The following is a 72,089-nucleotide window of genomic DNA, read 5'->3' on the forward strand; positions in this document are numbered from 1 at the left end:
TGTACTGGTACCTCATCTGTGTCATTGTCACCGTGGTATTTTTGTTGCGTCTGCATGGCACCAACTACCCCATCGTTGTTGTCTGCCACTGACTTATCAATCTCTTTCTCATCATCTTCCGTTGAGATGAGGGTCCTTAACTGCTCGTCGCATGGTGCAGGGTGTCCACCCATCACACACGGTGACACGTTTGGTAATGCTTAGATTCTCTTCATCCTGTGAAATGGGCAGATTCCCATCTCTACCTATTGCATTACCATTTTGCTCATGGTCATCCGGTTGGTCTGTATTACCATCTGCCTGCATGAGAACCATTTTGTTTCCTTTTCCTCCATTCTCATCGCTCGCAAGAGAGCGTTTCAAGTTTCTCCTTGACTCGGTCTCCATCAGCTTCACCTCCTCAAAGTCCCTTTGTTCTTGAGGTTGCAGCCTCTCCTCCACATATGGTTGCTCCACTACCGTATGGGCTTCTCCACCAGCACCACTGTCACCCGCACCCTGGTATTCCGGTGTTGACCTTTTTTCGACACCTGGCTCGTCTACAGGGTCGTTCAAGTCACTTACAGGGGGGGGTGGGCGGCGGGTGCCCCAGCTGCTGCGGCGTAACTCTTCCTCACATCAGGACAATACTGCCGAGTGTGTCCGTATGCCCCACATGTATAGCAAATCAGGGTCTCAGTCGCTGCAAAGATCCGGTAATCATGATCTCCTATTTTAAAATTTATAGATATGTTCAGCTGTTTTGCCTCATCCTTTAGTACGACGAAACAGAAACGTCTAAACGACTCTACATGCTTCAACCTTCCGTTCCTGGTTCGCAGAGTGACCGTGATAATTCGTGAGACGACAGTCCCATGCTCCCCTAATTTACGTAGGATTTCTTCATTCCTCAGAAAGGGCGGAACGTTACTTAAAATAACTTTAACCGTCGGCGTGTCCATGGACGATACCGGAACAAATTGGTCGTTCCCCAACGTTAACCCGTTCTGCACCACGATGTCTGCAAGGCTAACTTGTGACACGAAAACCACCACTTTGTGGTTCATTCGAGACGCAGCACGAATGTTATTCACCCCGATCAAATCCCCGATTGCAAGTAGAACATCGTCCATTTGCACGTCTTCCGGCGGAACAAGGCACAGCCCGTGCTTACGCGATAACACCTCATCGCTAACACGATCAGCAGCCCTTTGACAATTCCTATTAGCCATTTATTGGCAATAAACTAAACAAACTAAACAGTAACAATGCAATAAACTAAACAAACGAATCAAACAAATCGGAATTAATTAAATAAATAAATAATCGGCACAATATAACCAACCCACGTTATAAATTAATACAGGTGGCTAACCGTTACCGTGCTGTCTCTCTCTCCCTCTCTTGTCTCAAGAGCAGAAGGGGAACACGGAGAGAACTTCACAACCACGTACAAGGACACAAATGGAGTGAAAGGAGGATAGGAAAGACCACCAACACAGGGGAGAGAGAGAGAGAGAGAGACAGAGAGACAGAGAGACAGAGAGACAGAGAGACAGAGAGACAGAGAGAGACAGAGAGAGAGAGAGAGAGAGAGAGAGAAAATTGAATTTGCAACACCATTTATTTCACAAAAAAACACAACCAGGTCAAGTTTTATTTTTACAGGAGAGAAAAAAATAGAAAAAAACAACAGTTCTTAATGTTAAAAAGAAAAGTACAAATTCGATTCATTCACAACACATGAGGCTTCATTAATACACCATTTGCACTCAAAGAGTTTGACATTTTCATTCGCCACATAATAATCAAACTCTAACCTTATTCTTGCAGACACCAGCCCTTTAAACATAGGAACAACATCAAACCCATGCCCATTATCAATTTTAATTTTCCTTGATTTATATATTGAATATTTTGCTACAGCAGCTAAGACGTTTAGGAGAACACCAGAGTCCTTGTAGGAGGGTCTGAAAGATACACCAAAAATAAAAGAATGTGAAGTAAAAGGAAAAGACAACTGATCAAAAAGGTGTGTGAGAATCAAGAAAAGAGGTATTAGTCTTTCGCATTTCACATAGGCATGAAAGAGATCCTCCTTCTGTACACAGAAGGGGCATGCTACTGGCACTGAGCTGTCAAGGTGATGAACAAAGGTGTTCGTAGGGAGAGCCCAATGTGCTAGTCTCCACTGGATATCTGCGAGGAACCCGTAAATAGGTAGTTTGTACACATTAGGCCACAGTGGTGTGGCAGGAGACCCTGGCCCTAACCTTTCTGACCACAAGGCCACTCGCGCCACTCCGGAGAAGGGTGATGCTTGGTTTTCTCGAAGGAGCTTGTGAATACCTGCCTTTGTTACCAAATGAAAATGAGATACAAGTTCACCATTCGACTGGAGAGCTGGGAGCACCTTAATTTCAGGGAAAGACAGCCGAAAATCCTCGACATTGTTTATACCTTCCCAGCCAATATTTAACTCCTTAAACTTCCTCTTGACGATGCGTATAATTTGGCTGACAATACGCACGGATCTTAAACCAAGAATGGCCGCCACCCTGCCAGCAGACATCCATTTTGGCCCAGATGTATCCCTCAGGTCACAAACTTTGCCAATTCCTCCTTGAGTAAATTTCCTAATCAAAGTCGGACTATGAGGAATGCATGGAAAAAACCCGTTATAGAAAATAGGCTATTGGATAAACATCCGGCAATTATAAGCCTCAAGGCAACGATGAACCCCATAACTTTTCCAAACTCTCAGCAAACCCTGATAAAAAGTTGGGATTGAAACTAAGCTGACATGGTCAAAGTTCACCAGGAACAAGTGCCTATCATAACACAGGCCTCCCGCTTGTTGCAACAAGAAAAACGCAAATGAGCGCCAGGGCAATGAGGAGATCTCGCGAGAGATCTTGGAGACGGCGGCAGGGATTTTCGAAGCTCCACACGGTCTCCACGTTTTTCGAAGTTAAGTCTGTTCACAATTGTATTTTGTCGAAACTGTATTTATCTTTCGGTGTGTGAAGTTATTGTGTGCAACTTTGGTTGTTTCTCGGTGTTTATCTTTCATAAATTGATCGTCTGTTTGCCGTGTCGCGAGCAAGGCCTTGTACAGTGTGCACTGTACAACCTTGAGGCTTTGTTTTTCTCTCAGTGGTCCGTCGTTTGTGATCCAATAACTTTCGTTCTCTGTATTCCCAGTCTTTTCACCCATAGCCTACTTCCTTGTGTAAATCTCAACTCAAAAAAAACAAAAAAAAAAAAACATTTCCTTCTCTGTTCTCATTCGTTTATTCATTCTTATTCGTTCGTTCGTTCTTCGACCACGTGTTTCTCCCCCATTTCCCCAGATAGTTTTCACTCATTAACCTTCAATGTTTACACTTTCCCCTCAAGTTATGTATTCCGTCATATTTTATAACACCTTTTTCTTCTTCTTCTTTAAAAGGCTGCTTTCGACTTGCTCACCAAATCAATTCATCCCAAAAAAAATATCCATCTCCTATAGTGCCTTTGTTCTACATTCCCTAAACTCTCCTGCACTCCATCCTCCATCCAGCGTCCTTAAACGTATTTTTAACTCGAAGGTCACAAGAAACTCATTTTGCAATAAATGTTCGTTTCCCATAAATCGTACACTTTCAAAAATCCAATCTCACCCCTCCCCTCCAAATCTTCCCCATAACCCCTCCCCTCCAAATCTTCCCCATCACCCCTCCCCTCCAAATCTTCCCCATCACCCATCCCTTTCAAATCTCCCCCCTTGCCCCCTCCCTCCTAAACTACCCCCTCACCCCTCCCCGCCAAGACGCCCCCTCGCCCCTCCCCTCCTAGACTCCTGCCTCACCCCTCCCCTCCAAATCTCCCCCATATCCCATCCCTTTCAAATCCCTCCCCTTGTCCCTTCCCTCCCAAACTCCCCCCTCACCCCTCCCCTTCAAATCTCCCCACCCTCATTGCTTCTCAATTTCCCCCCGCTCACTCCCCCTCCTCAAAGCGTCCTCCCCGCTTCTTCCCCCTTCAAACTCTCACCTCCATCTCCCCCAACCTTCTGCCTCGCTCTTCCCCCTCCTCAAATAACACCTCATTGTGGCTCACCCAATCACCATCAAACCTTTTGTCCGCCCCATCCTTCCCTTTCTCCGAGCTATTCTGAAATCTCTGACACACCTTCAACAGCTCTCCCTACCTCTTCCACCTCTTCCACATCTTACCCTACCCCTCCTCCCCCCTGTTCTGTATCTGATGCTCCCCCTTCCTCTTCATTAACGGTATGGACCTCAAACATCCGGGGCCTTCGTTCAAACTTAACCGATCTCTCCATACAGGTTGCTTCTGTCAAACCAGACGTGATCTGCTTAACAGAAACTTTCCTCCTTTATGATGTCTCTGATTCCATAGTATCTCTCCCGGGCTACTCCCTCCTCCGGTATGATAGACCTGAGCCTCGTCCTGGAGGCGGGGTTGCTATCTTTATCAAAAACTCTCTTCCTCACTCGCCCTGCACTGCACTCTCTCCACCTCACCCCCAGGAATACCTCTGGCTACGGCTTCCCCTTCGCTCCCACCTCTTGTTCATATGTGTGTTGTACCGTCCACCAAACAGTGATGACTCCATCTACATCTCGCTGTCTGATGACATGGACCAACTTCTATCTACTCATCCCAACTCTCTCTTCCTCATATGTGGTGATTTCAACTGTCATCATGCCAGTTGGCTGGGTGGGTACCTCTCTCACCAGCCATGGTTCCTCAGCAAAGGACTTCTGCGACTCACTGGGACTGACACAATCTGTCAATTTCCCGACCCGGATCTCAGTCAACGGAACATCTTCTCTTCTGGACTTGGTTATGACTAACTTCCCTGAAAATGTCTGCTGCTCTTCTTCTGCTCCGATCGGAACATCTGATCATGTCCTTGTTAAAGTGGACATCTCTCTGACCATCCTCAGGGAGCCTGCTCAGCGTCGACGAGTCTGGCATTTCACTCAGGCCAACTGGCACGGTCTTCAAGCAGCCATCAATCATCTGGACTGGTCTCCCATCTCTACCACCTCTGACATCAACTCATCCTGGGAATTCTTCCAAAGTAAATTGCTCTCTCTCATGCACAGATTTATCCCATCTCGTCTTCAGTTGTCATACCCTTCCTCCCGTCCATGGTACACGGAATCTTGTGGTGAGGCTGTTGCCCAGAAACAACTTGCCTTCGTCTCCTGGAAAGCAAATCCAACGGAAGGAAATCTCATTTCCTTTCACAAAGCCCGAAACAAGTGTGTGTCCACCCTCAGGAGAGCCAGGAAACAATATCTCTCCGTTCTCAAGACCGAACTCTCTTATCTGTCTCCCTCTTCCAAATCCTGGTGGCGTCTGGTCAAATCCGTTTCTGGTGTTTGTTCCCCCTCCATCCCCTCCCTTACCTCAAACGGCTACACAGCTGACTCCGCACGTGAAAAAGCTGAATGCCTCAACTCTGTGTTTGCCTCTAAATCTTGTGTCCCAAACCCATCCCTCTCTGTACCCACCATACCCAGTCGTACCCTGCTGCTCCTGGACTCCGTGTCCTTTCCTCCTGACAAGGTGGAAAAGTTTCTGTCAACCCTCGACTCTGATTCTGCAACTGGACCCGACGGCATCAGCCCACGGGTCCTAAAATCCTGCTCTGCTGCTCTATCTCACCCTCTCTCTGTTCTCTTCACCCTCTCTTTTGCTCAAGGTCAACTGCCATCTGCTTGGAAATCAGCCAACATCACCGCTTTGCACAAAAAAGGTGCAAAAACAGATCCTAGCAACTACAGACCAATCAGCCTTCTCCCAATTATCAGCAAAGTCATGGAATCCATCATTGCTTCTGATATGAAATATTTCCTCTTCTCCAATGGCTTGATCTCTGATCATCAATTTGGTTTCAGACCAGGTCACTCTACTCTGGACATGCTGCTTCTGCTGTCTCAACAATGGATGGAGGTCCTCAATGCCAAACAGGAAATTAGAGCTGTCTCCCTCGACATATCACGTGCCTTCGACACGGTCTGGCACCCCGCTCTGCTCACCAAACTCTCCTCCTTTGGTATCCATGGAAATCTCCACGCATGGCTGGCGGACTTCCTCTCTAGTCGTCGTCAACGTGTGGCCCTGAATGGGTTTCTCTCATCTCCTCTTCCTGTTCAGGCTGGAGTTCCCCAAGGCAGTGTTCTGGGCCCCGTGCTTTTTCTGGTCTTCATCAATGATCTCTCTGACTCTCTCGAAAATCCTCTCTATCTCTTTGCTGATGACTCCACTCTCTGCCGCTCCATTCCTCTTCCCTCAGATCGGCAGTCTGCTGCCTCCTCACTCTCTGAAGACCTGGACAAAATCACAGACTGGTCAAACAAGTGGAACATGTCTTTCAATCCTGACAAATCTCACACTCTTACTATGTCTCTCCGAAAAGATCGACTGGACAACCCTCCCATCTACTTTCTCAACAATCCTCTCCAAGAAGTTCTGTCGCTCAAGATTTTGGGTCTCACTATCTGCCATGATCTTTCTTGGGAAAACCACATTTCCAAGCTGGCCTCCAAAGCCAGTCGCCGACTGGGCATCCTCCGTCGTGCGAAGTCCTTCCTCGGCACACCTGAGCTCCTCACCACATACAAGGCTTTCATCCGCAGCTCAATGGAATACTGTTCTCCCCTATGGGCCGGTGCTCCTGCCTCACACCTAGCTCGGCTTCACGCTGTTGAAACCAAAGCTTTCAGAATTATTGGAATCTCCCGCGATGAAGCTATCTCTGAGGGCCTTTCACTCACTCACCGCAGGCAGGTAGGTGGTCTTTCTGTCTTCTACCGACTCCTCTCCGGCCTTGCACCCCCAGCTCTCTCTGTGCTCTGTCCCCCAAATATTCCTACAGGTCGCACAAGATCTGCCAGCAACCCTCTGATGGTTAAACTGCCGAAATCTCGGCTCTCCGCTCACCTTCACTCTTTCATTCCTCTTTTCTCCCGCCTCTGGAACAAACTCCCTCACTCCCTTCAATCCCACTCCTCCCTCCAGGTCTTTAAAACAGCTGTTCACCACCATCTCTTATCTTCCCCCATCCAAAACCTTGATCTTTTCTACCCCCGCTAATTCACCCCAGATCCACCTTGTTTGAAATTCCAACTTCTTTCCTGGAAGTCCTGGCAGTGTCCATATGTTTTATACCTCTCCCACTGCCCCCTTCCCACGCCCCCCCCCCCCAAAGCCCTCGCCCTCTCTCAGATCTCTCGATGTCTCCATGTCTCTCGGTCCCTGCTCTCAAATGTTGTGTTTGTGTCCTTCCCCCTCTCTCCCCATCTTGTCTACCGCTCCCTATGTTATATGTTTTATGTGTCGGTTTGTCTTTCTGTGTGATTAATGTTCGCTCTTTCACGAGCCTCGATATTGTATACAAAAAAAAAAAAAGAAAAAAAAAAAAGGGCAGCTCTTCAGCATACAACAGACGTTGCACAGACTGTAGGCGAAAAGCCATAAGCCGGGAGGACACATCCACAATTCCATGTCCACCCTCCTTCCGAGGATGGTACAGTATTTGCGGCCAAAGCCAGTGGTATCCATTCCAAAAGAAATTAACCAAGACCCGCTGGATGGCTGGTATCAACTCCTTGGGTGGCTGCAAGGCAATTAGTTTATGCCATAATCTTGCTGCTATCAAGTTATTTATAACAAGAGTGCGGCCTTTATAAGAAAGAGATCGCAGCAGTCCTTCCCATCGTTTCAACCGGTGTGTAATTTCTTCAATCATTCCTTCCCAGTTCTTCGTTTATATTTCCTGGTTGCCGAGATAGACACCAAGATATTTGACCCCATCTGTTTTCCACTCTAAATTATGTGGGAGTGACGATGGCAGTGTTAAAGAAAGGTTATCTGAACCGCACCATAAGGCTACACTCTTGCCCCAATTTACTTCGGTGGAAGAGGCCGCAGAGTAGTCTTTAAAGCAACGCTGCACCGCAGCAACACTACTTGGGCCCTTAATCAGAACACATACATCATCAGCATAAGCTGTGACCACAAATCTTGAACCAAAAACGGCTCCCACATCCTGAGTTATTCGCTGCCTGATGGATGCTAAGAGTGGTTCAAGGGCAATTATATACAGAAGTCCAGAAAGGGGACAACCTTGACGGATACCCCGACGGAAAGGAAAAGGGGGACATAAACTGTTGTTTACTTTCATCATGCAGAAGGTGTTAGTGTATAACAGCTTAACATAGGAAATGAAAGTTTCGCCAAAACCCATCCGCTCCAGAACAGAAAACAAATATGTATGATCAACACGATCAAAAGCCTTTGTTTGGTCAAGAAACAACAACCCAAAACTGGCACGCAAGTACTTATTACAAGAAATAATATCCCTTATCAGAAAAATATTGTCATAAATTGACCTTCCTGGTACACAGTAGGTCTGGTCAGGGTGCACAATAGAGCTGATCACAGTTCCCAAACGGTTTGCTAAAACCTTTGACAAAAGCTTGTAATCCACGCACAGCAATGAGACAGGCTGCCAGTTCTCGACTAGTTGAGTGTCCCCAGCCTTTGGCAACAGGCAAATGACTACTCTTCTGCAAGACAGGGGAAGCTCTCCAACATGAAGGCATTCATCAAATACCTCAAGCAGGTCAGGTCCCACAAGTTTCCAAAAAGTCTTATAGAACTCTCCGGGCAAACCATCAATCCCAGAGGCTTTACCATCCTTCAAGCTCCGCATAGCAGTTTCAAGTTCAGCAGCCGAAACTGACATGTTCAATGTGCGTTGCTGGTCTTCCTCAAGTCTCGGAAGCCCAGTAGTCAGCTCCTGCAAGGTCTCATTACTTATGCTCTGGGGGGAGTACAAGTTTGTATAAAAACCCTTCAAAACAGACTTAATCTCCTGTTGGGAGGTCACTATTGACCCATTAGCAGCACGTAGCCCGTGAATCTGTTGTGATTTTTTGACAGAGTTCTCCAAACCAAACAAGGCCTTATTTGGCATATCCAACGTTAAATAACTCATTCTCATGCGTACCAGGGTGCCCATCGCTCGCTGCCGTACCAGTTCAGTCAACATTGCCTTTTTAGTCCATAGCAGCCGGTCACCTGTAGTGTCTTTCCCAGCCGTATTAATGTTTTCCTACAGGGCTGCAATTTCAGCCTTTAATGAATCAATCGAGAGATTTTGCAATTTAGTGGCATAAAGACTATATTGTTGACAGAACGATTTGACCTGACCCTTTGCGAGGTCCCACCACAGTCGAAGGTTAGCATGCTCAAATTTGGAGGACCGAATTCTTTCCCACACGGCTCGAAAAGCCTCTTTGAATCTCATATCATTCAGCAGGTGGGTTTTAAGTGACCAATACGCACTACCACCTGAGGCCAGAGGCAAATTAAAACCCATTGAAACCAGGTAATGGTCTGTGAAACCAGTTGGGAGTATCTGGGTTGTGGCCGACACATTTAGCATTGGCTTATTCACGTAAAATCTGTCTAGCCTTGCCATTGATATCCTCCCATCATGGCATCTGCACCATGTATAGCACCGTGTAGTTGGGTGTTGCAACCTCCAAACATCTTTCAAATGCTGATTTTTGATGATGTTCTCCAAAATCCTCGTAGAAGCCAGATGGGGTTCATGACCGGTCCTGTCTACGGAAGGATTGATGGGGCAATTGAAATCACCAGCAATACAGATGAAAGCAGTTGTATCCAGTCCTTTTACAAAGTCATGCAGAGTGGAAAAGAACACTCTTCTTTCCATGGGCTCACTCAGTGCATATACATTCACAATGATGATCCTTTGCGTGTTGCAATAGAAATCCACCGCTATCAGATGTCCCTTATAAATTTCCTTAAAGACAATCTTCCGAGCAGGGATTCTATCACTCAAGGCGATGGCAACACCAGCTTTGGGTGTGGTAAAACCACTCAGCCACCACTGCCCTCGATAAAGTTTTCCCCATTCAGCAACCAGGGTGTTCGTAGCATGAGTCTCCTGTATCAGGATGATGTCGGCTTTCACCCTCTCCATCGCCTGAATTGTCTGAATTTTTCGTAAGGGGGTACAACCCCCATTGATATTCAGGGATGCGATACATATCTCTCGCAAAGCCATTTACAAAGGTAACTCACCCTCCGCCTGCAATAATTCCTTATTCGCCTTTGTGACCGCTTTCCGAAGATGCTGGAATTGGGCCTCCGAGATTTCCATTGGGTCATTTCTTTGCAGGAGGGGTCTTGCAGCCCTGATGAAAGTTTTCACATCGGGAAAATGGTCTTTGATCACAACATAGCGTTGCCTAAACGTCTTGTTTAGGAAACTGATGACGTTTTCCTTTGTTGCTTCCATCTGTTCTTCTCCCTGATGATCATTCACAGACACAAGGCTTTGAGCTTCCTCATCCAGCTCCCTAACCACATCAACGTTGAAACTCCTTTGTTGTGTGTCAGGAGTTGGCACACCTTCTGTGTCATCACCACTGCAGTCTTCTTGTTGCATCACCAGGGGCACATCTGTGCCACCACAGCTGCCTATTAAAGGTCTGCTTGGACCATCATCCTTGGTCGTTTCAACCGGATGTGAGCAACAACCGTTGTCACTCAGGCCCTGGGACTGCTCGTTGTCACATGGGACAATGGTGCCATCATCACAACCAATACTGGTGCATTGATTTTCTTCAACAAGAGCAAGGGGTGAAGTCCTACTCTCCTCTGTTTCGTCACCACCCTGCCCAGCTTGCCGAGAATCATCAGGATAGTCTGAGATACTGTTTGTTTGTACGAGTATCACTTTGCTACCTTTGTCTTCCACCTCGGCGCTCAAAAAGGTACGTTTTAGGTTCCTCTTAGCCTCGGTGCCTTTCATCAATACCTCCTCAAAGACCATATTCTCTTGAGGTTGCAGCCTCTTGTCCTCATCGACTGGGTGCACCCCTGCTGCACTAACCTCAGCAACACCGCCACCACTTTCCACACCCTGGTCTTCTGGTGTGGATGTCTGTACTCCACCAGGCTCATGAACGGGGGGCACTGCATCAGTCACAGGGGGGGCCGACCCAGCTGCTGTGGCGTACATCTTCTTGGCGTCTGGGCAATACTGCTTAGTGTGTCCGTGTGCTCCACATCCATAGCAGATCAAGGTCTCGGTCGCCATGAAGATTCTATATTCATGCTCGCCTACTTTAAAAGTGTGGGAGGTGCTCAACTGCTTCGCTGCGTCTTTCAAAACAACAAAACAAAAACGTCCAAACGATTGTACGTGCTTCAACCTGCCGTTTCTCGTACGTAGAGGAACCCTAATGATTCGAGAGACGACAGTGCCAAACTCACCGAGCTTGTGGAGGATTTCCTCGTTACCTAGAAAAGGTGGAACATTGCTCAAAATGACTTTAACTGCCGGCGTGTCCATCGACGACACAGAAACAAACAGATCGTCTCCCAAGGTCGAACCATTCTGCACAACAATATCGGCCAGACTTATTTGCGAAACAAATACCACAATTTTGTGATTCATACGAGACGCGGCACGAATGTTACTCACGTCGATCAAATCCCCAACGCGAGCAAAATGTCATCCATTTCAAGTCCCTCCGGCGGGACAAGGCACAGCCCGTGCTTACGCGATAAACCCTCATCGGTAACACGATCGGCAGGCCTTTGGCTACTCCTATTAGCCATATCGTCAAAGGAGAAACGAAGTGAAAGCAAATAGATTTGTATAATCCTAAAAAAAGAATAGAAAAAAATATATATTAAATAACTAAAAACGAAAGCACGGTTTAAACCACGTTAGGAAAAAACGTGGTTTAAACAAACCCTCACCGTGCTGGCTCTCCCTCTCTCTGTCTCGAAGGAGGAGAAAAAGAGGGACAGGTGGTAACGAAGCAGGAAGGGAGGAAAAAGGTCAACAGACACGACAAAAGTACAAAAGGAAAAAAACAAAGGAAAGGGAAAGGTATAAAGGGAGGTGGGGAGAGGACGAAAACAACACGAGCCAGGAGCTACAACACACAAACACGAGCACACGCCATCTTGCCACACCCAACAACAGATGGCCAGCAGGGGGCGGGGGCGAGAGAGAGAGAGAGAGACTTTGACTTTTGAAGCTCTTTTATTATAAAGGTAAGAAAACCATACAAGTCATGCAAATAAAAAAGTCACCACAATTCAAAACATGTGCAGCCAAACAACAACAATAAAAACACCAAGCACTAAAATAAAAAACAACAAACCATTATCAAGTTTACAAAACCCACCCTTTGCACACCATTTTTCCACAAAGGTTTGTAAATCATCTTTCATTTGGCAAAAGGAAAATTCCAAGCGTAACCTTGCCATGACTAGAGCCTTAAACACAATTACCACATCACATAAAATATCAGCATTTGCCAGGAGCTTTGCTTTTCTTGTTTTGTAGATTGCTAATTTTCCAATAGAAATTAAGAAATTAGCAAGAGCAGTCTCAGAGCGTTTTTTATAACTAAGTGGTGTTCCAAAGATAAAAACACGTGTAGAAAAAGAAAAGTTCATACGATTAAAAAAAGTTGATAAAAAACCAAAGAAGGGAGAAAGTCTTGCACAATCTACGTAAGCATGGAAAAGGTCTTCAGAAATCATACAAAAGGGGCATTCCACTGAATTATCCTCATTAAAACGATGTAATAAAACATTGGAGGGCAACACCATATGGGCGAGTCTCCAAGCAATATCACCAGTCCTTTTAACAATCGGTGAAACATACATTGCAGACCATTGCGGATGGGAGGGAGACCCAGAAGGCAGTTTCTCTTTCCATCAAGCCCCAAAAGAAAGAGGCTGTAACGAGGGAAACCGAACTGAGATACACAAACGATACAGTCTCTTTTTATCCTTGCTGGAAAGTGGCGATGAGGATAGCAAGATAGATGTTGTGGCGCTATCAGCTGGCAGGCTAGAGCTAGCACAGATCTGTGGTGGTGTATGGTGGTCACCAATGTTGGCGGTTGAGCTCAGGCCCAGGTGCCTAAAAACACACAGGATTTCCTGTAGGACCTTGGCTACGCTCCTCAAAGATCTGATGCCAGTTCTTACTTGAAGATGTCCTGCGGAGAACCAACTGTTCCTGTTACAGTCACGAAGGTCCCGAGTCGTTTTCACGCCAGCACTCACAAAACGTTGCACAAAGGCACGTGAGCGAGGAATAGCAGGAAAGAGGGCATTATAGAAAAGGGGTTCCCGGAGGAACCTTTCACTGTTGTATGTCCCCATTTGGCGAGTTATTGAAATGGACCGCCAGACATTCAAGACATCTTGGTAAAAGTCAGGGAGCAGCGAAGCATCGACATGTTGCAGCTCCATGAAGAAGAGTTCACAATTGTACCCAAGCATGCCGGCTTGTTTTAGTATACAGTTTGCAGTCGATTTCCAGGGCAAGGCCTCCAGAAATATAAAACGACGAGCTGTGGAGACTCGGAAGGCCATCACCCGACAAAGAATGTCCACAAGCCCATGACCTCCTTCTGCCAGTGGGAGGCAAATAGTCTCTGGCTTTAGCCAGTGTTTGCCATCCCAAAAGAAGTCAAGTAAACATTTTTGGATTGACGACACCAACGTTGCAGGTGGCTGCAAGGCAATCATTTTATGCCATAAGAGAGGGGCCACCAGGTTGTTAATGACCAGGGCACGACCTCGGAAAGACAAGGTCGACAAAATTCCTCTCCATCTGTTTAATTTGTTGCTGATTTTGTGGAGCAAACCATCCCAATTCCTTTTGACAAAGCCTGGGGTTCCAAGGTAAACACCGAGGTATTTCACACCTTCTTTTTCCCATGTCAAATTCATAGGGAGAATTGGAAGGGCTGAAGGTGGCGTACCGCCGACCCAAACTGCTTTGCATTTCGACCAATTAATTTGCGTTGTACATGCTTGAGAGTATACCCGTAGGCACTCAAATAGCAGAGCAATGTCATTACTGCTGCGAACAGCAACACATACATCATCAGCATAAGCCGAAATGATAACGGGATTTTCTGATGGAGTCACTGAAAATCCCATAAGAGAAGATCGTAAACGAATCAAAAGGGGCTCAATGCAAAGAGAGTACAAGATTCCAGATAAGGGACAGCCTTGCCGAATTCCCCTCCCAATCCGCAAAGGTGAACAGAGACCATCATTGATTTTGATAAAGCTAAAAATGTGATTATACAATAAGGATACATATGAAATAAAGGATGCCCCAAAACCAAATTGCTTTAAAATGTGAAACAAATACTCATGATTAACAGAGTCAAAAGCCTTTTCTTGGTCAATAAAAAAGAGACCGGTATGTTGTTGTTGAAATGCACACACATCCCACAGGTCTCGTACCAAAAAAATGTTATCATGCATAGATCTGTGCATAACACAGTACGATTGATCCTGATGTATAACTGTGCTCAGAACAGTCTTTACACGGTTAGCTAGCGTTTTGGCAAAAATCTTGTAATCTGTGCAGAGAAGAGAGATTGGATGCCAGTTCTGTATCAATTGCAGGTCGTTTTTCTTAGGGATAAGGCAAACAACTGCACGCCGACAACTAAGGGGTAACAATCCCTCACGCAGACTGTATAAAAACACTGAGTGCAAAGCAGGACCAAGCATGTCCCAAAAGGTTTTATAAAATTCAGCTGGTAGCCCATCAAAACCAGGAGCCTTATGATCAGCAAGGCCATCGAGCGCAGTTTTAAGTTCACCGAGAGTAATGTTCTCATCCAAGACATGCCGTTGATGCTCATCTATCTGCGGTAAATTGGTCGTAATATTCTGCATTGCAGGCACATCATTGGGCTTAAAGGAAAACACATTCTCAAAATAAGACCGAACAAAATGAACAATCTCCGTATTATCACTAAGAATATGCCCATCACTAGCCCGAAGACTAAGCATTTGCTGGCTCGCCTTCGTCGTCTTCTCAAACTTAAAGAAATCTTTACAACATGTGTCTGACGACAGTAAACCATTCACTCTCAGCCTGACTAAGGCACCAATACCATTTTCTTGAATTAATTCCTTAAGCAGAGTTTGTTTTTCAAAGAGGAGTTGACACCGTCTTTCATCACTGAGGACCTCAGCACCTTCCTGCAATCGTAGAATTTCTTGTTTCAAGGCATCAATACATAATTGTTTACTTTGAGAGCAATTGGTTTTGTATTGCTGACAGAAAACACGGATCTGCGCTTTAGCATAGTCCCACCACTGACAGAGATTTAGGAAACGATGTTGGAAATCCACAACCTTGTCCCAAAAAACCACAAAGGATGATTTAAAGAAAGGATCGCTCAGAAGTGAGGTGTTAAAGGACCAATACAGGGTGCGGCGTTTGAAACGAGGAAAAGAAAAGCACAGTTTTACCAAAGAATGATCAGAGAAGCCTGAAGGGACAATAGCCGTATATGTCACAAGGTTGACAGCAGAGTTAGGAATATAAAATTTATCAAGACGAGCAAGTGAAAGATGATTTAGTAAAACCCGACACCAGCTAAATTGCTGCAGGTTTGGGTGTTGTTGCCGCCATACATCGTTGAGGTCATGCCACGAAATTATACTGGAAAGAGGCCTACTTGAAGCTGGATGTGGCTCTGCACTGTTCCTATCTAAAGTTGGGTTTAAAGTACAGTTAAAGTCACCCCCTAAGCACAACAATGTATCAGAAGAGAGGTGTCTTAGGAAATTAAAGGACTGATTTTAAAAAGTTCCTCTATCTGTGCTATCGCTTGGAGCATAGACGTTAACAAACATAAATCGTTGCTGATTGTATTCAAGCTCTACAGAGGCTAGATAGCCTGGTACGATTTCCTTAAAGATGGGGGGGGGGGGGGGGAGACAGACAAACGTGAACTGACAAAAAAAGCAATACCCGCACTCACAGAATCTGTATTACTAAAAAACCAAGTGCCAATCAGCTGTTGCTGCCAATCAGCCATGCAGTCTGCAGTGGCACGAGTTTCTTGCAATAAAAGTACATCAATCTTTTCTCTCCTGGCTAATTGCACAGTTTGGGACCGACGCAGCTGACTGCGCCCACCGTTAATGTTCAAGCTTGCTATGTTCATAGAAACATAGGCGACAACACAGCCATTACAGGTTTAATTCTTTCCTTGCTGTGACAAGGTACCTCTTCAGTCTTTTCAGTGATTGATCAGAAATATGAAGGGCCGCAGATTGTTGTACAACTTCCTGAGCCCCACTAATGAAGGCATGAGTATCAACGAAGAAATCGCAGATTTTCACGCGCTTTTTACGGTAAGTTTTTTGTAGGAAATCCACGATTTCAGCAGGAGGGACAGAGCCTCCAGAGACATGCTCCGATGAGAAGTCGGCCTCACCATCACTCAGTGAGGCAACGGCAGAACCCCCATCAGAGTCACAATCATTGCATTGAGAGTCCATTGCCGAGGCAATGGGCTCATCGACACGAAAATCTGAGACTTCAGCACTATCACCCTGCTGACCATGAGCTTGACAAGGCTCAGCTGCCTCAATGGAGGATTCCACAGACAGATCACTAGTTCCAACACACTCACCACTCCCCACAGAGGGAGGGGTGGCACAATCAACACAAACTTCAGCAGGGGACACACATGGAGGCTCAACCTCACATGGAGGTTTACCCTCAGAACACTGGAGAGACTCAGGTGCTGTCTGGCCAACACATACATTTTCAGCATTTATCACATTACCCTCAGAGTATTCTGAAGGCGGGGGAGGTTGAGGAATTTCCTCAACTGGAGGAAACTGCTGAGGAGGAGGTCGCGCTCCACCATAACCTTCACTAACCACTTGAGCGAAGGTTGGAGGACCGGCCAAGACCTTATTATCAGGCTCGTTGAGGTCGCTAGAAGGTGGGAGGGTTCTTTTCCTGGTTCTCTGTTTGTCTACAATGGGGTTTGCATCAGCACCATCCATACTGTTTACATCATCGACAACGATCTCAGTAGAGCCCTGCTGTTCATCACCATTCAGGCTAGTGACTCTATCTGTGGACTTTTTCGGGCACGAGTCCTTTAAATGACCATATTGACCACACTCAAAACAAACCCATACATATGCAGACTCTGTGGAGACAAAGACCCGATAAGTGTGACCTTCGACCTTGAAGGGCAATACTGCATTTAAAGAGGTTACACCAAGCGGTAAAATCATATAAACGAAACGACGAAAGGACAGGACGTGTTTTAAATGGTTATTTTTTCCTCGTACAGGAACCATTGTCACTGAAGAGACGACAGAACCAAGTTTGTTTAGTTCAGTAACCAGGTCTTTGTTCTTAAGGAACGGAGGAGCGTTAGAGAGAGAAACCCGAACTGCCGGCGTGTCGAGTGGACATACCTGAACAAACACGTCGGGAGCAAAGAAGAGCCCGTGCTCGACTATTTGAGCAACCATGGGCACTGTGGAAACAAAGATTACCACGCGTTTATTCATGCGAGAAGCCGCTTTTACATTATCCAAACCGATTAACTCTCCGACCGCAAGGATAATGGCCTCCACATCGATTCTCGACGGAGGTGAGCAAACTAACCCATGCTTCCGGGTTAGCGCTTCAAGAGACGTGTAACGAGAGCTATCCGCCATCGTTTGCACGTTTAAACAAAGGGTAAATGTATAAAGGGTTAATGAAGCCAAAAAGCTCCAGTAAACAAACGAAAAATAAAAATATTTACGAAAAAAGAAAAAAGAAAAATGATAACGTGGAAGGGTGACACACAAAAGACGGAACAAAGGTGAGAAAAGGTAAGGGGAGGGTAAAGATACAAACCACGAGCACGGAGCTACAATGCCAAGACATGAACAGACAGAGAGAGAGAGAGAGAGAGAGAGAGAGAGAGAGAGAGAGAGAGAGAGAGAGAGTCTTTTTTGACTTTTGAAGTCCTTTTATTATCAAAATAATACAAAAAAAATGTATTTATATCTTTACACCAATCATAAATACATGAAAAAGCAATGAAACGAAAAGGTTACAGAAGTATCACGGCACACAATTTGCCAAAATAAAACATTAACTTTATACAACCTACAAAAATATTACCAGTTGGTTCTCACGAACCTCACACAACCCTTCATGACACCAAGTATTGGTGAATTCATCAAGATTGTTTGCATCCTTATAGAAACAAAACTCTAGTTTAAGTCTTGCTGACACGAGGGCATTGAAAAACAACATTACATTGCATTCCCCGGCAGGTTTACCGTTCAATTTCTCCCTTCTTGAGAGATATATTGCCAGCTTGGCTGTTGCGACAAGAAACCTCATTAACATATTTTCCTTGCTTGACTTGGCATTAAAGCCGAAAATAAAAGAACGCAGCGAGAAAACAACCTTCATTCTGTGTGCCACAAGATTAAACCACCGAAACAAAGGAACCAATCTCACACAATTAAAGAAGGCGTGGAACACGTCCTCCGTACATATGCAGAATGGGCAACATGTGGATGTAGGAGAGAAATGGTTGATTAACTTATTGGAGGGGACTATCCAGTGGATCAGTCTCCATTGGAGATCACCAGATCTTTTACTTATGAGCTTGCTATACATGGAGTTCCATACAGGTTCAGAGGGGGGTCCCACAGGCAACAGTCTCTTCCACCGGATTACTCCATTTAGCGGCGTATCCCCCAGCAGTAACTTGACACATGACTTGTATAGCTCTTTACTGCTAGTCTCTTGAAAGGGGCTTATCCCCATGCTAACCAGGGGTAAGTCTTCCAACTTGAAGTGCACCAGTAACCCAGGAAAAACCCACTCATCGTGCAATGGTTCGAGCTCGTGAGACCAGCATACTCTCAGCCGTACCCCTATTCGTATCACCTCTCTCAACACTTTTGCAGTCACTCTTTCGGACCGAATTCCTGCTAGCTCGGCTACTTCTCGAGCTGATTTCCACCCGCAACCTGAAACTTGCCGGAGGTGCCATACTTTTGTGATGCCAGCAATTATGAAATGCTGGCAGAGGTCCCTACTTTTGGGTATGTTTGGGAAAAGCCGATTGCAGAACAAAGGCTCTTGTGCAAACATATGGATGTCGTAGTTGTCTTCTTGACGGCACACTGTGAGGTTCTGCCAAGCATTCAACACACTCTGATAAAAAACAGGAAGAGGAGATGTGTCAACTTGTTGAAGCAGGACCAAGAAACATTCGCGGCCATATCCCAGCCCGCCAGCTTGCCGCAAAATGTGGGTGGCCAAAACATGGTTTGGTAATTGTTCTTTCACCAAAAGTTTTTGCACAGTGCATAGCCGAAAGGCCATTATGCGGCTCCTGATGTCGACCATACTCTGGCCACCCTCGGCCAATGGACGGCATACAACATTTGGCCGTAACCAGTGATGCCCTCCCCAAAAGAACTCCAACAGTTGCCTTTGCACTTCCTTCACCAAGCCTTCTGGTGGTTGCAGGCAGATGAATCTGTGCCACAAGAAGGAGGCGACGAGGTTCTTGACTACCAAAACTCGGCCCTTATACGAAAGGTGAGGCAGGGCTCTCCTCCATCTACTCAATCTCTTTTTTACGCGTTCAGCGACACCTTCCCAGTTTTTCTGGCCGTACTGTGGGGATCCAAGGAACACTCCAAGATAGCGAACACCTCCATCCACCCACTTTAAACTTGCAGGAAGGTGTATTGGCGGGTCTTGCGCCATTCTAGATGCACTGTCCCTGACAGAGGGAACCCATAGCACTTTGCTCTTTTCCCAGTTGCACTTCAACGAGGAAGCTAAACCAAACAAATGTAGGCACTTAGCCAGAGCTGCAATGTCGTTATTGTTTTTAACAATGATTGCAACATCATCAGCATACGCCGATACGACAACTGGAGGATGATCAGGAGATATACTCATTCCAGAAACGTTATTCCTTAGTAACACGAGAAGTGATTCCATTACAAGGGTGAACAGTAAGCCGGAGACGGGGCAACCTTGCCTTACCCCCCTTTGAACCTGTATGGGAGAACAAAGCTCATTGTTCACCTTAACTAAACTGAATATATTGTTGTACAATAAAGCAATATAAGTTCTGAAATTATCTCCAAATCCACAGGCTTCAAGCACATGATTCAAAAAGACATGATCGATGCTATCAAAAGCCTTTTCTAAATCAAGAAAAATTATACCAAAGTCATTCTGCACACAGTTGCCATCTATGAGATCTCTAATGAAAAATATGTTATCATACATATATCTACCTGGAATACAATAACTCTGATCAGGGTGAACCAAATCGCAAATTACCCTTTTAGCTCGATTCGCCAGAACTTTTGAAAGGATTTTATAATCAGTGCATAGTAGAGAAACAGGTCTTCAATTCTTCATTTGTCGCAAATCACCAGCCTTTGGAAGAAGGGACATCACCGCTCTTCTCAAACTTAAAGGCAATTCTCCATGAGTCAGTGATGATTCAAGAACATGCATCAGTTCTGGACCTAATAGTTCCCAAAATTCCACATAAAATTCAGCCGGCAGACCATCGATTCCAGGGGCTCTTCCCGAGTCCATTCCAGCCAGGGCTTGCGTTAACTCCTCGAGCGTAATTGGCGAGTCCATATCCAGCCGCTGGGACTCGGTTAACGAGGATAGGTGAGAGGTTAAAAGTCTCATTGTTTCATCACAAACAACCTGTTTTGAAAACAGTTTGGAAAAGAAGTCCTGAACACATAACCGTCTGTCTCTGGGATTTACAACGACAGCTCCGCCAGGATTAATTACAGAAAAAATGTTCTTGGGTGCTTTACTGACAGAGTCCAGACGAAAAAAAGCTTTACTAGGGGTATCTAAAACCTTTAAGTTCTTAACCCTTAGTCTGAGCAACAACCCTGCTGCTTTCTCCTGGATTAACTCTCTCAGCTGAGTCTTCTTTTCTAGTAATAACTGGAAGTTTCTTGCATTATTATTTTTAGCAAGTTTACCTTCGAGCTGTACAATGTCAGCTTCCAAACAAGTCATTGTTATATTCTTAACATTTGTAATGTTTGCTCTAAACTGTTGACAAAACACCCGAATCTGGGCTTTCGTGTTGTCCCACCAAAGATTAACTGAAGAAAAAGAGGGCTTTCTTTGGATTTGATTAGCCCAGAAAACTTGGAAGGCTTCTTTAAATAGACCATCTTCTAGCAGACTGGTATTAAATTTCCAGTATGCACTTTTATTTATTGACTGAGGAAAAAGAAATCCCATGGTTACTAAATGATGGTCTGAGAATATTGACGGAAAATAATCTGGAGAGACTATAGCGTTTCTAAAAGGTGAGTTTATATACCATCGGTCGAGTCTCGCAAAGGACACTCTTCCTCTGGTGATGCGGCCCCAGGTGAACTGAGGTTCATTGGGGAAAAGTACCCTCCATACATCTAGCAAACCCACCCGAGAAAGGAAAAGGGATAAATCAATACATGATTCGGGATGAGGTTCTGCCGAGTTCCTGTCCATTACAGGTTCAAAGGTACAGTTAAAATCACCCCCGATACACACACATTGGTTTAGATCAACTGTCTGCAGGTGATTAATCACAGACGCAAAGAAAGCTTTCTGTTCTGTGCTCTCACTTGGTGCGTACACATTGAATAATGTGAAATGGAAATTATTAACCTCCAGTTCAAGAGAGCTGAATCGGCCTTTAACAATCTCCTGGAAGAGGATTGACTCAGGTACTAGCCCTGGTCGAAGTACGAAAGCAACACCTGCCGAAAAGGAAGACAGGTTGCTAAAAAAGCACTGTCCCCCAAAAACGCGACACCAATCATATTCTACGTTTTGGGTGATGTGCGTTTCCTGCAGTAAAAGTACATCGACATTTTTGCGCCAAAACAAACTTTGCACTTGAGCTTGGCGGTTTGGGTTTGCACCTCCACCGTTAATGTTCAAGGTGCCAAAGGTAATTTGCTTCATTCATTATCAAAAGGTTTGATTGGGTGTTGCGAAATCTCAAGACTGGCTTTTGTAATAAATTTCCTGAGTCGGTGAAATTGTGACCTTGTTAGTGGAAATTCTTTGCCCTTTCTTGTTATTTCCTTTGCTGATTGAATAAATGAACCTATATCAGGAAATGTATCCCTGATAACTACATTTCGCTGTCTATAGGTTTCATTCAGAAAGGAGAGTACGAGTTGAGGAGATATCATTGGCTGACTCAACTGAGACTGAGACAACTCAGGCACCTCCTCATCCTCATCAGATTCCGTCAAGTCTGACAAGGTCCCTCCAGGATCGAGGATGTCGGCCTCCGTGGTCACTATGGGAATTGTCAGTATCTCTGGGGATTCGCTGGAGAGCTCCACTGTGCAATCCACGATGCCATGGTGATATTTGTGCTCGTCAGAAGTTGAAGCCTCGGTTTCATCCTCTTGTGGAGCACAATCTACCGAATCGATGAGCGACTCGGTGACACAGTTTTGAATCTGCATCGGTAGAGCAGCACTGCAGAGGGATGAGTCAGTCACTGTCTGCTCGTTCACAGTGACTGATGTCAATGATCATAATGGTTCGTTCGAGGGTTTATCAACGTATTCAGCGTTGCAACTTATTTCACCCATATAGCAATTTGCGTCCACAGAGTTTGTACACAAACTTTCAGACATATTATCCTCAATTGCAGCACCCGATTCACCATCCTTTTTTTCAAACCCGATGGAAGCATGAGGAACACATTGAGGTGTGTGTTCAGCTACACTGGCCTTCTCCAATACCACCTTTTTTGGATTACTGGTAGAAAAATTATCAACCGACGCCCTTCGTTTTTTAGAACCAATAATAGGGTCCTCCTCCATTCCTTCACTACATGAGGGAATCGCAGCAAAGGTTGTGCGAGTTGGGGTCGCTTCGGTTTCTGTGACAGGAAGTGAAGTGCGATCGTTTTCTAGACTCGGGATATGCGCATCGATGCTGCTATTGTTCGTCTCACTGCAGGAGGGAACAGCAGGAACCGGTAAACTCACAGGATTAACTCCAGTCGGTTGAATAGGAACACGAGTATTATCATTTTTACAATCGGTGTATGCGTGGCCATTTTCCCCACACTTTGAACACGAAACCTTGGGACAAAAACGTTTAACGTGACCAAAGGCTCCACAGTGAAAACACGTTAGTGAGGCTGACGAGGCGTACATTTGATACTCCCGATCGTCGGATTTTACTTTAAATGAAATATTTAACCCTGTATCATCACCACGATCGGGAAGTACCATGTAAACTTGGCGACGGAAACTCATAACGTGTTTTATCCTCTCGTCTCGGCTCTTCAGAGGGATCATGGACATTCTCGACACAGCTGTTCCATAACGAGAAAGGACTGACATTAGTTTGTCGTTTGATATAAATGGTGGTACGTTTGATACAACGATTTTCATCGCTGGAGTATCCATGGGGGACGCTAACATAAAAACACCACCTTCTGTGGTTAAACCTGCACTCACGACGTCGTGAACAAAGTTTTCTTCGGACAGGAAAATAACAACTTTTTGATTCATTCGTGAGGCAGCTCGGACATGCTCGCACCCGATTATTTTCCCCACTGCGAGTACCACATCCTCAGTGAGGACTCCTTCTGGTGGAACACACACAAATGCAAGCTTCCTCGTTAGGCTATCGAACGCCTCTAACCGAGAGCGTGCCTTCGCCATACCAGCGAATTCAACACCCCCCACTTGTTCGAACCGGACAAGAAGGTATCAAACCTAAATAATCGAACTAAAGTAAGTAATAAACGTGCATTATAAGCACAAAAATGGCTTACAAAACGCCGTCGAAGCCAGTAGGCCGCACCCAAAATGGGCCCGCTCTCAATCCTCTCTCTCTCGAAGACAAAGGTGTAGAACGGATGAAAACAAAATGCCAAAGTACACAGGATAGGAAGGAGAGGGAGGGGGGGGCAGGGGAGGGCAGGAGAGGAGGAAAACTCACAAAGAACTCACTACAACACAGAGCAGTTGCTCACAGCCGCCATGATGCCACACCCACCACAAACGGCCTGGAGAGAGAGAGAGAGAGAGAGAGAGAGAGAGAGAGACTGACTGTTTCTTCCTTTTATTACAAGAGTACAAAAAATCAGTTATGTTCAGTCATAAAGAAACAAAACACAATAAAAATGGTCTCAAGGAACAGTTATTATCAAATCATCATCATCAAGTGTGCATATGACATCATTAAAAACCCACTTTTCTTTAAAACATGTTAAATTCTTGTTCATTTAAAAAAACCGGTATTCTAGCTTTAGTCTTGCATTTACAAGAGCCTTAAAGGTGAGCAGTACATCATATGACGAGTCAGAAGCGTTTCCCATTTTTTTCTTCCTGGATTTATAAATTGCAAACTTGGCCTGGCCAATTTAAAAAATCATTAAAACCACATTTCTAAGGGAAGACGGTCCTAAAACACCATAAATAAAAATATTGTGATTGAAGAGGGAACCAAGCTTCACAAAGCATTCCTGAAGGAATGTAAAAAGAGGTTGCAATCGTTCGCACTCAAGGTATATATGCGGTAGGGTTTCAATGGATGCACAGAAAGGGCATAGATTAGAGTTAGCAGTAGAAAACCGGTTCAGTAAAACATTATAAGGTAAAATCCAGTGTACAAGTTTCCATTGAATATCTCCAACATACTTTGGAGTAGGCAAGAGATAAAAACTTCGCCAATTGGGGAAATTGGGGGGTATTGGGGGTAAAACATCCCGCCATCGAAACCTCGGGTACTCAGAAAATGTTTTTGCGTATAAAATTTTAACGTACTCGTTGTACAAAGTTTTCTTTGGAAAGGCGGGAAGGGATAATGCAGTATCATCAGGGCTGTTCATCAGGCCAGGGGACAGATTAAGTGGCGGGCTGAAGACTAGGAGTTTGGGGAAGTCACCCGCTGTTTCCTCGGGGGAAGGGCCAAGTTCCTCACAGGTATTACGATACGTTGTGGATATCCCTTGAAGGAACCGAGAGATGATCCTGACAGATTTTATTCCGGTTTTTTGTGCCACAGCGGCAGCACTCAGCCGGCAGCTCCCAGACTCTGTCATGAGGTCTTTCACTCGCAGCAGCTTGGCATCAACAAAACGTTGAACGAGTCCCCTATTATTCAAGCTGTTTTCCAGGAAGGGGTTGTAGCATAGGGGCTCATTCAACAACATTCCATGTTGTATGTTGCCATTTCACGGGAAAAGGCCAGGGCTTGCCAGGCGTTCATCACCCCTTGGTAAAAGGTGGGCAGCAAGGATGAATCGATTTGATGAGGGTTCATCAAGAAAAGTTCTCGGTCGTAACCCAGCTTGCATGTAAGTTGCAATATGCAGTTAGCCAGAGGCCTCCAGAGTAGGGCTTCATCTCCATATACAAGTTGGCGCACGATATGAAGCCGGAAGACCATAATCCGGCTGCGGCTATCAATAAGACCTTGGCCACCTTCAGTGAGTGGTAAGTATGCCACGGGGGGTTGGAGCCAGTGTTTCCCGCTCCAGAAAAAGTCGACAATGCTCTTTTGCAGTGTAATAAGAAGGCTCCCGGGCGGTTGTAGGCATATCATCTTATGCCATAGCATAGAGGCGACAAGATTGTTAATGACGAGAGTTCTTCCGCGGTACGAAAGTTGAGAAAGAAGTCCTTTCCAGCGGGCCAGTTTTGCCATTACCTTGTCCGGTAATCCCACCCAGTTCTGCTGCTCAAAGGTGTTGTCTCCTAGGAAAATGCCGAGGTATTTAATGTCACTTTTCTGCCAGTTCACTCCTCCTGGTAGGACAATTGGCGGGCAATCTCCAGGTCCTATCCAAAGGGCTTCACTCTTCTTCCAGTTTACCTGGCCTGAACAAGCCTGACAATATGTCTTTAGTGCCTGAGCCACCGCAGTGACGTCAGCACTATTTTTTATATAAATACAGACATCATCTGCACAGGCAGAGACTTTTAGCGGTGTGGTAAGAATTGATCCAGTGAAGCCAGAAATGTGCGTACGTAATTGGAGCAGAAGAGGTTCGATGGCAAGAGAGTATAAAAGTCCAGATAGCGGGCAACCTTGCCGTACTCCCCGTTGTACAGCAATGGGGCTACACAATACTTGATTAATTTTAAGAACACTGGATGTATTACAATACAAAAGTTTAACGTACGAGATAAAAATAGGTCCAAACCCAAAATTCTCTAAAACTCTAAAAAGGTACATGTGGTCAATACAGTCAAAGGCTTTTCCTTGGTCAATGAAAAACAGACCAACATTCATATTAAAGTTGTTACAAAACCGAATGGTATCACAGATAAGAAAGATATTATTAAAAATAGTACGTCCAGGAATACAAAAGGATTGATGTTCTCCTATTAGTACATTCATAAAAGGTTTCATTCGATTAGACAAGGCTTTGGCTAAAATTTTATAATCCGTACATAAAACAGAAATAGGACGCCAGTTCTCTATAAGTTGAGTGTCCGCTTTCTTAGGAATTAAGGTGGTGACTGCTCTCCGGCAACTCCACGGCAGTTGTCCATCCTCTAAACATTCATTCAATACCCGCAGTAGGTGAGGTCCAAAGGCGTCCCCAAAAAACTGGAAAAATTCACTAGTCAGCCCATCCAGTCCAGGGGCTTTATCAGGTTCCAAGGCCTTGAAGGCAGCGGTGAGCTCAGGTAACCTAAGAGGATCCTCCAACTGCTGCTTCTGATCCTCCGCCAATGTTGGAAGGTTAGAAACAAGTTCCGATATTGCATCCTGGTTAATGTCATGCCGCATAAACCGTTGTTTAAAATGTTTCCGGGCACATTCCCTGATTCTGCCATCTTCATAAAGGAGTTCCCCATCATGGAGCAAGCGTGTAATCATTGACGAAGAGGCCCCCCTTTTAAGGCTGAAGAAGCATTTGGTTGGAGCATCAAGGTCGTGTATGTACCTCATCTTCAGGCGCAATAAAGCATTTTGTGCTCGCCTTTCGGATATGGAATTCAGGAAGGCCGTTTTTCCATGGATTTGTTGCCTCATTCCCTGGTAGCTCACACTTGCAGTTCCCTGAAGCTGTTCCTGCAATTCCAGGATTTCATCTTCAAGTAAGGTTGTGGTTTTTCTTTCCTCTTGAACACCATACGCACGATATTGTTGGCAGAACAGTGTGATGTGCGTTTTGGCATTATCCCACCATTCATTTTCTGAGGTTTGAGAAATTCCCTTGGGAGGCAACCAGAATATTCCAAATTTCCGGAAAAATGTCCTTAAAGGTACTATCATCAAGTAAATTGTTATTAAATTTCCAAAAAGCACTCTTGTGTTTCGGGCAGGGGGCAGAAATTTTGAGAAATGTTGCGCTGTGGTCCGAGAATCCTGATGGGCAAATTTTGGATGACAGAACGAGGCGTTCAAGTGGAGGATTAATATAAAACTTGTCCAAGCGAGCAAGTACAATATTACCCTGAATGCATCGACACCATGTGTATTGCCTGATTGATGGGTGCTGTACCCGCCATATATCTGTCAAATTCATTTGTTTTAAAAATTTGGTGAGAGGGATTGTGGAGGCAGGATGGGGCTCTGCACTGTTCCTGTCTAGTTGGAGTTGGAGGGTGCAGTTAAAATCTCCACCAATACAAACATGATTGTCTTGGTTTTTTAGGGCGTTTTGGCTGTCGAGGGACGTTAGGTGTGTCCCAAGGTCATTAAAAAAAACTCGCCGAGCTATAGGCGTACTTGGGGCATAGATATTTAAAATAGTATAGAATTTTCCACAGTAGTGGAATTCTAGGGATGCTAGGGATCCCTTGTGTATTTCGTCGAATTTAAGCGATGAGGGCGAAAAGGAGGGGTTAAGAATTATTGCGACACCGCCTTTGCGGGAGTCACCGTTACTAAAGAAGGACAGGCCGCGGAAGAGCCTACACCACTCTGCGACACAGCAGTCGTTGGCATGGGTCTCTTGTAAGAGGGCAATGTCAACTTTCTTCTGTAATAAAAAATCCCTTACTTGAACTTTACGGACAGAGCTACATCCTCCGTTAATATTCAAGCTACTAATGGAAAAACTCATTACAGCTATAAGGAGGAGTGACCACCACTCAATTTTTGATAGCAGTTCATTCTTAGCTTTTTGCAACCACTTCTTTAAACGGTGACGTTGGGAGGAATTGAAATTAAAAACGTGGGGCCCTTTTACCATCAGTCTAGCGGAATGTATAAAATCAGGTAGCTCCGGAAAAAAGGTTTCTATAACAACAATCCTTTTTCGGAATATGCCCTTAAGAAACCTTTTTATCTCGGAGGGAGGGATTGGAGGGGTTTCTTCTTCCTTAAGGCTACCACATTCACTAACAGAGTCATCTATATCAGATGGCTCAGATGGTGTGTCACACTGGTTTTCATCATTTATCTCCTCACCGTCATCACATCCCTCCACGTTATCGGATGGGGCATAGTCCATAGAGGGAGGGGACGGGGAGGGAGAGAAATGAGCCATCTTCAGGGGAGGGGGGGGGGGGGTACTAATTTTTGCGGTTCAACCATATCAGTTTCTAGGTCAGTAGACAAGGGCGAGGATTCATCCACATCTATGTCCTCCAATACCGAGAAACGATTTTCTGTGACGAGGGACAAATCTAGGGCAGAGAGGAGGGGCTGTCAGTTTTCAGTTGTAGGTTTTTTAAAGAGATGACCGTTTTCATCTGTTGTTTGCAGATGTCTTTTTCCTTTTGGGCAGACTAATTGAAACTTGTCCTGGTTAGTGGGAAGAGATTGCAAGGGTTTGGGGGGAGGGGGGAGGAGGGAGGATGTGATCATCGGGAGGGGATTTCCATGGGCTACCACGGCGAGAGAGGTAGGATCAGTTATAGCAGGCAACAAGCTGTGATTGGACGATGTCGCCTGGGGGGTGTCAGGGAATAAATATTCATATTGACAGTATTGCTAGAATATATATCTCAATGTGATCGTGTGTAAAGTGGTATATGTTTTACTTACGAATGAGTAAAGAGCATAGAACTAGAGTTAACAGGTGGGTGGGAGAGTTAATTTCAGACAAAATGTGTAACGCTCGTGGACCGCCATCTGTGTAGAAAAATAGCCTATGTTCAGTTCACTGCGCACAGGCTGCAAATTCTTCCTCAGCAGGTCAGAGTATTTGACCTCTTGAACAGAAATAAGTACTAGCTGGCCAAGCAAGAGCCAAATAAGGGTTTTGAACAAGAGAACCAGAGACGCTTGCAGGCTCTCATGTCCCAAGGGGATTTAACCTCGGGGGTGACCCTGCATACTCCGCAACATCAAAGGAGTTTGGGGCTTTAAAACCAGGAGAAAGTTGCGAGCAGAGAGCAGAGTGGACGGGGAGAGTGAATGAAGAGGAGTGAACAACTGGAGACTGGTCAACAACTGAACGAGGTTCAACGAAGACCTAGAGAAAGGAGCTGCAGCCACGACCGGCAGAACAACGTCATTAATATCTAATTCGTGCATTTAGTGAAATACAGCAAATCTCTCAAAAGTGAATAAAACATTGATTTTGCTATAACGAAGTTTCTGGAAGTTTCTGGAAGTTTCTGAAGTAGAAAAGAAGTTAAATTTATTATTCTACAATTGGTGGTCCGTAAGGGAGTCAACTCCACAGAACAAGGTAAGCTTTTGTTTGTTATCTGTGTAGTCTGATGTTAATCTGCGCAAATAGTTCGGTGTTTGAGTTTTGTGGATGTTTGTTGATATGTGGAAGGGGGAAAAAATCACGAGGCCTGTAACAGGTTTCAGAAATCATGACAATTTTTTTTCTCTTTTTCTTCCAAAATTTAACTAAGTGTACTACAGATGTATACGCGTTTTTCAGGGATGGTGCCATGGACCGTCACAAATATCCACTAAAGCCTTTTGTCTTTAGAAAAGGTGCTGTGCTTTCATGAAGGACCACTGATATCGTATATACTGTATAATTATTGTACGATTTTTTTAAAAAAAAATTCAGAAGTCATGACGATAAAAAAAATTTTTTTTAAATAATAATAATAAATTGTTTTTTTTGTTTTTTTTCTGTAATTTGAAAAAAATTTTCGGTACATTCTACAAGTGCAAAGAGCCACTAACGAATCCCGGGACGTTAGCGAAAACGGTGCTGCATTCGTCCAGTCATGCAAATATTTTGTGTATGAATATGCTTTTGTGTATTCATTTGATTTCATACGTGATTCCAGTCCAATGGTCTGCGTCACATATCTGCCCATTCCTTTTGTATGATGATTCAAATTTGTTGGGTTCCTACGGTTGAGACTTATATAATATTTTCCCTGTGGTGAGCCTCTTCTTTGATGTGGTCACGAGGGACGTGTGGATATGCTCTCGCACAAGTTGAACAGCGATTTTTTAACGATTATTTGAGCTTTTTTTAAATAACTCGCGATTTTGTAAAAAAAAAAAAAAAAAAAAAAAAAAAAAGTGCATTTTATACAGCATACAGTGAGTGCTAGGGAAAATCGGCTGGATTCGATTTTCAAACATGCATTCCCAGTGTGGTAACAAAAGTGAGCATTGTGAGCATTGTCACAAAAGCATTGTCATAAAAATTCATCTGACACGTGTTAGCGTGCGCGCCAGGCCAATTTGTCTGCACGAGTCGACACAGTCTAAAAATAGGCATTCTTTTCCACGTCCAGCCGGGCACGTTGTAAAATGCGTGCAGGCAGGTTGCCCATGGCAACGCTTGGTGTTGCGGTTTGGTCCCGTCCACTTCTTACATATGGGATCAGAAACGACTTTTTTAAATGTAACCTCTTTCACCTTTTCTTGCCCTACACCCCCCAACCTTCCCCCGCCCTTTCCCCCTCCCTCCTTCCGTCCCCCCCCCTTCCATCCTAACTCCTTACCCTTACCCCATCTAACTATTATCCAAACCCCCCATTTTTTCTTCCCTTCTGCATCCCCTCCCCCTTTCTTTTTCTTTCCAAACTTACCTTTTAAATTGTACCTGTTTGATGAAACAAAACTTAGATCTGTATATATATGGGTGAATTTACAGGTAAATGGATTTGGTGACCCTTTCAAGTGGTGAACTAACATCACGTCCTTTCCCCCCCCCCCCCCCCTTCTATTTCCTGTCCCCTCTACCCTAATCCTAAACCCCATCCTGCCATCATCTTCCCCACCAAGTCAGGTTATATTACACATTGTATGAGGCATGTATAGGATCGTTGATTGTATGGGATTGGATGGGATTGCATATCCCATATGGATCCCATATTGATTTAGCATATCACCTCATTATGTGGTCTTGCTGTGTTTTTGTGTGTATGGGTATGTGGGTATGTATGTGTTTTGCACCCCTCTTCCCCCCCCCCCTCCTCCAACCATGGCCCCAATACTGCTACAATAATTTGTGAAATGGTACGACACAGTTTACATCGTTAAAATAATACACAGATGAGTGTATGATTTGCACAGAAGTTCGAGAGGGACAATAGTATCCATCATATAACCTTTCACAGCCTTGTAAGGGAGAATAAGTGCAGCCAATCATACACAGTTATTTTTAGAAAAATACAATGAGTGTCGTATTTCGCATAGTATTAATACCCCTAAGGGAGCCCCGCCCCACCCCCCCAGCCTCATCCCTCCCTTGGCATTCTGCCACTTCTCCTCCTCCCTTCCCCACCCTTTTTCCTCCCCTCTTTCCTCCTCTTTACTCCTCTTTTATCTCACTTTTACCTGTTTCCCTTTTCATAGTTCTCATTGTTTTCTCTCATTGTTGATGAGATTCATTATTAACGCACAGGTTGTAAACCTGGTGCGTTATAGCGTTTGCCTGGGAATTTCGGGCGCTCAAAAGTGAAGCTCGTTTCTGTCACCCATTTCTGTCGCTCATTTCTGTCGCTCAGATGTGTAAACATGACGTCATCAAATCTATATTTATAGGATAGGTTATAGGAGATATATATGTTATAGGATAGGAATATAGGACCCAAATGACCCAGAGGACCCAAATGACCCAGAGGACCCAAATGACCCAAATGACCCAAATGACCCAGAGGACCCAAATGACCCAGAGGACCCAAATGACCCAAATGACCCAGAGGACCCAAATGACCCAGAGGACCCAAATGACCCAGAGGACCCAAATGACCCAAATGACCCAAATGACCCAGAGGACCCAAATGACCCAGAGGACCCAAATGACCCAAATGACCCAGAGGACCCAAATGACCCAGAGGACCCAAATGACCCAGAGGACCCAAATGACCCAGAGGACCCAAATGACCCAAATGACCCAGAGGACCCAAATGACCCAGAGGACCCAAATGACCCAGAGGACCCAAATGACCCAGAGGACCCAAATGACCCAGAGGACCCAAATGACCCAAATGACCCAGAGGACCCAAATGACCCAGAGGACCCAAATGACCCAAATGACCCAGAGGACCCAAATGACCCAGAGGACCCAAATGACCCAGAGGACCCAAATGACCCAGAGGACCCAAATGACCCAAATGACCCAGAGGACCCAAATGACCCAGAGGACCCAAATGACCCAGAGGACCCAAATGACCCAGAGGACCCAAATGACCCAGAGGACCCAAATGACCCAAATGACCCAGAGGACCCAAATGACCCAGAGGACCCAAATGACCCAGAGGACCCAAATGACCCAAATGACCCAGAGGACCCAAATGACCCAGAGGACCCAAATGACCCAGAGGACCCAAAGGACCCAAATGACCCAGAGGACCCAAATGACCCAGAGGACCCAAATGACCCAGAGGACCCAAATGACCCAGAGGACCCAAATGACCCAGAGGACCCAAATGACCCAGAGGACCCAAATGACCCAGAGGACCCAAATGACCCAGAGGACCCAAATGACCCAGAGGACCCAAATGACCCAGAGGACCCAGAGGACCCAGAGGACCCAAATGACCCAGAGGACCCAAATGACCCAGAGGACCCAAATGACCCAGAGGACCCAAATGACCCAGAGGACCCAAATGACCCAGAGGACCCAAATGACCCAGAGGACCCAAATGACCCAGAGGACCCAAATGACCCAAATGACCCAGAGGACCCAAATGACCCAGAGGACCCAAATGACCCAGAGGACCCAAATGACCCAGAGGACCCAAATGACCCAGAGGACCCAGAGGACCCAAATGACCCAAATGACCCAAATGACCCAGAGGACCCAAATGACCCAGAGGACCCAAATGACCCAGAGGACCCAAATGACCCAGAGGACCCAAATGACCCAGAGGACCCAAATGACCCAGAGGACCCAAATGACCCAGAGGACCCAAATGACCCAGAGGACCCAGAGGACCCAGAGGACCCAAATGACCCAGAGGACCCAGAGGACCCAGAGGACCCAAATGACCCAGAGGACCCAAATGACCCAGAGGACCCAAATGACCCAGAGGACCCAAATGACCCAGAGGACCCAAATGACCCAGAGGACCCAAATGACCCAGAGGACCCAAATGACCCAGAGGACCCAAATGACCCAGAGGACCCAGAGGACCCAGAGGACCCAAATGACCCAGAGGACCCAAATGACCCAGAGGACCCAAATGACCCAGAGGACCCAAATGACCCAGAGGACCCAAATGACCCAGAGGACCCAAATGACCCAGAGGACCCAAATGACCCAGAGGACCCAAATGACCCAGAGGACCCAAATGACCCAGAGGACCCAAATGACCCAGAGGACCCAGAGGACCCAAATGACCCAGAGGACCCAAATGACCCAGAGGACCCAAATGACCCAGAGGACCCAAATGACCCAGAGGACCCAGAGGACCCAAATGACCCAGAGGACCCAGAGGACCCAGAGGACCCAAATGACCCAGAGGACCCAGAGGACTTAGAGGACCCAAATGACTCAGAGGACCCAAATGACCCAGAGGACCCAAATGACCCAGAGGACCCAAATGACCCAGAGGACCCAAATGACCCAGAGGACCCAAATGACCCAGAGGACCCAAATGACCCAGAGGACCCAAATGACCCAGAGGACCCAAATGCCCCAGAGGACCCAAATGACCCAGAGGACCCAAATGCCCCAGAGGACCCAAATGCCCCAGAGGACCCAAATGACCCAGAGGACCCAAATGACCCAGAGGACCCAAATGACCCAGAGGACCCAAATGACCCAGAGGACCCAAATGACCCAGAGGACCCAAATGACCCAGAGGACCCAAATGACCCAGAGGACCCAAATGACCCAGAGGACCCAGAGGACCCAAATGACCCAGAGGACCCAAATGACCCAGAGGACCCAAATGACCCAGAGGACCCAAATGACCCAGAGGACCCAAATGACCCAGATGACCCAAATGACCCAGAGGACCCAAATGACCCAGAGGACCCAAATGACCCAGAGGACCCAGAGGACCCAAATGACCCAGAGGACCCAAATGACCCAGAGGACCCAAATGACCCAGAGGACCCAAATGACCCAGAGGACCCAAATGACCCAGAGGACCCAAATGACCCAGAGGACCCAAATGACCCAGAGGACCCAAATGACCCAAAAATGTTTTGCCGTACCTACCCTATATTTGTCTGAGAATCCATTGGATACAAAACAGGATCTTTTGTTGGCCTAATAGACTAAATTGGGAAATACACGTTATTTTCTTTTTTGCTTTCGTTCTGCAAACTATTTCTTGGGGAAGTATATTTTGTGCAATGCTCTAATATTGCCCAATCCTGTTTCAGAGGCACACATCCTGCTCTTCAGGAGGAAAATCACCAAGGCATCATAAACGCATCCACTGTAACACATACTGGATTATTCACTAGGTGCTGGACACTACGAATGCCAAATACACAGGACTTCTGTAGACAGTCCTACTTTGGTGTTGTTGAAATGGACCAAGTCAAGGACTGAGAATCTGGGTACTTATACCATGCCAATATACTGCTAAGTTGGTGCAACACATCCTGCAGTATCCTGCTGGACACTACGAATGCCAAAGAAACAGTACTTCTCTAGACAGTCTTATTTTAGTGTACTAGCTGCTGGACACTACGAATGCCAAACACACAGTACTTCTCTAGACAGTTCTAATTTGATCTACTGGAGTATTGACTAGGTGCTGGACACTAGAAATGGCAAACATGTATGACTCACTGCATTAAGACAGCTTTTTGTTAGCAGCTGTGGCACGCTTGATGGCGCAACGTGTCTCTTTGAGTGCTTTTCCTACATTTACAATCATAGCACTGTCATATTTCTTCGCCAGTAGGTTTTTTCACTCAAAGGCTTAATGGTTAACAATATAATATTGTAATAAACACCCAGAGCAGAAAATATGATTTTGTAATATGTCATTTATATTCTTACAAATGTCATTTTTTGTACAAATGCCATTTTTTGTACATTTAATAAATTTTTAAGATTACAAAACTATTTGTTTTGTATTTATGGATGTTTAAATCAAAAGAAAAGTACATAATGTGAATACTAGTAGCAATTTTACAAAAACCATGGCATAATTTCAAATCTTGACCCGAGATGATAATTATGCTACATCATAATTTCCATGTGCCAACCTGGGCGGAATCCAAGTGGATTCACTTGTTGTCATCATGATTGTCATATTGTTGATTATTATTGATGTTCATTCTCAAATTTTGTTAATGATAAACTGTTTCATTGCTGATTATACCACGTGGATGTAATGATACAGTAAATGTTTGTCTTCTGCAATGGATGATTATGGTATGACTCTGATTAGGGTAATGATTTACAATTTTTTATTTACAATTTATTTACAATTACATTTACGATTTATAATTACAATGATTTACAATGGTCATGATTTTACAATCATGAAAATTGCTATGATTGTCAGGCATGTCATCATGTCATCATGTCATCATGTCATCATGTCAGGCATGTCATCATTGGGTTTTGATGTAAATCGATTGCATGGACTTTAAGGATAGCTTTACAGCCCTGAAGGATAAATGCTGTATTACAGGTCACAAAGTTTGTTGGAGGTTTGCCATTTTAGTGTGATTGGATTGCATTGGTCAATATTATGAATTCATTGCCATTCATTGGTACGGCATTTCAGGACTCTTACAACATTTTAATTGTCAAGAACTTTGAGTGTCATTCAAAGTGAAACATGTTGTTTTTTGTGCTCTTAAGCATACTCTTAAGAACACAAGAAGATGTTCCTTATGATGTAACCTTATGATGTTCCTTATGATGTAACCTTATGATGTAACCTTATGATGTTCCTTATGATGTAACCTTATGATGTAACCTTATGATGTAACCTTATGATGTTCTGATGGGGAATGATTTGATGAGGTGCACCATCAATTCATTTTTCCCATGTAAGACAGTAATGTATTTGAATTTGTGATATAATGACCAGACAAGATTGAAAAAAAAATAAATAAATAAATAAATATGTCAGATATGATCACGGGGCAGAACGGTGATTTGTCAACTGACGGCAGATATGGGTCAAACGGTGACGACCGATGATCATATTCCCCGTCAGTAGATGGAACTGTTTTGGCAACATTGGGAAAAGGTTTAGGTATAGAGTAATGTTGATCCCATATCATAGTTCAGTATCAGACATTGGTTTCAATTCGGTATCAGACTGATAAATGTGAATTTGGATATTATCATTTATATTATTTTATTATATATTATTATTAGAATTTTATTGATGAATATTGATAAATTGATTGAAATTGCATAATTGAATTGATTCTGATTCTGATCCGATTGATCTGATTGATTCTGATCTGATTGATTTAATCTGATCTGATTTAATTTAAATTTAATTTAATCAAGTCAATTGATGGATGAATAAAAAGTGCGGTTTCAAGAAAGAAGCTTTGAGACATTTGCGAAACATCAATGTGCAGACAACCTTGGACGATGAGCGAGGTGGTGAGTCTAGTAGTTATTTGTTATATTATATGTGGTTATTTTGTTTGATCCCCCCTTAACAGGACTTACTGATCCAGACTCATCTGCAACACTGATCAGTGAGATTGGGGTGTGGGAAAAGCCACAGGGCAGGGGGACTCTCTGGAAATCACCTGAAGTCATCAAGTGGACAGGTGGAGAGATACTTCCTGGAAGACCACAGAGTAGAGCTTATCGGAATAAGCTAGACAACAACGCATTCAACGCTACTTTGTATAAGGTGGAACAAACTTCTGCGATTTTTGCAGTACACACAGTTGATAGTGGATACAGGTGTAGTCCGATGTGTAGTCCTTGTAGTTATTTGATATATATTGAGTGAGTATAAAGAGGTACTCACACACAGGCAAAATGGGAAGTGGATTCTGCAAGATTAAACAAGGTCAATTGGACTTGAGTCAAAGAGGTGCTTGTATCAGCTCCATGTATCAGAAATATGGGGCAGAATCACTTAAAGATGTGGAATCCTGGTATGAATGGACGAAAGGTCGAAAAAGTGGATTCCCACAGGAGGGCACTTTTGATAGAAACGTATTGGCAACACTCAGAAAAGAATTGGAAGCAAGAGGGCGACAGAAGTTCAAAGTGGATTGGCAACCATTCTATTACTGGGACGCTGAATCTAGGGACAGGGAGACCAAAGCAAAGATGGGGGGCTTGAAGAAAGAGGTGAAACAGATACAGCATAGGTTGTGTAAGGTAGCAAATCAGATGCCTCTTCGAGTCAGCAATGGAGAGCAATCCCAACCCAAATTGTATCCAGAAGCCAGATCATACGAGATAAATGAACTGGAAGACGAAACTCCTCCACCTTATCGGAGAAATATTGTATATCAGCCACAGGTAGTGCCTGTACCTGTACCTGCCGAAAGACCAGAACAGAGTGCAGCGATTGGTTCTAGTCAACAGAGGACAGGTGAAAGACGTGACCCATTTGAGGTAACTACCCAAGAGGGTGCAATTGGGGCACAGGAACCGACTCAAAGTGGGCAAACGATGCAACCAGCTGCTATACCTTTATCATGCTCTCCATTTCACCATACAAGGAGTAAGGGTCGTGTGATCAATGCCAATCAATCTAACGATCAATGTGATTGGCTAATGAATGATCAAAAGTTGACTCTCTCACAAGGAGGGTTTGAGCAATGTGGTGTTATGAATTTTCCTCAGCGGCAATTTCCAGGGGCAAATCAGCAACAACCAGATCTGATGTATAGACCATGGCAGGTACATCAATTGAAGGCATTGCAGAGTAGTATGCCATCAATCAAAACAGATCCACTTCAATTTGCGGAGGAACTGCGGTTAATTGTGGAAACTCAGTTGCCCACTGCAAGAGACATGGAAATACTTTTAAAGTGGTTAATTCCTAATACCACCACTTTGAGGAACTTAATGCGTGAGGCCAACTGGGTAAATACGGAAGATGGACAGGTAGACATGCCCACGGAGGCTAGAACGGCACAGATCAATAAATTGATAGAGGCCATAAAAAAATTGCCACCAGTGACGGATTGGAACAAAGTGGTTACATGCAAGCAGAAAACAGGCGAAGATGCTAGCGATTATTTGGACAGATTGCGAGATGTTTTCCGACTATATTCAGGCATAGACCGGGCACAAATTGACAATGCCTTAAAACCCCTTTTTATTAATGGTCTATTGCCCAAATTGAAGAGTGAAGTGGAAAGACAATGTATTGCTTGGGAAGGCAAGCCAATGCAAGAAATATTGAATTACGCCTTGCATCATCAGCGGATTCAAGCCAGAAATAGTGCTGTAAATGCCGAGAAATTGATGCAACTACAGACTCAAACCCTGATGACTACGAATCAACGCAATAGGTTTTCTGGGCAACAACGCAACAATGCAGTAGGAGATAACCAGGGAGTGGGGTGGCAACTCAGGGATCTGGAGAGGCAGCCCAGCGATACAAGTGAACATGTGGACAAACCAGCCAATGACAGACATCGATGTTTTAATTGTGGAAATATTGGACACTGGAAACGATGTTGTCCATATTCAAATAGGAAGACGAGTTCATAGGACGAACCAAGATCAAGGGTACCAGTGCTTACCGGTACCTCAGATAACGATTAGGCTTTCATTGCTGCAGATCCCAAATGACGACAGGCCTCAACAGATTAAATCATAAGACCAACATGAATAATTGTTCATGCTTCTTGTCTCAAAAAAATTTTTTCGGAGCAAGAATGAATTTTACTTTTGCTTATTAGCGAATTAATAATTAATTGATTAAATGCCAAAATTGGATTTTTTTGGAACATGAATTAAAAGATCCAGAATTAGAGTTCATTCTGGAAGCCTCATATTTGCCAATTATAAATGTGGTTTTAGGGAGTATTTTGGGCGAAACAATTTTTTACAACAAAACAATTACCAAAGTGTGGAACATTGCTTTGCAAAATTTTTTGGAAACCAAGTGACGAGCATCACATGATCAGCAGGTGGGCATTTTGGACTATTTTTTTGCATGCTGATAGGTCAGTGGTCGACTGACATGTAAATAGAGGTGTTGTAAAATTTGTAAAATTTGTAAATTTGTACAATTTGGATAAATTATTGTAGGACCAAAAAGGGTAATTTCAATGTGACATTATAGGGGTTTTCTAAAAATAAACTTTTTGTCTATTTGTGTATTAGCGTTTCTAAAATTAAAGGATAAATTTTACGAAATTGAAATGAAATTGACACCCATCTTGATCTGTTAATGATGGTTCCAATGCAAACAAATATACATAATGCTTGGGTTTGTGTATGTTTGTGTGTCAATGTTTTGTTTTTTTTGTTTTGTGTGTCAATCTTACAAGAATATCCAGAGAATTCGTACAATAAAATAGGAATATAATTTGATTATGTACATTATCTCTTTTGTCAAGGGAGATGGAATATACAGATTTGATGTGCTAGGTTATGAGCAGCCATTAATTAATAGTACAATTGTGAGTAATTTTGGGATTCCATTTTTGATAGAATTTATATGAGAATAACAGCTATTTATGGATAGGATCTTCATAAACAAAATAAGTACAAAATTAGCCAAAGTTGGAAGTGGTCTTACACTGACTTTCCAGAGTACTCTGCTCATGGATTTTTACATATATAAACTTGACCTTTATCAGCATATAAATTGTGCTGTATGTATGGATGTGTCTTAGGCATAGATGATATGGGCAGATAGTAAAGACAATTTTGTTGAATTGAACTATTGTGAGTTTTAAAACGAAATGCATTGTGAATCTTAAAACCAAGGGGCAGACGTGAACGCACTGTTATGTTTTTTTACACTCAGAACACGATGTTACGTGTACCTGCAACATATTTTGTTAATCTGCCACACCTATATTGGCATACTGGTGTCAGTAGTATTCACTAAGTTGCATAGAAATGGAGGAGCAACTTTTAAGGGTGCATACAACCACTTATTTGGATATTTTCTACAAAAGTAGGGGTTTCAATAAGTGGTAGCTGTACACATGGGATTTATCAAATTAAGTTATGCAGTTTAAACAAAGTTACTGGTAAACAGAAGGGAAATGGATAGTAAATAAATTCTTCAATGCTGGGTACATTTAATGAGATATTACAAAGACTTATAAGAGCTACTGTTCTTCCTTATAGCAGTGGGAAAAGAGAGAATTAGAACCAAATGAATCTATAAATGAATGTGATAGGGATAATATCCTCTATTTGTGTTACTTATTTGATTGTGGGTAAAGGAATTATTTTATCGTAATGGATTGATAACAGCAGCCTGCAATGTCCTGAGAGTGTGCATCCATGTAATTAGAAATCCCAGATTTGTTTTTACAAACAACATTTAGTAGAGGTCTTATGTCGACGAGCACTTACTTGGTAGATAAAAAAGGTACTGCATGTTGGCAGCCACTTTTGCGGCCATTTAGGCCAAACACATTGAGAGAAAATTGTCGTTCAATACGTAATTTACACATGGCTATTTGTAAAAGGGAAGTTGTTGCGATGGGAAACATTTCTGAAGGTTTATTAAAGTGTTATAATATGACATGTGTCAAGGCAAACTATTGGATGGGAAAATTAGATCTGGTTATAGAATGAATTTGCTGACCCTTTGAAGTTAATTCTTTGAAATTGATTGTTTTACTAGTATTTTGAGTTCACATTGGAAATAGTTTGGTAGAGCTTTGTTAAAACCTATGGTTGTGGTATTTTGGAACGAATTCACAGATCATAGGAAGTTGATAACAATAGAAACAAATATGGACCCCGGGAGATAGGGGCATCAGGATAAGGCAAATAATCAGATTTATGTTATATATTAAGGGATTTTCTTTAGTCACATTTTAAGAAGTTGTTAGTTTGGTATATAATGTTGAATGTCATTGACATATAATTATGTTATAGGTATGAACAAATACGAGGAGTAGCAGCTGAGATACTCCAATATTTGTTTATTGGATTAGTGGTTATATTGGCAATAGTTTTAGTGGTGGCTTGCTTGAAAACCTTAGTGACGGTGGGTTTGAATAAGATAACAAACAACACTATGATAGTACATGCAGCCACAAAAGAGGAAATAAACAAAGCAACAAATGAGGACATGCATGTGGAACCACAAGAGGAAGACATCTATGGCGACATGAATACTGAGATTCAACGATTGAATCAAGTAATGTTGCAAATGAATACAGTCGAGTTGAAATGAGGGCATAACAACTTGTTGTGCACTATGTCCGTTTTACACGATCGATGAACTCATATCACCACAAGTAACACTGTTAAAAAAAAGAAAAAAAAAAAAAGCGGGGAGGACTATGCTAATAACACATTAGGCATAGTTTGCTTGTTTGCAAGAATTGTTGGGAATTAGATATTCCTGTTTGTGATTTAAAATCATATATAATCATTATTAATGCATTTATTTTCTTTGAGTTGAGTTACAACACCTGCATGTGTTTAATTTTTGAATTATATGAACCTGAAAGCAATTGTGGATGCTATTCTTAGTTTTAGTAGTGTAAAACACATGTCTGATTTGAATATTATTCGTGTGGAGTTATTATAAAATATAGTGATTTCATGTTACAATGTACCCCATCTGATTCAATCTGTGTGGAGAGCAGATATAAATGTGGCTAAGTAAAGGAAAGACAAGACCACATCCCAAATGGAGTGATAACAACATCTGGGAAGAAGTTTGAAAAAGGAAAATTTGTGAAAATGAAGTTAATCTTGGCATACACCCTCTTTCTCAAAGAATGATGAAGAAATGCTCCTTTGGAAGATGGATGTTTACCTTCACCAAGGGAAAATTATGTGACCATTTGTCTGGGTCACACTGCAACATATGGAAAAGGGCGATCACTTACTTGTGTTCAAATACCTCGAACATTCATCACATCAGCAATTGCAGGACGACGACATTTTACCTGCAACGTTTACGGGATACGGTGACGTGTGTCATTACTTCACCAACTTCCGGGGAGCCAGCATGGAGCTGCAAGCGAACGACTGCCTTTTCCTTCACAACAGCTGTGCACGATTCTGCTGTGTGCTCCTGGTATGGACCATGGACAACTGAGTACCATGGTCCCAACATCATCATTGCGGATGCATCCGGCATCCCTGCTCCACATCTTGTTGACAAATCAACATCACATCAATACTTGCTCCATGCTCACGATGAGTGAGGAGGCAAGTCGACTACAACTGGATGGAGGCCTTGTTCAAATCTACTAGGGCTCACAGCAAGAGTGGCAAGGATGCTGCATGGAGAGCAGGGTCAGTCTTTGACTCTGCCCAGCTATCACAACAGTGGAAAATCCTATGCAAATAGTGAAGGTGTGATGAAGACAACAGGAAAAAAAAAATGTTTTATGCTGAAATTCCAAACACAAGTGATCCGCCCCTTTTTTTCAAACAAAGAAAGTCAATATTTGATTAAAGGCAAATATTTTGCCAAATGTTGCAGATGCTTTATTATTTTAATGATGAACTGAAATTATTGCGTTTTGGTGAAGGTCAAATGTTTTGTGATCTTTATGCAAATGAGTTGAATTGAATTATCAACATAGAAAGAGTCAATGAACAAGGAAATGTATTGTGATCAAAATTCTTCCAGAATGACGGTGTATGCCTTAGGAAATTGAATTACCAGATTAGTGCTTTGAATATTTAAATGTGGTAATGTTTAGATTAATGGTTAATATAAACATAAAAGAAAAACTGGGGATTGTCAGGGAATAAATATTCATATTGACAGTATTGCTAGAATATATATCTCAATGTGATCGTGTGTAAAGTGGTATATGTTTTACTTACGAATGAGTAAAGAGCATAGAACTAGAGTTAACAGGTGGGTGGGAGAGTTAATTTCAGACAAAATGTGTAACGCTCGTGGACCGCCATCTGTGTAGAAAAATAGCCTATGTTCAGTTCACTGCGCACAGGCTGCAAATTCTTCCTCAGCAGGTCAGAGTATTTGACCTCTTGAACAGAAATAAGTACTAGCTGGCCAAGCAAGAGCCAAATAAGGGTTTTGAACAAGAGAACCAGAGACGCTTGCAGGCTCTCATGTCCCAAGGGGATTTAACCTCGGGGGTGACCCTGCATACTCCGCAACATCAAAGGAGTTTGGGGCTTTAAAACCAGGAGAAAGTTGCGAGCAGAGAGCAGAGTGGACGGGGAGAGTGAATGAAGAGGAGTGAACAACTGGAGACTGGTCAACAACTGAACGAGGTTCAACGAAGACCGAGAGAAAGGAGCTGCAGCCACGACCGGCAGAACAACGTCATTAATATCTAATTCGTGCATTTAGTGAAATACAGCAAATCTCTCAAAAGTGAATAAAACATTGATTTTGCTATAACGAAGTTTCTGGAAGTTTCTGGAAGTTTCTGAAGTAGAAAAGAAGTTAAATTTATTATTCTACAGGGGTGAGATCTATCGTTAACAGGAGATGGCTGCAATTAGATCCTTCAGTAGAGGGAGGGGCCCCTGTTTCAAGGGGAGGGGAAGGGGGTACGGCGGGGGGGTTTGGATTGGTGGTAAGAGGGCTTGGGTCGGTGGTAGACAGATTGGGATCAGTGGTGGTAAGGCTTGGGTCGATGGTGGGAAGGGTCGGGTCGGTGGTGGAAGGGTTTGGATCGGTGGTGGGAAGGTGGGGGGGTTGCTTATTCCCGGTTCGGAGGGGAGGTTGTACTTGTGGAGAATTCTCTTTTCGGGGGCAGTCATGCTTAACATGCCCAAATTGTCCGCAGCCAAAACATTTTAGAACGTTGGTGGACACGTACACTGTATATTCGTTCTGTTGATGTTTTAATTTTATTATAAGATTTAAATCCTTCTGGGAATTTTTTAAAATCATAAACACTTGCCGCCGGAATGAAACCACGTGCTTTAAATCGTTGTTTCGTGACCCGAAGGGAATCATGGAGATACGAGACACGATGGTACCGTATCGGGACAACTCTTTAATTAGTACATCGTCGGATACAAATGGGGGGCAATTTGATATCACGACTTTTATTGCTGGGCTATCTAGTGGGGAAATCATAACAAATAAATCTGGATCGATTGTCAAACCCTGTTCGACAATTTGTGGGACACAATCCACGTCGGACAAAAAAATAACGATCCGCTTGTTCATCCGCGAAGCGGCAACAACCTTGTCGATCCCGACAACACGACCGGTTGCGAGGACAACGTCCTCGACACTAACCTCACGTTCCGGAGGTACACAAAAGAACCCGTGCTTACGGGTCAGGCTCTGAAAGGCCGTAAATCGAGATAGTGCAGCTGCCATGCTGGAACAGCTGCACTTACAACCCCTCCCCAACTCGGGGAGGGTGAATATATAATATAATCTTCCCTACCCGAACTCCGGGAATGGGAAGTAATCAGACCTCTCCGATTTCCCTAACTTCGGAAAAGGGAGGCAACACAACAAACTGAAGGAAAGATAAACGAAAGGAAAAAAAGGAAATAGAGGTTTAAGATGAAGGAGCAAACACCGATCGGGCGACGCCCAAAAACGGCGAACCCTTACCAGCGATCACCCTGTGCTCTCCGGCTCTCTCTCCCGTCTCAACGTATATGGGAATCACCAGGAAGACTCCACGAACAGGCACAAGGACACGGAGGGGGGGAGGAAACGGGGGGGGGGGGGGGGGAGGAGGGAATGGAGCAACAACACAGAGCACTCACAGGCCTCCACAAGCAGACGCCATGACAGTACAACCAGCATACAAACGTGAGAGAGAGAGAGAGAGAGAGACATTTTTGACATTTCGTTCCTCTTTATTACTGGGAAGTTAGTGTTCATGATGAAAAGTCATACAACACATTTCATATAAATAAGGATGGGGTTACATGAGGGCAAGGACTAGAATTTACAAATGAACTTGGAGGACACCATCAACCAAGCGGCAAAGGGATTCCTTCACGCACCATCGCTGTGAGAAGAGCGTACATTCAATGAATTCAAGCTCCAGATGTAAACGAGACGTAACTAGACCTTTGAAAATCATAAAAACATCATCATCAGATAAAAGTGGTGCACGAATGGTTTGCATTTTGTGCTTTCTTGATAAATAAATAGCAAGTTTTGCCTCCGCAAACAGATAGTTGGCTAAAATACATTCTTCTTTACACCGGTAAGAAAAATTAAAGCCAAATATAAAAACACAATGTGTGAAAACCAAGCCTAGCCCTTCAATCACACGTGATAAAACTGAAAAAAGAGGAGCCAACCTCGTACATTCAATAAAAGCATGAAAAACAGTTTCAGGGACATCACAGAAGGGACACATTTCCGAGTTGTCAGGGCATATGCGGTGAGATAAAACGTTTGAAGATAAAATATAATGTGCCAGTCGCCATTGCAGGTCCCCAGTGCGTTTGACAATGGGTGCCCTATACATGGTGAGCCATTTGATTGTTGCGGCAGCGCCAATTTGGAGCAGAGGTCTCCAGTGTGTTTGAGGTTCTGTTGGTTTACAGGGAACAAGAATTCCAACACACATGGAATAAACAGAGGATTTCTCCATTGTATTAAAAGGAATAAAGCCTTGGAAAGAAATTAAAAGTTTTGGAAAGGGGCATTGTGACAAAGAGGGGTTAGCTTCCACCAGTGGGTCCCATTTTAGCCCGGTTTGTTTAAAAAGGCGTAAAATCAGAGAGAAGATCCTCCCAATGACTGATAGAACGAACACCAGTAGCCACAGCAACGTCAGCTGCTGACTTCCATTTATGGAGAAAAGGGTCTCGAAAGTTTTTGACCTTAGTGCAATCAATATCAATGAATTTTTGCATAAAAGATCGGTCACTACAGACCCCTTTAAAAACTGGGTTTAAAAAGACTGGCTCATTTAAAAACATTGGGAGGGAATAATCACATGCATCACGCTGAAATTGAATCGCCTGCCATGCTTCCAGCATGCTCCTGTAGAATAGGGGGACCAAAGTTAAGTCAATGTTCTTGATGTTGATGAGAAAGAGTTGCTGGTCAAAACCAAGTTTCCCGGCTTGCCTAAGTAGGCAGTGAGCAAAAGCTTTCCACGGGACATCCGTGTACAAGAGCCGGCGTAGTGAGAGGAGGCGAAAAGCCATCACCTTACTGTTGACATCGACCAACCCCTGTCCACCTTCAGCAACGGGCAGGCTTAGCACGCCTGACCGGAGCCAGTGTTTCCCCCCCCCCCCCCCCAAAAAAAGTCAATGAAAACACTTGAGAGTTTTTAAAGAATAAAAGCTGGGGCTTGTAGTGCCTTAAGCTTATGCCACAGCATTGATGCCGCAAGATTGTTTATTATCAGGGTGCGACCCCGATAAGAGAGCTGATTCAGTAAACCTTTCCATTTTAGAAGCCGCTGCTCAGTTTTAGTTATAAGTGTTTCCCAGTTCTTCGAGACGAAGTCCGGAGTGCCAAGAGAGACCCCGAGATAGTGTATCCCGTCTCGTGCCCACACAAGCTGGCCGGGCAAGGTTGGAGGAGGGGCGTCACTTGGCGGACCCAAGTAGAGAGCATTGCTCTTGAGCCAGTTGATTTTTGCAGAGCTTGCCGAGCTAAACTCCTGGACACAATGAACCAAGGAAGAAACATCTTCATCAGAGCGAACAATTACGCACAGGTCATCTGCGTAGGCAATTGTCTTGACCGGGTTTACTGCTGGAAGGGGTGCGAAACCAAGAAGGCGCGCACGCAATCGAATAAGCAGAGGCTCAACTGAAAGGGAATACAAAAGACCAGACAAGGGGCACCCTTGGCGAATTCCTCTACAAACAGAGAATGGCTGGCATAAAATATTATTTACTTTTAACAAGCTAAAAGTATTATTATACAATAATTTAGTGTAAGAGATAAAAAAAATTCCCCGATACCAAAGCCACGTAAAACAGAAAAGAGATAAAAATGATCAATTGCATCAAAAGCTTTTTCCTGGTCGAGGAAAACCAAACCAACATTCCTTTGTTCAATGGTACAAATATCGATAATGTCGCGAACGATAAAAATACTATCATGTATAGTCCTTTTGGGAATGCAGTAGGATTGGTCGGGGTGTACAATCTCCCCAATCACCAGCTTGAGGCGGTTTGCAAGAGCTTTGCCAAATATTTTATAGTCAGTACAAAGTAACGAGATTGGACGCCAGTTTTTCAAGTTCTGAAGGTCTCCTTTCTTGGGAATGAGGGCAAGTACAGCCCTACGACAACTGAGGGGTAGTGAGCCAGATCGCAAGCTGTCGTTTAAAAGACCAAGTAGTTCAGGACCCAAAAGGTTCCAGAAGGCCCGGTAGAGTTCCATTGGGATCCCATCTAAGCCTGACGCCTTGCCAGTGGGTAAAGTTTGCAATGCGGAAAAAAGTTCTTCCGAAGTAACTTCCACATCCAACTGTTGGCGTGCCATTTCGGACAAGGTGGGCAAAGAGGTAACCAGAGAGTCAATCATTCCATGATCAATGTTCTTGGCATGGTACAAGTCAGAGAAATATTCCTTGGCGGAACCTCTGATACATTTTTGATCATATGTCACTCTCCCTTCTTTTGTCCGAAGCGAGGTTAGTTGCTGGCTTCGTTTGGTTTGGGTTTCCAATCCAAAGAAGAACTTGGAAGAGGTATCGAGAAAACACAAATTTTCCATTCGGAGCTGGACCAAAGCTCCTCTCGCTCGCTTTACACACAATTCAGCAAGAACGGCCTTTTTCTTAGCCAACAAAAGATTAGTCCGTTCAGCATTAGAAGCTGAGAGGTTAGATTGTAAAGTTAAAATCTCCTTGGTAAGCAGGGATTGAAGAGCAACATCATTCTTGGTATGAAAGGACCCGTACTGCTGGCAAAACATTTTTATCTGGACTTTTGCATTGTCCCACCACTGTCCGAGGAGAGGGAAGGAAGCTTTCCGCAGGAGTAAGGTCTCCCAGAAGATTTTAAAAGCATCAATAAAACATTTGTCTTCCAGAAGACTAACATTGAATGTCCAATAGACAGCACCACGATTACAAATCGGGGAGAAAGTGCGAAACACAACCATGTGGTGATCTGAGAAACCACTCGGGACAATAGCAGTATGGGTCACAATATTTTAAAAATCACTATTAATATAAAACCGGTCTAACCTTGCGAGGAACAGACGGCCATTTAAACACCGACACCACGTATACTGGCGTGTGGATGGATTTCGAGTTCTCCAGATGTCAACAAGGGAGAAGGTTGTCAAAGTCCTAGTCAGAGGCACAATACTTGCTGGATGAGGCTCATTCCCATTGCGATCAATGGTAGAGTCCATCGTACAGTTAAAATTCCCTCCTAAACAAACAAATCCATTAAAATCAAAACTTGCAAGAGATGTTTCTAACTGTGTGAAAAAAGCAAATCTATCCGTGCTGTCACTGGGTGCATAGACGTTCACTATTGTGTGTTTAAAACCATTAAGGGTGAAAGTGAGAGAGATTAAGTACCCTTTAATTATTTCATTAAAATCAACAATGAGATTACAGAGAGAAGGATGCAAATAGATGGCTACCCCAGCCCGAGGACACTCTAAACTACTGAAGAACCACCTTCCTTTCATTATTCTTTCCCATTCACTCATACAGGAGGAACTACATCTGGTTTCTTGTAAGAGTAAGATATCGATGTGGTTCTGCAAAACAAGCTCCTTAACTTCAGCTTTTCGTAAATACGAGCGTCCTCCGTTTATGTTTAAAGTGGCTATAGAAAAAGCCATAGTGTGGAATTTGGGGAAGGGTATCAGTCAATTGGGTCATGATATGCCTGCAGCTGCTTCCTTGCTTTCAGAACCCATTTCCTGAGACGAAACATTTGTGGTTCAGTCAAACCAAACTGCTCGGACTGAAGGAGCAGTCGCTTTGCGGAGATGATAAAACTGTGCAGATCAGGGAAGGAATCCTGAATTTTAACATTTCTCTTACGGAAAGCGTGATGTAAAAACTTTAGGATCTCCTGGGGGGGCACAGTCGGACCACTCTCCGGTTCCTGGGATAAGCCTGGATCATTCCAGACCTCGGTGCTACCACCAGAGGCAAGCGACGACGCGCCATCAGAGTCGTAGTTTAATTGGGGATCTACATTAGTACCGTGCTCCCCCGGTGGAGCAGGTATTTCCATTTCTGCCAGGAGGGGAAAAACTATTTCCGAAACAGAACATGCACTCTCTGCTTCCATCATGTCCGGGGTTGTCTGTGGCGCAGACATCTCAGACACTTCACCCTTAGCAGGGAGAGGGACCAAAACAGGTTCATTGCTGACGTCCATGGTTGTAGTATCGGCAACCACAGGGGTAGTCACAGCTACCTCTTGGAACACGACGCTACCTCCTTGTACCTCTTGGGGCACAACACTACCTCCTTGTACCTCTTTGGGCATGACACTACCTCCTTGTGCCTCTTGGGGCACAACATCACCTCCTTGTACCTCTTGGGGCACGACACCACCTTCTTGTTCGTGCTTGTCTTGCTCGTTATCAGGAGCGTTATTATTATCCTCCGTAGCTAACACGGCAAATCTGTTTTCCGTTTCCACGGCAGCAAACGGGGCAGCTGCTTCCAAATGGGAGCCATTTCGTTTGCCCGACGCCGCCAGTTTTTTCGGAACGCTCACCGTTACATCGTGACCATTGACGTTTGGGCGCTTGTTTCTCCGAGATTGAACGGTGATAAAACCCTCGTCATCCGCTTGAGGTCGCTTTAGTTCTGCACTCGCACCGCGGGGCTGATTATGGGAGGCGTCTGTACACTCCGCTCTAGATGTGCCACTCGTGTCTGGCTTGGGCTCCGCGACTCTAGATGTACCACTGGTGCTTGGTTTGGGTTCCAGGTGTTGAGATTCCCGGTTAGATTCCACACGTTGAGATTCGTCACCGGGAATATTTGGTTTCGGACAAGCGTTCTTTAAATGTCCGTGCTCGCCACAAATAAAGCACGTCATTGTAGCGATGTAAATTTGGTAGCTGCGATCTTTGTGCTTCAAAGTCACAGCAGCACTAAGCGATTGTGCATTGTTCTTTAAAACAATATAACAGTGACGCCGGAAAGACATGATGCGTCTAACCGAAGCGCCAGAACGCAAACGTAAGGGGATCATTGAGATCCGTGACACGACCGTCCCAAAACGGTTTAAAGCACAGGTAATCTCCTCGCTTTTAAAAAAAGGTGGTAAATTCGAAATAATAATTTTGACGGCAGGTGTGTCCAAAGGACACACAGTAAGAAAAAGATCCGGTGCGACAGACAAGCCGGTTTCGACTGTCTGAGCAAGGTATCGCTCTTCGGACAGGAAGAGCACGACACGTTGATTCATTTTCGACGCTGCGAGAATGTTTTCGAGCCCAATTTGTTCTCCGAAACCCATTACAACGTCGTCAACACTAACTCCGTCCGGCGGACAAACTATGACCCCATTCTTTGGAGTAAGTGCCTCGTACACACGATTGTGCAAACGTACGTTTGCCATAGTGTAAAATTAACAAATGAAGTAAATTGAAAAAACAAAAACAAACCTGCCACAAGCAAAACTAGCAAGTGGAGGAAAAGGAAAAGTAATAATATGGGTGAAGTATTTAGCCAAGAAAAGGCTAAACGTATAAACACGGCAAATGGAAGAGCAGGCCCAAACCAGGGGGTCCTGAACAGGCCTGCTAATCACTTACCATGTGCGCTCTCTCTCTCTCTCCTGTCTCAACAAAGAAAGGAAACACGGGGAAAACTTCACAAACACGTACAAGGACACAAATGGAGTGAAATGGAGGATGGGAAAGACGCCAACACAGCACAGCACTCACAGCTCCTCACACACAGCAGCCGTGATTGCCACACCCACGCACGACGAGAGAAAGAGAGAGAGAGAGAGAGAGAGAGAGAGAGAGAGAGAGAGAGAGAGAGAGGGAGGAGAGAGAGAGAGAGAGAGAGAGAGAGGGAGAGAGAGAGAGAGAGAGAGAGAGAGGGAGAGAGAGAGAGAGGGAGAGAGAGAGAGAGACTGACTGTTTCTTCCTTTTATTACAAGAGTACAAAAAATCAGTTATGTTCAGTCACAAAGAAACAAAACACAATAAAATGGTCTCAAGGAAAGGTTATTTTCAAGTCATCATCATCAAGTGTGCATATGACATCATTAAAAACCCACTTTTCTTTAAAACATGTTAAATTCTTGTTCATTTTAAAAAACCGGTACTCTAGCTTTAGTCTTGCATTTACAAGAGCCTTAAGGGTGAGCAGTACATCATATGACGAGTCAGAAGCGTTTCCCATTTTTTTTCTTCCTGGATTTATAAATTGCAAACTTGGCCTGGCCAATTAAAAAATTCATTAAAACCACATTTCTAAGGGAAGACGGTCCTAAAACACCATAAATAAAAACATTGTGATTGAAGAGGGAACCAAGCTTCACAAAGCGTTCCTGAAGGAATGTAAAAAGAGGTTGCAATCGTTCACACTCCAGGTATATATGCGGTAGGGTTTCAATGGATGCACAGAAAGGGCATAGATTAGAGTTAGCAGTAGAAAACCGGTTCAGTAAAACATTATAAGGTAAAATCCAGTGTACAAGTTTCCATTGAATATCTCCAACATACTTTGGAGTAGGCAAGAGATAAAAACTTCGCCAATTGGGGCAATTGGGGGGTATTGGGGGTAAAACATCCCGCCATCGAAGCCTCGGGTGCTCAGAAAAAGTTTTTGCGTATAAAATTTTAACGTACGCGTTGTACAGAGTTTTCTTTGGAAAGGCGGGAAGGGATAATGCAGTATCATCAGGGCTGTTCATCAGGCCAGGGGACAGATTAAGTGGCGGGCTGAAGACTAGGAGTTTGGGGAAGTCACCCGCTGTTTCCTCGGGGAAGGTCCAAGTTCCTCGCAGGTATTACGATACGTTGTGGATATCCCTTGAAGGAACCGAGAGATGATCCTGACAGATTTTATTCCGGTTTTTTGTGCCACAGCGGCAGCACTCAGCCGGCAGCTCCCAGACTCTGTCATGAGGTCTTTCACTCGCAGCAGCTTGGCATCAACAAAACGTTGAACGAGTCCCCTATTATTCAAGCTGTTTTCCAGGAAGGGGTTGTAGCATAGGGGCTCGTTCAACAACATTTCCATGTTGTATGTTGCCATTTCACGGGAAAAGGACAGGGCTTGCCAGGCGTTCATCACCCCTTGGTAAAAGGTGGGCAGCAAGGATGAATCGATTTGATGAGGGTTCATCAAGAAAAGTTCTCGGTCGTAACCCAGCTTGCATGTGAGCTGTAATATGCAGTTAGCCAGAGGCCTCCAGAGTAGGGCTTCATCTCCATATACAAGTTGGCGCACGATATGAAGCCGGAAGACCATAATCCGGCTGCGGATATCAATAAGACCTTGGCCACCTTCAGCGAGTGGCAAGTATGCCACGGGGGGTTGGAGCCAGTGTTTCCCGCTCCAGAAAAAGTCGACAATGCTCTTTTGCAGTGTAATAAGAAGGCTCCCAGGCGGTTGTAGGCATATCATCTTATGCCATAGCATAGAGGCGACAAGATTGTTAATGACGAGAGTTCTTCTGCGGTACGAAAGTTGGAAAAGAAGTCCTTTCCAGCGGGCCAGTTTTGCCATTACCTTGTCTGGTAATCCCACCCAGTTCTGCTGCTCAAAGGTGTTGTCTCCGAGGAAAATACCGAGGTATTTAATGCCACTTTTCTGCCAGTTCACTCCTCCTGGTAGGACAATTGGCGGGCAATCTCCAGGTCCTATCCAAAGGGCTTCACTCTTCTTCCAGTTTACCTGGCCTGAACAAGCCTGACATTATGTTTTTAGTGCCTGAGCCACCGCAGTGACGTCAGTACTATTTTTTATATAAATACAGACATCATCTGCATAGGCAGAGACTTTTAGCGGTGTGGTAAGAATTGATCCAGTGAAGCCAGAAATGTGCGTACGTAATTGGAGCAGAAGAGGTTCGATGGCAAGAGAGTATAAAAGTCCAGATAGCGGGCAACCTTGCCGTACTCCCCGTTGTACAGCAATGGGGCTACACAATACTTGATTAATTTTAAGAACACTGGATATATTACAATACAAAAGTTTAACGTACGAGATAAAAATAGGTCCAAACCCAAAATTCTCTAAAACTCTAAAAAGGTACATGTGGTCAATACAGTCAAAGGCTTTTCCTTGGTCAATAAAAAACAGACCAACATTCATATTAAAATTGTTACAAAACTGAATGGTATCACGGATAAGAAAGATATTATTAAAAATAGTACGTCCAGGAATACAAAAGGATTGATGTTCTCCTATTAGTACATTCATAAAAGGTTTCATTCGATTAGACAAGGCTTTGGCTAAAATTTTATAATCCGTACATAAAACAGAAATAGGACGCCAGTTCTCTATAAGTTGAGTGTCCGCTTTCTTAGGAATTAAGGTGGTGACTGCTCTCCGGCAACTCCACGGCAGTTGTCCATCCTCTAAACATTCATTCAATACCCGCAGTAGGTGAGGTCCAATGGTGTCCCAAAAAAACTGGAAAAATTCACTTGTCAGCCCATCCAGTCCAGGGGCTTTATCAGGTTCCAAGGCCTTCAAGGCAGCGGTGAGCTCAGGTAACCTAAGAGGATCCTCCAACTGCTGCTTCTGATCCTCCGCCAATGTTGGAAGGTTAGAAACAAGTTCCGATATTGCATCCTGGTTAATGTCATGCCGCATAAACCGTTGTTTAAAATGTTTCCGGGCACATTCCCTGATTCTGCCATCTTCATAAAGGAGTTCCCCATCATGGAGCAAGCATGTAATCATTGACGAAGAGGCCCCCCTTTTAAGGCTGAAGAAGAATTTGGTTGGAGCATCAAGGTCGTGTATGTACCTCATCTTCAGGCGCAATAAAGCATTTTGTGCTCGCCTTTCGGATATGGAATTCAGTAAGGCCGTTTTTCCATGGATTTGTTGCCTCATTCCCTGGTAGCTCACACTTGCGGTTCCCTGAAGCTGTTCCTGTAATTCCAGGATTTCATCTTCAAGTAAGGTTGTGGTTTTTCTTTCCTCTTGAACACCATACGCACGATATTGTTGGCAGAACAGTCTGATGTGCGTTTTGGCATTATCCCACCATTGTCTGAGGTTTGAGAAATTCCCTTGGGAGGCAACCAGAATATTCCAAATTTCCGGAAAAATGTCCTTAAAGGTACTATCATCAAGTAAGTTGTTATTAAATTTCCAAAAAGCACTCTTGTGTTTCGGGCAGGGGGCAGAAATTTTGAGAAATGTTGCGCTGTGGTCCGAGAATCTTGATGGGCAAATTTTGGATGACAGAACGAGGCGTTCAAGTGGAGGATTAATATAAAACTTGTCCAAGCAAGCAAGTACAATATTACCCTGAATACATCGACACCATGTGTATTGCCTGATTGATGGGTGCTGTACCCGCCATATATCTGTCAAATTCATTTGTTTTAAAAATTTGGTGAGAGGGATTGTGGAGGCAGGATGGGGCTCTGCACTGTTCCTGTCGAGTTGGGGTTGGAGGGTGCAGTTAAAATCTCCACCAATACAAACATGATTGTCTTGGTTTTTTAGGGCGTTTTGACTGTCGAGGGACGTTAGGTGTGTCCCAAGGTCATTAAAAAAAACTCGCCGAGCTACAGGCGTACTTGGGGCATAGATATTAAAAATAGTATAGAATTTTCCATAGTAGTGGAATTCTAGGGATGCTAGGGATCCCTTGTGTATTTCGTCGAATTTAAGCGATGAAGGCGAAAAGGAGGGGCTAAGAATTATTGCGACACCGCCTTTGCGGGAGTCACCGTTACTAAAGAAGGACAGGCCGGGGAAGAGCCTACACCACTCTGCGACACAGCAGTCGTTGGCATGGGTCTCTTGTAAGAGGGCAATGTCAACTTTCTTCTGCAATAAAAAATCCCTTACTTGAACTTTACGGACAGAGCTACATCCTCCGTTAATATTCAGGCTCCAAATGGAAAAACTCATTACAGCTATAAGGAGGAGTGACCACCACTCAATTTTTTGATAGCAGTTCATTCTTAGCTTTTTGCAACCACTTCTTTAAACGGTGACGTTGGGAGGAATTGAAATTAAAAACGTGGGGCCGTTTTACCATCAGTTTAGCGGAATGTATAAAATCAGGTAGCTCCGGAAAAAAGGTTTCTATTACAACATTCCTTTTTCGGAATGTGTCCTTAAGAAACCTTTTTATCTCGGAGGGAGGGATTGGAGGGATTTCTTCTTCCTTAAGGCTACCACATTCACTAACAGAGTCATCCATATCAGATGGCTCAGATGGTGTGTCACACTGGTTTTCATCATTTATCTCCTCACCGTCATCACATCCCTCCACGTTATCGGATGGGGCATAGTCCATAGAGGGGGGGGACGGGGAGGAAGAGAAATGAGCCATCTTCAGGGGAGGGGGGGGAGGGGGGGGGTACTAATTTTTGTGGTTCAACCATATCAATTTCTAGGTCAGTAGACAAGGGCGAGGATTCATCCACATCTATGTCCTCCAATACCGAGAAACGATTTCCTGTGACGAGGGACAAATCTAGGCCAGAGAGGAGGACCTGTCGGTTTTCAGTTGTAGGTTTTTTAAAGAGGTGACCGTTTTCATCTGTTGTTTGCAGATGTCTTTTTCCTTTTGGGCAGACTAATTGAAACTCGTCCTGGTTAGTGGGAAGAGATTGCAAGGGTTTGGGGGGAGAGAGGACGTGATCATCGGGAGGGGGATCCCATCGGCTACCACGGCGGGAGAGGTAGGATCAGTTATAGCAGGCAACAAGCTGTGATTGGACGATGTCGCCTGGGGGGTGAGATCTATAGTTAACAGGAGATGGCTGCAATTAGATCCTTCAGTAGAGGGAGGGGCCCCTGTTTCAAGGGGAGGGGAGGGGGGTACGGCGGGGGGGTTTGGATTGGTGGTAAGAGGGCTTGGGTCGGTGGTGGACAGATTGGGATCAGTGGTGGTAAGGCTTGGGTCGATGGTGGGAAGGTTCGGGTCGGTGGTGGGAGGGCTTGGTTCGGCGGCGGGAGGGCTTGGTTCGGTGGTGGGAAGGTTTGGTTCGGTGGTGGGAAGGCTTGGGTCGGTGGTGGGAGGGCTTGGGTCAGTGGTGGGAGGGTTTGGACCGGTGGTGGGAAGGTGGGGGGGTTGCTTATTCCCGGTTCGGAGGGGAGGTTGCACTTGTGGAGAATTCTCTTTTCGGGGGCAGTCATGCTTAACATGCCCAAATTGTCCGCAGCCAAAACATTTTAGAACGTTGGTGGACACGTACACTGTATATTCGTTCTGTTGATGTTTTAATTTTATTATAAGGTTTAAATCCTTCTGGGAATTTTTTAAAATCATAAACACTTGCCGCCGGAATGAAACCACGTGCCTTAAATCGTTGTTTCGTGACCCGAAGGGAATCATGGAGATACGAGACACGATGGTACCGTATCGGGACAACTCTTTAATTAGTACATCGTCGGATACAAATGGGGGGCAATTTGATATCACGACTTTTATCGCTGGGCTATCTAGTGGGGAAATCATTACAAATAAATCTGGATCGATTGTCAAACCCTGTTCGACAATTTGTGGGACACAATCCACGTCGGACAAAAAAATAACGATCCGCTTGTTCATCCGCGAAGCGGCAACAACCTTGTCGATCCCGACAACACGACCGGTTGCGAGGACAACGTCCTCGACACTAACCTCACGTTCCGGAGGTACACAAAAGAACCCGTGCTTACGGGTCAGGCTCTGAAAGGCCGTAAATCGAGATAGTGCAGCTGCCATGCTGGAACAGCTGCACTTACAACCCCTCCCCAACTCGGGGAGGGTGAATATATAATACAATCTTCCCTACCCGAACTCCGGGAATGGGAAGCAATCAGACCTCTCCAATTTCCCTAACTTCGGAAAAAGGGAGGCAACAAAACAAACTGAAGGAAGGATAAACGAAAGGAAAAAAAGGAAATAGAGGTTTAAGATGAAGGAGCAAACACCGATCGGGCGACGCCCAAAAACGGCGAACCCTTACCAGCGATCACCCTGTGCTCTCCGGCTCTCTCTCCCGTCTCAACGTATATGGGAATCACCAGGAAGACTCCACGAACAGGTACAAGGACACAGAGGGGGGAAAACGGGGGGGGGGGGGGATGGAGCAACAACACAGAGCACTCACAGGCCTCCACAAGCAGACGCCATGACAGTACAACCAGCATGCAAACGACCAGCAGGGGGCGCGAGAGAGAGAGAGAGAGAGAGAGAGAGAGAGAGAGAATTTGCAACACCATTTATTTCACAAAAAAACACACCAGGTCAAGTTACATTTTTACAGGAGAGAAAAAAATAGAAAAAAACAACAGTTCTTAATGTTAAAAAGAAAAGCACAAATTCGATTCATTCACAACACATAAGGCTTCATTGATACACCATTTGCATTCAAAGAGTTTGACATTTTCATTCGCCACATAATAATCAAACTCTAACCTTATTCTTGCAGACACCAGCCCTTTAAACATAGGTACAACATCGAACCCATGCCCATTATCAATTTTAATTTTCCTCGATTTATATATTGAGTATTTTGCTACAGCAGCTAAGAAGTTTAGGAGGACACCAGAGTCCTTGCAGGAGGGTCTGAAAGATACACCAAAAATAAAAGAATGTGAAGTAAAAGGAAAAGACAACTGATCAAAAAGGTGTGTGAGAATCAAGAAAAGAGGTATTAGTCTTTCGCATTTCACATAGGCATGAAAGAGATCCTCCTTCTGTACACAGAAGGGGCATGCTACTGGCACTGAGCTGTCAAGGTGATGAACAAAGGTGTTCGTAGGGAGAGCCCAATGTGCTAGTCTCCACTGGATATCTGCGAGGAACCCGTAAATAGGTAATTTGTACATATTAGGCCACAGTGGCGTGGCAGGAGACCCTGGCCCTAACCTTTCGGACCACAAGGCCACTCTTGTTACTCCGGAGAAGGGTGATGCTTGGTTTTCTCGAAGGAGCTTGTGAATACCAGCCTTTGTTGCCAAATGAAAAGGAGAGACAAGTTCACCATTCGACTGGAGAGCTGGGAGCACCTTAATTTCAGGGAAAGACAGCCGAACATCCTCGACATTGTTTATACCTTCCCAGCCAATATTTAACTCCTTAAACTTCCTCTTGACGATGCGTATAATTTGGCTGACAATACGCACGGATCTTAAACCAAGAATGGCCGCCACCCTGCCAGCAGACATCCATTTTGTCCCAGATGTATCCCTCAGGTCACAAACTTTGCCAATTCCTCCTTGAGTAAATTTCCTAATCAAAGTCGGACTATGAGGAATGCATGGAAAAAAACCATTATAGAAAATAGGCTCTTGGATAAACATCCGGCAATTATAAGCCTCAAGGCAACGATGAACCCCAAAACCTTTCCAAACTCTCAGCAAACCCTGATAAAAAGTTGGGATTGAAACTAAGCTGACACGGTCAAGGTTCACCAGGAACAAGTGCCTATCATAACACAGGCCTCCCGCTTGTTGCAACAAGAAAAACGCAAATGAGCGCCAGGGCAGCTCTTCAGCATACAACAGACGTTGCACAGACTGTAGGCAAAAAGCCATAAGCCGGGTGGACACCTCCACAATTCCATGTCCACCCTCCTTCCGAGGATGGTACAGTATTTGCGGCCGAAGCCAGTGGTATCCATTCCAAAAGAAATTAACCAAGACCCGCTGGATGGCTGTTATCAACTCCTTGGGTGGCTGCAAGGCAATTAGTTTATGCCATAATCTTGCTGCTATCAAGTTATTTATAACAAGAGAGCGGCCTTTATAAGAAAGAGATCGCAGCAGTCCTTCCCATCGTTTCAACCGGTGTGTAATTTGTTCAATCATTCCTTCCCAGTTCTTCGTTTCTACTTCCTGGTTGCCGAGATAGACACCAAGATATTTGACTCCATCTGTTTTCCACTCTAGATTATGTGGGAGTGACGGTGGCAGTGTTAAAGAAAGGTTATCTGAACCGCACCATAAGGCTACACTCTTGCCCCAATTTACTTCTGCGGAAGAGGCCGCAGAGTAGTCTTTAAAGCAACGCTGCACCGCAGCAACACTACTTGGGCCCTTAATCAGAACACATACATCATCAGCATAAGCTGTGACCACAAATCTTGAACCAAAAACGGCTCCCACATCCTGAGTTATTCGCTGCCTGATGGATGCTAAGAGTGGTTCAAGGGCAATTATATACAGAAGTCCAGAAAGGGGACACCCTTGACGGATACCCCGACGGAAAGGAAAAGGGGGACATAAACTGTTGTTTACTTTCATCATGCAGAAGGTGTTAGTGTATAACAGCTTGACATAGGAAATGAAAGTTTCGCCAAAACCCATCCGCTCCAGAACAGAAAACAAATATGTATGATCAACACGATCAAAAGCCTTTGTTTGGTCAAGAAACAACAACCCAAAACTGGCACGCACGTACTTATTACAAGAAATAATATCCCTTATCAGAAAAATATTGTCATAAATTGACCTTCCTGGTACACAGTAGGTCTGGTCAGGGTGCACAATAGAGCTGATCACAGTTCCCAAACGGTTTGCTAAGGCCTTCGACAAAAGCTTGTAATCCGCACACAGCAATGAGACAGGCCGCCAGTTCTCGACTAGTTGAGTGTCCCCAGCCTTTGGCAACAGGCAAATGACTGCTCTTCTGCAGGACAGGGGAAGCTCTCCAACATGAAGGCATTCATCAAATACCTCAAGCAGGTCAGGTCCCACAAGTTTCCAAAAAGTCTTATAGAACTCTCCGGGCAAACCATCAATCCCAGAGGCTTTACCATCCTTCAAGCTCCGCATAGCAGTTTCAAGTTCAGCAGCCGAAACTGACATGTTCAATGTGCGTTGCTGGTCTTCCTCAAGTCTTGGAAGCCCGGTAGTCAGCTCCTGCAAGGTCTCATTACTTATGCTCTGGGGGGAGTACAAGTTTGTATAAAAAACCTTCAAAACAGACTTAATCTCCTGTTGGGAGGTCACTATTGGCCCATTAGCAGCACGTAGCCCATGAATCTGTTGTGATTTTTTAACAGAGTTCTCCAAACCAAACAAGGCCTTATTTGGCATATCCAACGTTAAATAACTCATTCTCATGCGTACCAGGGTGCCCATTGCTCGCTGCCGTACCAGTTCAGTCAACATTGCCTTTTTAGTCCATAGCAGCCGGTCACCTGTAGTGTCTTTCCCAGCCGTATTAATGTTTTCCTCCAGGGCTGCAATTTCAGCCTTTAATGAATCAATCGAGAGATTTTGCAATTTAGTGGCATAAAGACTATATTGTTGACAGAACGATTTGACCTGACCCTTTGCGAGGTCCCACCACAGTCGAAGGTTAGCATGTTCAAATTTGGAGGACCGAATTCTTTCCCACACGGCTCGAAAAGCCTCTTTGAATCTCATATCATTCAGCAGGTGGGTATTAAGTGACCAATACGCACTACCCCCTGAGGTCAGAGGCAAATTAAAACCCATTGAAACCAGGTAATGGTCTGTGAAACCAGTTGGGAGTATCTGGGTTGTGGCCATCACATTTAGCATTGGCTTATTCACGTAGAATCTGTCTAGCCTTGCCATTGATATCCTCCCATCATGGCATCTGCACCACGTATAGCACCGTGAAGTTGGGTGTTGCAACCTCCAAACATCTTTCAAATGCTGATTTTTGATGATGTTCTCCAAAATCCTCATAGAAGCTGGATGGGGTTCATGACCGGTCCTGTCTACGGAAGGATTGATAGTGCAATTGAAATCACCAGCAACACAGATGAAAGCGGTTGTATCCAGTCCTTTTACAAAGTCATGCAGAGTGGAAAAGAACACTCTTCTTTCCATGGGCTCACTCGGTGCATATACGTTCACAATGATGATCCTTTGCGTGTTGCAATAGAAATCCACCGCTATCAGATGTCCCTTATAAATTTCCTTAAAGACAATCTTCCGAGCAGGGATTCTATCACTCAAGGCGATGGCAACACCAGCTTTGGGTGTGGTAAACCCACTCAGCCACCACTGCCCTCGATAAAGTTTTCCCCATTCAGCAACCAGGGTGTTCGTAGCATGAGTCTCCTGTATCAGGATGATGTCGGCTTTCACCCTCTCCATCGCCTGAATTGTCTGAATTTTTCGTAAGGGGGTACAACCCCCATTGATATTCAGGGATGCGATACATATCTTTCGCAAAGCCATTTACAAAGGTAACTCACCCTCCGCCTGCAATTCCTTATTCGCCTTTGTGACCGCTTTCCGAAGACGCTGAAATTGGGCCTCCGAGATTTCCATTGGGTCATTTCTTTGCAGGAGGGGTCTTGCAGCCCTGATGAAAGTTTTCACATCGGGAAAATGGTCTTTGATCACAACGTAGCGTTGCCTAAACGTCTCGTTTAGGAAACTGATGACGTTTTCCTTTGTTGCTTCCATCTGTTCTTCTCCCTGATGATCATTCACAGACACAAGGCTTTGAGCTTCCTCATCCAGCTCCCTAACCACATCAACGTTGAAACTCCTTTGTTGTGTGTCAGGAGCAGGCACACCTTCTGTGTCATCACCACTGCAGTCTTCTTGTTGCATCACAAGGGGCACATCTGTGCCACCACTGCTGCCTATTATAGGTCTGCTTGGACCATCATCCTTGGTCGTTTCAACCGGATGTGAGCAACAACCGTTGTCACTCAGGCCCTGGGACTGCTCGTTGTCACAAGGGACAATGGTGCCATCATCACAACCAATACTGCTGCATTGATTTTCTTCAACAAGAGCAAGGGGTGAAGTCCTACTCTCCTCTGTTTCGTCACCACCCTGCCCAGCTTGCTGAGAATCATCAGGATAGTCTGAGATACTGTTTGTTTGTACGAGTATCACTTTGCTACCTTTGTCTTCCACCTCGGCGCTCAAAAAGGTACGTTTTAGGTTCCTCTTAGCCTCGGTGCCTTTCATCAATACCTCCTCAAAGACCATATTCTCTTGAGGTTGCAGCCTCTTGTCCTCATCGACTGGGTGCACCCCTGCTGCACTAACCTCAGCAACACCGCCACCACTTTCCACACCCTGGTCTTCTGGTGTGGGCGTCTGTACTCCACCAGGCTCATGAACGGGGGGCACTGCATCAGTTACAGGGGGGGCCGACCCAGCTGCTGTAGCGTACGTCTTCTTGGCGTCTGGGCAATACTGCTTAGTGTGTCCGTGTGCTCCACATCCGTAGCAGATCAAGGTCTCGGTCGCCATGAAGATTCTATATTCATGCTCGCCTACTTTAAAGGTGTGGGAGGTGTTCAACTGCTTCGCTGCGTCTTTTAGAACAAAACAAAAACGTCTAAACGATTGTACGTGCTTCAACCTGCCGTTTCTCGTACGTAGAGGAACCCTAATGATTCGAGAGACGACAGTGCCAAACTCACCTAGCTTGTGTAGGATTTCCTCGTTACCTAGGAAAGGCGGAACATTGCTCAGAATGACTTTAACTGCCGGCGTGTCCATCGACGACACAGGAACAAACAGATCGTTTCCCAAGGTCAAACCATTCTGCACAACAATATCGGCCAGACTTATTTGCGAAACAAAAACCACAATTTTGTGATTCATACGAGACGCGGCACGAATGTTACTCACGTCGATCAAATCCCCAATCGCAAGCAAAATGTCATCCATTTCAACTCCCTCCGGTGGGACAAGGCACAGCCCGTGCTTACGCGATAAACCCTCATCGGTAACATCATCGGCAGGCCTTTGGCTACTCCTATTAGCCATATCGTCAAAGGAGAAACGAAGTGAAAGCAAATAGATTTGTATAATCCCAAAAAAAAAAGAATAGAAAAAAATATATATATATTAAGTAACTAGAAACGAAAGCACGGTTTAAACCACGTTAGGAAAAAACGTGGTTCAAACAAACCCTTACCGTGCTGGCTCTCCCTCTCTCTGTCTCGAAGGAGGAGAAAAAAACGAGGGACAGGTGGTAACGAAGCAGGAAGGGAGGAAAAAGGTCAACATACACGACAAGAGTACAAAAGGAAAAAACCAAAGGAAGGGGAAAGGTAAAAAGGTTGGTGGGGAGAGGATGAAAAACAACACGAGCCAGGAGCTACAACACACAAGCACGAGCACGCGCCATCTTGCCACGCCCAACACACGAAACGGCCAGCAGGGGGCGAGAGAGAGAGAGAGAGAGAGAGAGAGAGAGAGAGAGAGAGAGAGAGAGAGAGAGAGAGAGAGAGAGAGAGAGAGAGAGAGAGAGAGAGAGAGAGAGAGAGAGAGAGAGAGAGAGAGAGAGAGAGAGAGAGAGAGATGAAAAGGTGAGATCATTATAGACTATTTTACACAGTACGTTCTTGTAACACCATTTTTGCTTAAAAAGATCTATATTATTTAAGTTTTGGTGAAAATAAAACTCGTAGCCTGGCCACGGTAAGGGCCTTAAAAACAGTTAAAACATTGTAGCGAGCATCAGGGTTGGCAAGAGGTTTAGCTTTCCTTGTTTTATAAATTGCTAGCTTCCCTTCAGCTATTAAAACATTGGTGAGCACAGATACAACAGCATTTTTGGGATTAAACAACAACAAACAACAGGCATTTTAAGGCCATTTTCCCCACAAGAGTGGGGGTAAGCCTTGCGGTCCCCATGACAATCTTATCCATTTTGCCCTATTTTCTGCATCTCCCCTTGTTAACCCCCTTGCCCGCATTTCTTCTTCGACCATCTTTAGCCAAGTCTTTCTCGGTCTTCCCCGTCCTCTACTTCCTTCTACATTCATTTCCATCACTCTTCTCAACCAGTCACTTTCGTCCTTCCTCAACACATGACGAAACCATCTCAACGTGTTCCTCTTCACAGCATCCATCACAGGCTCTATTCCCATCATCTTTCGCAATTCATCATTTGTCTTCCTCTCTCTCAACGATACTCCGCACATCCACCGAACCATTCGCATTTCCACCCTTTCCAGCCTTCGTTGCTGCTCCACGTTCATTACCCATGTCTCGCTCCCATAAATCATAACACTTCTCACACATGCAGCATACACCTTTCCCTTCAGCTTCAACGACACTCCCCTCCTCGTCAGCATGCCACTCAGTTCCCGAAACTTCTTCCATGCACATCTCACTCCAGCAACCGTTGCTGAATCTGATCCAACTTCTCTATTCAGCATGTCTCCGAGGTAGCAAAATGTTTTCACACCTTCCAGCTTCACGCCGTCTCCAAGATCCAACTCAGCATTTCCTCCATCTGCAGCTCCCTCTGTGCACACCTTACACTTGAATGTAGCTGCCACACTGGTTAATGACCCTCTCAAACCACTACATTTTTGATGAACCCACTCAGCGCACATTGTACATTGAATGGAATTCACTCCGACACCCTTCCTGCACACAGCACAGGGCCACTTCCCAGTTCTTTCTACTTACCACATGCTTTTCCACTTGCCATAACCTTCGTTTTTCCGATATTCCCCATTCAGACCTTTTGTCTCCATACACTCCTTTCACTTATTCATCTTCTCCTTCAGTGCATCCATATTTTGTGCAATGAACACCAGATCATCTGCATACAACAACTCCCACGGTAAACCCTCCGATACGTTCTGAGCCAGCACCTCCATCACAGCTACAATAGTAGTAATGAATGACCAATGATTTGTGTAATGAATGAATGACTGAATGATTAATGTAATGAATGAATGACAGAATGATTCGTGTAATGAATGAATGACTGAATGATTCATGTAATGAATGAATGAATGCATGAGTCGTGTAATGAATGAATGACTGAATGATTCGTGTAATGAATGAATGACTGAATGATTCATGTAATGAATGAATGACTGAATGATTGGTTTAATTAATGAATAAGAATGATTCGTGCAATGAATGAATGACTGAATGATTCGTGTTTCGTGTAATGACTTGTTGCATTCTCACTTCATCACAAAATGTCCTTTGTAATAGCCGGCGAAGCCGGTGTTGTCAACAAACGAGTACGTATTATGTTGAAAACCTGATTATGCCTTGGCTCGAGAATCCGAAGCGCAGTGGGCGCAGCCATCTTGCGTGGGCGGAAGTATGCAAAACAAATTTAAAACGTTCATTAGGAGTTTCTTTCACCTGTCGTCGTTTGATTCACAATCTTATGCACCTCCGATGTATTAATAAAATAATTTAAGACCAACATCGGCCCGCACGGGCCTGGTTATCTTCAACAAAACGCGTCACCAAACACCGAACCCAATGAGAGTCGAGCATTTGCAAAAATATTTCTAAAATGAAAGCGCTCAATGATGGGCGTCATCGACCGGATGCGGAAGTTTGCATAAAACAATTGCGAAAAAGTTCAATAGGAGTTTGTTTCACCCGTCGTTCTTTGATTCATAATCTAATGAAACCTCTCATTAGTAATTAAAATACGTTAAGACCAACCTCGTTATCTTCAACGAAAATCGTCATCAAAGACCAGAACCAATGAGATTCGAGCATTTGAAAAAATATTATTAAGCGTTTCGGCCGGTGAAAACGGCGTCAAATATTCTAAAATTGACGAAGAATTATTTTTTAGAAATCTTGCGGCCGTACGGGATAGTTTTTCACGGCCAGAAATATGGTATAAGCGGTTTACATATTTAGTTTAGAAATACGGATAGTTTTTCACGGCCGGAAATATCCGAAGTTGAGATGGAATTCACCGAATTAATCACTGCAAGCTAACGTCTTCTGGTGGACGAAGCTGCCGTGCCCGGAGAGTCAGAGAACCAGCCCTGGCGCCTGACAGCGACTGAAGTTAGAAGACTACACACTTACTGTGAAAACGTATGTTAAGCCCAGTTAAAAATAGGCCTTAAGCTAGCACATCGTATAGTTACTTCCTTAAGCTTCTTGTGACATTTATTGTATTGTATGCAGGTATTGCCATTGGGGAGGACTGTCTGCTCTTCTCTTTTACCAAGTCTTACCAGGTACGGTACCTACTACACCTACCTACTACCAACTACCTACCTACCTACCTACTACCAACTACCTAACCTACTGATGCCATGGTGATGGGTAAAATAGTGGCAAGAGGTATGCAGGTATTGGGGAGGACTGTCTGCTCTTCTCTTTTACCAAGTCTTACCATGTACGGTACCTACTACACCTACCTACTACCAACTACCTACCTACCTACTACCAACTACCTAACCTACTGATGCCATGGTGATGGGTAAAATAGTGGCAAGAGGTATGCAGGTATTGGGGAGGACTGTCTGCTGTTCTCTTTTACCAAGTCTTACCAGGTACGGTACCTACTACACCTACCTACTACCAACTACCTACCTACCTACTACCAACTACCTACCTACCTACTACCAACTACCTAACCTACTGATGCCATGGTGATGGGTAAAATAGTGGCAAGAGGTTTTGGCTTCGCCGGCTCATTTCGGCTTTGCAGTCGGTACTAGTAGCCGGTGTTGTGAATGAACGCGTACGTATTATGTTGAAAACCCAGATTTTGCTGGATCCCTTGAGAATTTGGAAGCTTTGACGCAACAAATCGCTCAATGGAGGCCGACATCTTGCGGATGCGGAAGTATGCTTAACAAATTGAAAAAAGTTCAATAGGAGTTTGCTTCACCCGTCTTTTTTTGATTCACAATCTTATGCACCTCTAATTTGTAATTAAAATACTTTAAGACCAACCTCGTTCCCCGGGCCCACACGGGCCCTGGTTATCTTCAACGAAAATCGTCACCAAACACCGGAACCAATGAGATTCGAGCATTTGAAAAAATATTTCAAAAACCAAATCGCTCCATGGAGGCCGCCATCTTCCGGATGCGGAAGTATGCATTAAAAAATTGCGAAAATAGGAGTTTGTTTCACCGGTCTTTTTTTGATTCACTATCTTATGCACCTCTAATTTGTAATTAAAATACTTTAAGACCAACCTCGTTATCTTCAACGAAAATCGTCACCAAACACCACAACCAATGAGATTCGAGCATTTGAAAAAGTATTTCAAAAAAGCTTATTACCGCGTTTCGGAGGCTGAAAACGGCGTCAACTATTCTAAAATTGACGAAGAATTGTTTTTTAGAAATCTCGCGACCGTAGGGGATAGTTTTTCACGGCCGGAAATATCCGAAGTTGAGACGGAATTCACCGAATTAATCAAGAAGGAAATTTTATAAATTGTAATCTCATCCAGAATGCAAATGGTGTCATTTTGAACGAGGTACGGTACCTACTACACCTACCTACCACCGACTACTTAACCTACTGATGCCATAGTGATGGGTAAAATAGTGGCACGGGGCTTTGGCTTCGCCGGCTCATTGCGGCTTTGCAGTCGGGTACTCGTATATATATTTATATTCATATTCATGATACATTTCATTGTCTGATGTGGAAACGAAATCCTTCTCTGTGGTGGTGTTCTTCAAGTAAGAACTGGCATCAGATCTTTGAGGAGCGTAGCCAAGGTCCTACAGGAAATCCTGTGTGTTTTTAGGCACCTGGGCCTGAGCTCAACCGCCAACATTGGTGACCACCGTACACCACCACAGATCTGTGCTAGCTCTAGCCTGCCAGCTGATAGCACCACAACATCTATCTTGCTATCCTCATCGCCACTTTCCAGCAAGGATAAAAAGAGACTGTATCGTTTGTGTATCTCAGTTCGGTTTCCCTCGTTACAGCCTCTTTCTTTTGGGGCTCGATGGAAAGAGAAACTGCCTTCTGGGTCTCCCTCCCATCCGCAATGGTCTGCAATGTATGTTTCACCGATTGTTAAAAGGACTGGTGATATTGCTTGGAGACTCGCCCATATGGTGTTGCCCTCCAATGTTTTATTACATCGTTTTAATGAGGATAATTCAGTGGAATGCCCCTTTTGTATGATTTCTGAAGACCTTTTCCATGCTTACGTAGATTGTGCAAGACTCTTTCCCTTCTTTGGTTTTTTATCAACTTTTTTTAATCGTATGAACTTTTCTTTTTCTACACGTGTTTTTATCTTTGGAACACCACTTAGTTATAAAAAACGCTCTGAGACTGCTCTTGCTAATTTCTTAATTTCTATTGGAAAATTAGCAATCTACAAAACAAGAAAAGCAAAGCTCCTGGCAAATGCTGATATTTTATGTGATGTGGTAATTGTGTTTAAGGCTCTAGTCATGGCAAGGTTACGCTTGGAATTTTCCTTTTGCCAAATGAAAGATGATTTACAAACCTTTGTGGGAAAATGGTGTGCAAAGGGTGGGTTTTGTAAACTTGATCATGGTTTGTTAAGTTTTTTATTTTAGTGCTTGGTGTTTTTATTGTTGTTGTTTGGCTGCACATGTTTTGAATTGTGGTGACTTTATTATTTGCATGACTTGTATGGTTTTCTTACCTTTATAATAAAAGAGCTTCAAAAGTCAGAGTCTCTGTGGTGGTGTGAGAGTTACACTTGCACTCACAACACGTACGAACACAGCTGAGTGTGCTCAATGAAAACCCACCAGGTCCTCTCGTTGTGAACCGCAATCACTTTCATGAACCACGTGTTCCGGTTGCAGCAATGACGTCATTTCGCCACTCTTCTAGAACGCCCGCTTCTATTCGTTGAAACCCAGGTCAAAGCTCATTGGCTAGTTTCAATCCTCAGTATCACAAAATACGACACGAACCTCTTCGTTTATTTATTTATTTATTTACACATATGACTGAATCATGTACTTTTGATGCAGATATGAATGGCGTATTATTATATAATAACGTCATGGATCGAGCTCCGAGTTATTTTCTTCCCGAATTCTCGAAAACGTTCTTAATCTTAGTTCATGCCCCAATAACTTCGTGTTCGCATTTGCATCCAAGTTTATCAAACAACCCGATATATTTCCCAGTCATTTCTCATATTTTCGTGTATGATGAGCCGTACTCGACCAGATCCTCCTACGTTTTTATACAGGGCCTTCAGAAAGTATTCACACCCCTGACTTTTTCACATTTTGTTGTTACTGCCTGAATTTAAAATGCATTAAATTGAGATTCTTTGTCACTGATTTACACATACTAAACCATAATGTCAAAGTTGAACTTTTGTTTTTTAGATATTTTTACAAAATAATTTAAAATGAAAAACAGAAATATCTAATTTACATAAGCATTCAACCCCGTTAGTCAATACTTTGTATAAGCACATTTGGCAGTGATTACAGCTTTGAGTGTTCTTGGGTTTGTCTGTATCAGCTTCGTACATCTAGATTTTTGGAGTTTCTCTCATTCTTTCTAGCACATTTGTTCAAGCTCTGTCAAGGCGGATGGGGAGCGTTGGTGAACAGCAATCTTCAAGTCTTTCCACAGATTCTCAATGGGATTCAAGTCTGGGATTTGGCTGGGCCACTCAAGGACTTTCACTTGCTTCGTTGTTTTCTCTGTCCCTGCAGGTCTCCCAATCCCTGCTGCTGAAAAGCATCCCCATAACATGATGCTGCACCACCATGCTTCACGGTAGGGATGGTGTTAGATGGGTGATGAGCTGTGCTCGGTTTCTGCCAAATGTAGCACTTTCCACATTCAGGCCAAAGAGTTCAATTTTCGTCTTGTCAGACCAAGGAATATTTTGCTTCGTGCTCTGAATCTTTCACCTTAACTTTTGCAAACTCCAGGTGTGCTGTTATCTGCCTTTTTCTCAGGAGTGTTTTCCATCTGGCAACTCTCCCATAAAGCCAAGATTTGTGAAATGCTGAAGGCGATTGTTGTCCTTCGTGTAGATTCTCCCACCTCTGTAGTTCTGTCAGAGTGGTCATTGGGTTCTTGGTCATCTTCCTGAACAAGGTCCTTCTTGCCCGGTTGCTCATTTTGGTGGGACGTCCTGCTCTCGGAAAAGTCTGGGTAGTTCCATATTCTTTTCATTACTTAATGATGGAGCTCACTGTGCTCTTGGAAACTTTAAACACTCTAGAAATTATTTTATACCTTCCCCGGATCTTTGCCTCCTCACAATTAAATCTTGGAATCCTACGGACAATTCCTTGGACTTATATAAAAAGGTGTGTTTCTATCAACTGTGGGACCTTTTATAAAAAGGTGTGTTTCTATCAACTGTGGGACCTTTTATAAAAAGGTGTGTTTCTATCAACTGTGGGACCTTTTATAAAAAGGTGTGTTTCTATCAACTGTGGGACCTTTTATAGAAAGGTGTGTTTCTATCAACTGTGGGACCTTTTATAGAAAGGTGTGTTTCTATCAACTGTGGGACCTTTTATAAAAAGGTGTGTTTCTATCAACTGTGGGACCTTTTATAGAAAGGTGTGTTTCTATCAACTGTGGGACCTTTTATAGAAAGGTGTGTTTCTATCAACTGTGGGACCTTTTATAGAAAGGTGTGTTTCTATCAACTGTGGGACCTTTTATAGAAAGGTGTGTTTCTATCAACTGTGGGATCTTCTATAGAAAGATGTGTTTCTATCAACTGTGGGATCTTCTATAGAAAGGTGTGTTTCTATCAACTGTGGGATCTTCTATAGAAAGGTGTGTTTCTATCAACTGTGGTACCTTATATAAAAAGGTGTGTTTCTATCAACTGTGGAACCTTTTATAAAAAGGTGTGTTTCTATCAACTGTGGGATCTTCTATAGAAAGGTGTGTTTCTATCAACTGTGGTACCTTATATAAAAAGGTGTGTTTCTATCAACTGTGGGATCTTATATAGAAAGGTGTGGTTCTATCAACTGTGGTACCTTATATAAAAAGGTGTGTTTCTATCAACTGTGGGATCTTATATAGAAAGGTGTGTTTCTATCAACTGTGGGATCTTGTATAGAAAGGTGTGTTTCTATCAACTGTGGGATCTTATATAGAAATGTGTGTTTCTATCAACTGTGGGATCTTATATAGAAAGGTGTGTTTCTATCAACTGTGGGATCTTATATAGAAATGTGTGTTTCTATCAACTGTGGGATCTTATATAGAAAGGTGTGTTTCTATCAACTGTGGGATCTTATATAGAAATGTGTGTTTCTATCAACTGTGGGATCTTATATAGAAAGGTGTGTTTCTATCAACTGTGGGATCTTATATAGAAATGTGTGTTTCTATCAACTGTGGGATCTTATATAGAAAGGTGTGTTTCTATCAACTGTGGGATCTTATATAGAAATGTGTGGTTCTATCAACTGTGGGATCTTATATAGAAAGGTGTGTTTCTATCAACTGTGGGATCTTATATAGAAAGGTGTGTTTCTATCAACTGTGGGATCTTATATAGAAAGGTGTGTTTCTATCAACTGTGGGATCTTATATAGAAATGTGTGTTTCTATCAACTGTGGGATCTTATATAGAAATGTGTGGTTCTATCAACTGTGGGATTTTATATAGAAATGTGTGGTTCTATCAACTGTGGGATCTTATATAGAAATGTGTGGTTCTATCAACTGTGGGATCTTATATAGAAAGGTGTGTTTCTATCAATTGTGGGATCTTATATAGAAATGTGTGTTTCTATCAACTGTGGGATCTTATATAGAAATGTGTGGTTCTATCAACTGTGGGATTTTATATAGAAATGTGTGGTTCTATCAACTGTGGGATCTTATATAGAAATGTGTGGTTCTATCAACTGTGGGATCTTATATAGAAAGGTGTGTTTCTATCAACTGTGGGATCTTATATAGAAATGTGTGTTTCTATCAACTGTGGGATCTTATATAGAAAGGTGTGTTTCTATCAACTGTGGGGTCTTATATTGAA

The sequence above is a fragment of the Myxine glutinosa genome, chromosome 10 (assembly GCF_964187855.1).
Source record: "Myxine glutinosa chromosome 10, kmMyxGlut1.1, whole genome shotgun sequence".
Classification (NCBI taxonomy): domain Eukaryota; kingdom Metazoa; phylum Chordata; class Myxini; order Myxiniformes; family Myxinidae; genus Myxine; species Myxine glutinosa.